The following is a 71,842-nucleotide window of genomic DNA, read 5'->3' as shown; positions in this document are numbered from 1 at the left end:
AATACTGAAACACATCGGAAGTTTTGTTATATAACATGGCTGAAGGAAATCTATAACCAAAGTTTCTTGTAGTGTACAAGAACTGCAGAGGCGAAGTGTCGGGTATCAGTATCGGGGATACCCGAAGAAGGGATCTGAGGACCACGGACGACAACTTGCCTAGATAATCAAGGACGTATTTCAGTCTCGACCGATCCCGAAGGGACGGTTTCCGCCTCGCCAGACCCCTCAGGCACGAGACCCGTGTCGCCCGACCCCGAGGGTACGAGAGCCGTCTCGCCCGACCCCTCGGGCGCGGGCTCTGTCTCGCCCGACCGGGTCCGCACCACCCCCAACCACTACGGGTCCAAGCATGTGGGCTTGGGTCAAGCCTCTGACACCAGAAGGGGCGTGGGCACGCCTTGACGCGACCTGTGGCCATGACAGGCCACGCCCGGGGGATTGCATCGCCAACAGTGACGGGTGCGTGGGCGCTGTGCTGCTTAATCCCCGTACGGCCACTGACAGGCACGTCGGTTCACCACGCCGTCCACCGGGACGGGATGGGACTCCACGACCAGCTGATGACGTCGAGGCATGGCACCAGTGGTGAACAGGAGCCTGACGTGGAGCCGTCACTGTCCGCATCTACAGGACCGGCAGGACCTGCATAAAGAAGATGAAGGACGCCGCGACCCTAGAGGCCTTCTTCTCCCTTGCTTTTCTCCTTTTCTCTCTCTTTCTCTGTAACCTGCGCCTTCCCCTACACCTATAAAAAGGGAAGCAGGACGCCCCATGAGAGAGACGAGCACATGGCGGAACGAGCTCAACAAGACTCAACTCCGTTCGATCTTTTCACCAGAGACTTGGGACCCTCTCCCTCTCTCGCCCGTTTGTAACCCCTACTACAAACTAGTGCCGGTAACACGAGCAGCAGCAGACTGGACATAGGGACATTCCGCCCGAACCAGTATAAATCCTTGTGTCCTCCGAGCACACCATCAGGGTCAAACGCGCAGATACAAATTTACTAGCTGGGGTTCGAAACACCGACACGCAGTGTAATATCTTAGTTGATCCAAACAAAAGATAGATTAGATCTGTACATGATTGAAAAAGTAATCCAACTGCACACCTACATATCAAAGGAAACCCATTTGGACATGTCTGCTATGATGCAGGAGTGAACTAGACCACATAAACCCTCTGTTCTATACTTCCGATTCAACCTTGCTACTCTGTTCCCTTTTAACGTACTTTTTATCTATATTCTGCAATACAACAGTCAGATTGAAATACTTATCATATGAATAGACCATACATGTTTCAGTGAAAAGTTACTGGTTGAGGTACTTGTGTGTCATATACTCATGCCCATTAGAATTAGCAACTAACCTATTTCAAATTTGATAGATGGCAAAATTTACAATGTTCATAGCATACATGACATGACAGGCACAAAGAGCCAATGAGTCATATCAATTTTATATTGGTTGAATTCCTGTGTCACTGGTAATTATTTAGACTGCTGCTAAATTTCTGAATGTAGCTTTTTAGTTCTTGAGTTGTAAATGGTGTCAATTTTCATGAATTAAGTACTATATGGTCCAACTTTATCTCCAGTGCTACCTCTGATTAGTTAGAGGATATTCATTCTTCGATGTAAAGCTAATAAAAAGGTAATAAATACATGTTGGATTACAGATAATAGTAACAAAATGGTGAAAGAAAACGCAATATATAATGAACAAAACCAAATAACAAAAAACTACAAAAAAAAGAAACTAAAAGTTCCCTTCTCTGACTTGCACAACTGAATCACCATTACATGCTGTATGTTCTAATAACAAAACAGGCATGCTGCAATCAAATTCATGAACACTGATGCCCTTTTCATGCTGTTATTTTTTACTATCCAATGTAATACACATACACTTAGCTACAATTAGATATTGATGCGGCGTGGCCTCCTGGGAGATCGGAGAGGAGAGTGCAAAAGCAGCTGTGACTGAGAATGAGAGCAAAGCGGGTAGCGAGGAAGGTCAGCGGTGGAGTCTTCTCTGGTGGCCGCGGCTGAACCGCCAGGCGCCACCGTCGAAGGGAAAACCCCACCCCGACACAGGGAGAGTTTGTTGCGAACAGTACTTTTCAGCCTGGCTTTTCAGCGAAACGAACCGGCCTAGCCACGGTTTGGACCCGCCGGCTTGCATGGTCGGCGCCTGTATTTGCGCCAACAAACGGGTCTATAACAGATATGCAGTCAAGCAAGGCTGTACCAAACTGCTACTATAACATTTAAAATGACTTGGGGTGACAAAGAAGCAATCTGTGAATATACTGAAACTGAAATGCACTGATTTCAACTGGTTAGTGGCAAACAAGGGAAGGTTCTGAGAAAAGAAGTTGGGTGGCAAGGCTAGCCATGTGAAAAACAAGCAAAAGGCAGGAGTAGGAAAGCAGATGCAGATTGCAGAGTTGTCTAAAGAGGTATGCAACTTGATATTCATGTATATATTAAGGTGGTCTAAGAGATGGAGAGAATTGGAAAAGCAAGAAATGGGGCGAAAGAATGCATGAGATATGAGAAGAAGAAAAATCATGAACAGTGACAACGTGCAGGGTAATAACAAAAGGGCTGGACTTTAAGGAGGGAATAGGCACAATACTGGGATGCAATTGAAGGTTGTAGACCAAATATATTTGACAACAGTGATGGATATGTGACAAAAAAGGACTATGAGAAGAGGGTAGACAACAATAGAATACTAGTGCAACACACATGTTATAATTGCACACATGGCTTACAAGGCATTACCATATTAATATATACTAAGCAGAGATAGGTAACTTCACTCCAACTGGATTTCTAGTCTAAAGAAAACTCATCTGCATACATAAAGCTAGACCTTGAAAACTACAGAAAAAAAAGGGCCACAATAGTAGCTTCAACCCACAAATTGCCACACATGCACAGCCTATCAAATTCTCATACAATATCTTCATTTTAGACATATCTTTTTTATTCTAATTTTGTGATTGCTTTTGACTGGCCATTCAGAATGCAAGTTCATTAACTAGTGTGGTTGTTCCTAAGCTATCAGTGCTAGAAGCTTCACCATGAGTTACCCAAAAAACAGGCCATAAATCTTTTCGCAGAACATTCCAGATCTTTATTTTCTACCCACTGGGACCAAACGACCAAGCAACATTATTCCTTGAACCATTACATCTCTTCAATGTCAGTATCATATCATCAGGTAAATGCATAATGTCAAGAAACAACTGTTCCAACTAAATAAAATAAACATAGAAATCGGTACAGGTACTCTCACCATCGTTTTCAGATTGCTATGGGTTATGGCTATACAGACAGTGAAATTACAATTCACATATGTTTTCTCTGCGACAACACATTACAAATGAACATCGCAAAAACTCATAAGAAAATCAGCAAAGCATCCGTATGCAAGCTTTCAGGAATCTGGCACCTATCTACAGAAATGAAAAAGTAACACATTCACCTACAATGAAAGCTATCTTTAAATAAGCGAATTCGGGAGGATCTGATGCAAATATACAACGCCTCCTAGTCCTAGCTAGTACCATAACCTAATTAATTTTTAGCATTAATAAGGCGTTAATTAAAAGGTCAACGGACATTTCCTCACGGGAAATAGCCAGACAAGATCAAAGGGATAGGGAGAAGAAATTTCACCTCTCAGCGAGGAACAAGAGATGGTCCTCATCAGCAAACTCGGGGAGCAGCACGGCCTCGATCCGCCCTTCGGCCGACTTGGCGGCGACCTCCAGGATGCCGAAGAGCGCGGCGTGGACGGGCACGCCAGAGCTGGAGTGTCCCGGTCTCGCTGCGCGCCGGCCGGAGGTGACGGCGACCCAATCGCGGAGGTCGACGCGGCGCCACGCGAGCGGGTCCCGCGCCGCGGCCCGCCACGAAGAGCAGGCGCGGGAGGCGCCGCCGGAGAGCAGGTCCGGCGCGCCCACGCGGGTCATGATCGCCACCAGGAGGTCGTGCTGCAGCTCCGCCCACGGACGGCTCGGCGGCATCGCCATGGACGGATGGGGAGCGAGAGCCGAGACGAGAAGCTCCGTACTTCTAAAATGAAGACGAAAATGTCATCAAAAAATGGGTGTGCTTGTTTAGTTGAGCTTATCTATAAACATAAATAATATATAAGCCCAAATAAACGAAGTGGGCCGCCAAACAGTCCAGCGTGGAATTTTGAACATGCCTACCTTCACGATCACGAGAACTGTGACCTCGGCGTAGCCCAGACGTCGCTGCATGATATTTTGGTCCACTGGGCATATGTCACTCGGCCCACTTCACATTGTCAATACAAAAAGCGAAATAAAATGGGTACTGTGAGCGTGCATGAAGAGACAAATACCAAAAGCAAATTCCTTTTCTTGTGCCTCTATCTATTCTTGGGCAATTTGGACCATGGCAACAACCTTAAATTTGAAACATGCCAAGAAATGGTATCCCCTTGGAACAATGCTGAAAACCGCAACCAATTAGTTCTCCTAAAGGTAGAAGGCATGGAATTATCTTTTGAGAAAATTACCTGTATGACCTCCAAAAAGCTATGGTTTCCTTGCATGGCCCTCTTTTTTTTAAAAAAAATATTTTTGGTCCTTATAGGTAAGTTCAGAAAAAAGAGACTAAGAAAGCCATAGTTTTTTGGAGGCCATACAAGTAATTTTCTCTTATCTTTTCTCACACACAGTATCAATGCAACAACACTTAATTGCGCAACAAAGAATAGCGGCACCAATGAAGATATCTCTTTTCTCTTTATTTCTTATGCCAATAAGCCAACCTCCTAGCATATGAGATAATGATACCATTTCTTGCATAAAACCTTTCATTCAAGCATCTGTTGAAGAAAAGACAACTTGACCCTTTAAAATTCAACTTTGATGATTATTACTTCATTGGGTTTCTTATATTATGTAGTTCAAGGATTGTTTTGTGTAGTATTAGTACCCCCTTCATAGAATCTAACCCGGCATGAATGTTGTCTGAGATGGTTGTACTACATTGCTAGTTATTCCACAATCTATTAGGGCCCGTTTGGATGTAGATATTGGAAACACTGAAATTGAATTGGTACCAATACCAAATCAAACCAATATTGGAAATGGACTAAATACCAAATCTGTTGTTTGGATGTCGATGAATTTTCTATCTGGAATCGAGTGACACATCAAATGCCAATTCCTATTTGGATGTACACATCTAGAATTTCACCGATCCCTACCGCGGCACCGAGCGCAGAGGCGGAGCTCGACCCTGATCCGGCCATGGAGGAGCTCGGCCCCGGATGGAGGAGCCCAGCCATGGGGAGCTTGACCCCACCGGCCATGGAGGAGCCCGCCTCCATGACCGCTCGCGTCGGATGGGGAGGATCTCGGCCATGGAGGAGCTCGGCCCCGGTCCGACCATGGGGGAGCTCGCCCCTGCCAGCCATGGGGGAGCTCAACCCCGTCGACCATGGAGCCCACCTCCATGACCGCTCGCACTGGTTGGGGAGGAGCTCGGCCACGGAGGAGCTCGGCCCCGGCCCGGCCATGGGGGAGCTCGGCCCCGCCGGCCATGGAGGAGCCCACCTCCGTGACCACTTGCGCCGGATGGGGAGGAGCTCGGCCCCGGCCCGTCCATGGGGGAGCTCGACCCCGGCCCGACCATGGGGGAGCTCGACCCCGCCAGCCATGGGGGAGCTCGACTCCACCGGCCATGGAGGAGCCCGCCTCCGTGACCGCTCGCTCGACCCCGGTCACGGATGCGCTCATCTCCGATTCCGCCCAATACTGAGGGTGCAGGCTCTGTATTGGGGGTGACTGGGTGCAGTTGTAGCCAATACCTCTTGGCATTGAAGGTGATTTCCAATTCCAATACCTAAGACATCCAAACAGCGGCATTTGGTGCTATCCAATATCAATGCCAATTCCAGAGCCTCAATGTCTACATCCAAACGCAACCTTAGTGAAACCCTTGGTAAAAAAACTGAAGCTAACATTAAGTAGACAACCTTGGATATGATTTCAGTTGCTTCTTCTTGAATTTTCTGAAGAAAGAGTTGTTTCTCCAAAATGAAGGTCGAATAGATTTAAGAGATCTTAAAAAAATCCTTGGAGAGCACCACAATGTCCATTTCTTTTATTTTCCAGAAAATTTCGGAGAAGTTGGAAAGCCATCAGGATTAGTTATTAGATGACTTATTATTCCATCTAACTGCTTCATCACTAATAATTTGTTTCTCAGTGAAAGAAGAGGTGAGAAATCTATTCTTCATCCTCGTCGTTTGCCTGTGAGATGTCATGTGTATCTGGTTCTCCATACTAAGACCATAATTATTATCCTCCTGTGGAACAAATAGTTCCTTATAATAGTCTATGATGTATATGCTTTTAACTGACCATGAGGGTCACCCACTAACTACTGCTAGTCTATTACTTTATCTTATGTAATTTGCAAATGCGTTATTTTTGTTCCCTATGCTTGCCATTTGCGACCGAGAATATTGGGTACGTATTATCATCGTGCTAGAAGTAGCATCCCTCGTATTCTTACGGGCTTACTGCTGTGGTGGACTTCCTGTTGGTTCCTTAGATTTCATTGTTTGATGCACTCTCCCAGTTGGTGGTTTTTAGATCTGGTTTCCACTTAAAAATCTAGACCGAACATTTGTATTTTTAATTTCTCCGTCTAATAAAAATTATGGCAAAGCTTTTGTCGTCCCTTCCGAAAAAAATGGTTTGATGCACACAGTACACATCTGCCACCGTCTACCACGCACCGTACAGCCATGATGTGATTATAGAAACATTTACTGAAAAAGGTCCTGTTATTTATATTAATATATACTAATAACATGTTTATATTAGCCGAAAGGTAGCTACGGTGCGCATGCTGGAGGTGTCCTCCGCGTCTCTTTTTCGCAGAACTGCACATTGTCACATTCATCATTCATGATGCGACATGCATGTCCCAAAAGTAGCACATGTACTCCACTCTCAACCCCACTAGCTGAGACACCGTTCCAGTGGCATGCGTGCATATGCATTATCGATCGATCGGAATTATATATTTAAAGGTGGTGCCCCATATATATAACAGCTATATAGTTGAAGATAACTAGTACTTAATTAAGGTCAATTCATCGAGACCAAATCAAGGTGGCCATGCATGATCGATCATACGTGTACCACGCACCCTCGATCGAGCATTATATCTCATTCTCCATCATCGATGCATGCTCTGATATGGTGCAGTCCATGTGTAGCTTATGTATATGCGTTTCCCACCCCCACCCCCACCCCCACCCACCCACACACACACACACATCAAGCAAGGGATAGCTCAAAACTCCAGTTATACCCCATATATGTTTTACGCGTAGTTGTAGCTTCCTGCTTAATCACAATCTTGTTACAATAATACTAGATCGCACTCATAAAAGGGGTCGCAGTCACATATATACTCACATCGAGATTGAGTTTGAGTTAAGTTTGAACATTTTTACGTGTGGTACTACGCCAATTAATCACCATCAATCTTCTCGATTTTTTTGTTTTTTAGCCCTTTTTTGAAAAAAAATCACAAATATGCCTCTGGAGTTATAATTTCAAAATCTGGACCCTTATCTCGGCGCCATTGTTGGTGGCGCCGAGCTTACACGTCTCGGTGCCATAGATTTTGGCGCCTAGGTCTTGGGCTCGACGTAGACGTGGCGGGTGACTTGGCAGACAGCTCGGCGCCGTAGATCTTGGCGCCAAGCCATGTCTTACGTATGGGCCCTCCCTTCCTTTCTCTCTTCCTCTCTCTCTAACGCTCCCCAAACCAGCGCTGCCGCACCGTCGCCGCCGCGTGTTGCCCCGGCCGCCCACGCCCGCCCTCGCCCGCACCCGCGGCGGCCACCGCGCCCGCTCGCGCCCGTCCGCGCCACCGTGCCGGCCACCGCGGCCGCGGCCGCGCCCGCGACACGGCCCCTGCTCCCAGCGCCCGCCTCGTCGCGCAGAGCGCCGGCCGTCCCGCGCCCGTCGATCCCGTCCTCCACGTCCGCGTCGCATCGTTGCATTGACTTGAACAGGTAAAATTTTTGAATATGCAATGTAGGTACTTAGTTAGCTTGAATTGTAGTGCTACTTAGATTATTTGGTAGTTTCTAGTAAATGATATAATGTAGGTAGTTGATTTAGTTAGTGAGTTAGATATAGTTAGATAAAAATAGTTAGATACCTAGTGACATAGGTACATAGATATAGTTATTAGATAGCTAGTTGATTTAGTTAGTGAGATAAATATAGTTAGATAGCTAGTGACATAGTTATTTAGGGTGTAGTTGGTTAGTATCTATTAGAGAGGTACTATATAACAGCTACTTGGGACTAAACGAACCGTATTTTAATTTTCGTTTGAACTACTAGATGGACAATCTAGTGAGCATATATTATGGAGGCACCGTGGAAAGAGATCGCTATGGATATGTTGAGTTTGTTGAGATGCAAAGCGTGCCTGCATTATTCAATGAGAAGCCATCGTTTAGTGAGTTGGTTGCAAGGGCTCAGGAGGAGCTACATTGCCATGGAGCTGATGATGATGATGATGATGGTATCGCAGTGGAGGGTGTACTTCACCTAGGTTCCCCTCCCAACATCCTTAGAAAGATGATCCCAATTGGGTGTGCAGACCAGTGGGAGAACTATGTTAGATCGGCTATGAAGTGCCAGTTCCAAAGTTTAGACGTGGTTGTGCGTCGGGTGTTAGTTGATCCCATCCCTCTTGGATTTTCTCCACCAATGGGTCAGCAGGCACACTTCAACTCTCCCGTCTCGAAGCCTAATATGGATGTGGAGGTTGCACCTACGGTTCTCAATGCTCAATCTGCCCCCAATATGCTAGTTGGAGATGCTTATCAGACTCATGATGTTGTGGCAGATCCTCCTCATGAGATCCCTTTGACACATAATCATCCGAGTAAGTGTCTTATCCGTATGGTTATTGGGAGCTTACCCCATTCCTTACATCCAATTTTTTATTCTTTCCTTATTTTTCTACTTATGTTGCAGTAGACATTCCTGACAATGTGGATGTGCCCACTGTTGCTGCGCAAGTGCTATGTGGAGATGGATTTCGTGGCTCCAATAGTGTTGAAATTATAAATGATTCGGAGCCATATGAGATGGCAAGGGCTCTTGATTCTGATGATGATCGTCCTGTTGGAGAGCTGACAGAGAGTGATGTTGAGATACTGAGGCATATCTTTCCTAGATGCCGTGATACAAGAGTTCACGAGTTCAGCGATCTTGCTCATTCCAATCAGTCGTGTGCAGAAGGACGTGATGATGAGCTCCTAGAAGCTCCTGAGGCTGGCCCTAACATGGTAATTGAGAATGGGAGGGTATTCAAGGACCTCCCTACATTGAAGAGGTGGTTACAGGCGTTTGCAGTGATACAAAAGAGACCTTACAAGGTCTTGCATTCATATGCGGAGCGCCGTTACACAGTTGTGTGTGACAAGGAACGCTGCCCATGGAGGGTTTGTGCAAGAAAGCAAAAGGTCACTGGAAAGTGGAAGATCACAAAAGTTATTGGGCTACACAATTGTGCTGACCATGTGCTGACACTGAAGCATTGGCAGTTGACATCTACCCTCATTGCCAAGCGGTTGATGGGAATATTGCAGGGAGAACCCAACATGAAGGTTAGGACAATTATCAGGACCGTTGAGACATTTGTATGGAGGTTATGTGATAACTTATGGTAAAGCTTGGAGGACTAAGCAGCGAGCGTGGAAGATGATATATGGAGACTAGGAGGATGGTTATGAGCAGCTGCCAGTACTTTTCAATGCAATCAAAGCGGTGAATCCAGGCATGCATTATGAGTACATTCCAAAACCAAATGCATGGAAGGATGGGAGGTAAATATTCTTCCGTTCTTTCTGGTGCTTCCCTTAGTGTGTCGAGGCCTTTAGGCACTGTCGTCCCATTTTCTCCATTGATGGTACATTCTTGATTGGCAAATACTAAGGCACACTTCTTATAGCCATATCCTGTGACGCGAACAACAAGTTGGTTCCATTGGCATTTGCTTTGGTTGAGAAGGGGAACAATGACAGTTGGGGATGGTTCTTGAGGCTAGTCCGGATACATGTGGTTGGGACTGGTAGGGAGGTTGGCGTCATATCTGATAGGCACCAGGGCATACTTAATGCCGTGCGAGAGTAGATAGAGGGGTACGCACCTTTGCCCCATCGTTGGTGTACTCGGCATCTTGCCGAGAATCTACTCCAGAAGGATGGTGTGAAGGATAACTTTGATCTATTCCAGGAGGCTGCTCGACAACTTAAGGACAAGTACTTTCAGAAAAAGTAACAGTAGGTCAGAACCGCATCAAATGCAGAAGGTAGACAATGGCTCACAGGTTTGATGAGGGATTTGGAGAAATGAACAAGAGCTCATGACGACGGTGGATGGAGGTACGAGTTTTAGTGCAGTAATATGGCAGAGTCATTCAATAAGTTGCTATTGGTGATACGTGGTATGCCCGTGAATGCAATCGTTCAATTCACCTTCTACAAGCTTGTTGCCTGGTTCAACGATAGACACGCCCATGCATTGAAGTTGTGGAGTGATAGAGATATATGGGCTCTGAAACCAAAGGCACACCTAGAGAAGGCAAATGAAAGGGCTGGCACACATGAGGTTACATGTTTTGACCACGCCATAGGGACTTATCAGGTCGAGCATAGCGATGGTACAATGTCCGACGGCGAGGTTCGAGAGTCGAGGATGCATGTGGTAATCCTCCAAGATTTCACATACACTTATGGTAAACCAAGGCAGTACCACTTTCTATGTTCTCATTTGGTGGCAGCAGCTAGGCATCGCAACTATAATATCGAGAGCATGATACCTCATGAGTTTAGTGTCGACACGCTTGTGCACACATGGAGCCCCCGCTTCGTGCCTTTCCAGGACCCTAGAGAGTGGCCTCCATATGATGGGCCAAAGTACATTGCGGATCCGCTTACCGTTGGAATAAACGTGGATCAAGAAGGAGGACGAGGCACAGGATGGTTATGGATCAGATACCTGAAAGAATGAGGTGTGGGAGAGGAACCCCATTTCTTACTGACCTCGAGCAGTACGAGTGCGGCAAGTGTGGTAGACTGGGCCACAATTCACGCACTTGCCATTGGTAGATTAGTGAGGTGCAACTATTGGTTGTTTTCATTATTTCATATATGTCGTATTCATTCAATTAATTATGCATGTCTCAATTTATGCTTGTAATTATGTCAATTACTTGTATGTTTCTAAGTTTATGTTTCATTGTATATTGAATTTCTATTTCATTGCCTTTTTTTGTAGGATGGTGCAATTCCACCTGCTCGACCCGACGTACGAGTTGACCCACCGAGGACGTCTTATAGCGGAGGGGCAGGTAATAATCTATATGTTTTGTTCAAATTTTTGTGAGCGTACATGTGTTTATGAAGTAACGGGAGACTATGTTTTATTCCATGCAGGACCTTCCGCTTTTTCGTCCTAGAAGCCACAATGGGTTCTTGGACATGCAATACGACAACAGGTACACTCCTTTCCTACAAAGAGCTGGCCTGGATGTCATCTCTTTTCAGGTTCGTCGTGGGTTGCCCAAGTTCAACTCAGCGGCCATAACTGCGTTGGTTGACATGTATTATCTTCAATTATTACCTACATTCATGGCCATTTGTTCATGCGCTTGCCTTTTTGACATGTAATCTTGCTTTGTCTAAAATGTAGGTGGCGGCCAGAGACTCACAGCTTCCACTTACCTTTCGGAGAGATGACAGTCATGCTCCAGGACTGTCAGAAGATGCTAGGCCTAAGGATTCACGGCAATGCAGTAACTGGGTAGTGCAGGTCAGAAGGTTGGAGAGCACGAGTAGAGGCCTTCCTTGGGCATGAGGTTGACGAGCAAGGGGCTCACACTTCTAGAGTTCTAATCTCCTGGCTCTGGCAAGAGTTCGCACAGTGCCCCTAGAAGGCAGATGAGAAGACAGTTGGGTACTACTGCAGGGCATGGATCCTACACCTGTTTGTCTGCGTTCTCTTCCCCGACACCATGGGTGACACTACGTTGTGGATATGGGTCCACTACCTCAGTGACTGGGACCAGGCGGGTTAGTATAGCTAGGGCTCTATAGTCTTGGGTTTTCTTTACCGTCAACTTTGCGAGGCATGTCGTCGAACTTCGTCCATAGCATCACTTGGTGGATGCATGTACCTGCTCCAGTTGTGGATGTGGGCTCGTCTACTAGTTGGTTGTCCCGAGGTTCTGGCTCGTTGTGAGTGGTTCTCAGGTCAACCTCCACGTTGGCAACCTACGTGGGCGTACCTTTGGGACCAGGTTAGGGTTCCGCACGTGAGTTTACAGCGGGCGTACATTGAGTTCATGAACGAGCTAGACACGCTCACGGCGTCTAGTGTAAGTAAATTTTATTTTCAATACTGGTTTGAAATGGTTTAGTATAGCATCTATCATCTTGTTTGGACATGTTGCAGGTGTCATGGGAGCCGTATGATGGAGAAGGGGCACTTCCTTTTCAGTTGAGCAATATGTGTGGGTGCGACAACGACTTCTATAGGATGAGGTGTCCTCTAATCTATTTCTATGCTGTCGAGTTCCACCTGCCAGATAGAGTTACACATTAATTTGGAGTGAGACAGCTTTGGCCAACGGCTTCGTTCTCGACTGACGTTGACTTACACAAGTAAGTGTTCTGCTATTTAAATTGTCTCTTGATGGTCCCTTTCTATTAATATGGTGACATGTACATGGATTCAAGTAATGATGACATACGTGCAGGTTGGATCGTCAGAAGAACAGAAAGTTTTTTGACTGGGAGAAGCACCACTAGTACTACATTGAGCAATGGGAGCTGTTGCACGACAACGTGGACGAGAACAATGAGCCGCACACGAACCGTGAGTTCAGGCACTACCAAGCTTGGTACCAGCGTGCGACACGTTGCAAGCTGAGGCTACAATGGATAGAAGATGACTACGCCGACATCGAGTCCTTCAACGATGAAGACACGGCGTACGACCAATCTACTCGTGCAGGAAGGCAGGTGGAGGCTGGACCAATCTTGGATAGAGTGGTAAGTCAATTGCCTTATTTTTTTACGTTCAGTTGCATACCAATACATTATGCGTTAGAGGTATCTATTTTAGTTAGTGGCACCTTTGAGCCGTAGCATCCTTATAATACATTAGATTCTTGTACAAAAGAAAACAAAACCTGTTGCTATCTGTTGAGAAGTATTATTACTGAGAACTTTGTTGCTGGACAATACCCTCAAATGCTCCGTTGAAGACATTGAGCGCTTTCGTCCGAGAGTCAGGGACGACGACACGCGTAGCTTCCTAGATGTAAGATTCAAAATATTCTTTCAAACATATTAATAATATGTTATATTCTTTCAGTTAACATAATTTTGTACAACAGAGGCTGTCACGTCGGCTACGTCGTATGGCTACTCATTGTGGTTGCAGGACAGCCACGACGCAAGATGTGTACGTTCCTTCCGCAGGCAGAGGAGGCTTAGGTTCCTCTAGCCAAGCACCTACAGGGGACGAGGACGAGGATGAGGACGACGACGACGACAACGTGGACCAGAGGCACGAGGAGCTTGGCCTGTCTCAGCTCCAGGACGCTCCCTCGACTTAGCCTACACAGCCTTCAAGCACTAGACGACGCCGTCCACCAGACCCTTACACTCCAGGTACCAACGCTCTTGTCACAAGGGTAAAGGTAAGACTAGGAGGCAGTGAGGGTTTGTGGTAGATGTTAGTATGCACTATTACGGATTTTCTAGTTACTTTTCTATAACTATTTGGGACTGTATAGATATTATGGACTATTTGGACTATACATGACATGTTATGTTGATTGTGATGTTCGATGTGGTTGTATTGTGCTCTTTGGATGATTAAATATTTGGATTATATAATGATGTCTCTGTTTGCAACTGTGGATGCTCCTAAAACAAGGAAAACTCTTGTGAATTTTTTTCGTGAATCATTAATTATACTACACTGCTAAAAATGCACAAATATAGTACACATATTAAATATAAATTTATTAGAACGTGTATAGTCCAATCGTATCGTACAGACACTTTGCAGATGAATCTAGGTTTTTAGTAACAATGAACGAATCTAGGCTTTTCAGACAATGAAAATAGATTTTTCAGTTATAAGGACGAGAAGTACGATAACAGCAGCGATTTATCACTTCACTTACATAGTACACCTATAACATCTAGACTTTTCAGTAATAGTAAACGAATCTAGGCTTTTCAGACAATGAAAATAGACTTTTCAGTTATGAGGACGAGGAGTACGATGACAGTAGCGATTTATCACTTTACTTACATAGTACACCTATAGCATTTAGGCTTTTCATTGATTTATCATGTCAACGATGAATAGACTTTTCAGAAAACGAATCTAGGCTTTTCAGTGTCCATTGAAATAGGCTCTTTAGTGAAACTAATTAGACTTCTTGTGACCAGTTATAACACATTGAAACGGCAACTAAACCTGCCTCTGCCTATATATACGCAATGCTGGATGCATTGCTACTTACTTCCCAACTAGTATTTTCTTTCGTTGCAGTACCAATGTCTAAATGGTCGTCCAGAGAAAGAGGAAAGGAAAAGAGAACTACTATTGTATGGGAGAGTTCTCTTGGTCCCAATTTTTTTGACGAATTAATTGTGTTGAAGATTTTTCATGTTCTGATCCACCTCTACGGCGCCAGGACCCCCACTTATATATGTCGGGATTAATTGTGTTCATGTTCCGATCCATCTGTGACAGCTGTCCGTGTAGGGCTCTCATCACTCTCAAATGGATCCATATATGGCCACACGACGCCATCATATCATGTATATCAAATGTACAGTAATGTGGAAAAGGCGAAATTAAGCACCCCGATGGCTTGACGCGGGTGCTCCTCGTCGTCGTCCTCGGTACAGAAGCGGGGGCCGACACACACAGGAAGGAAATAGGTGTTGGGTACAGTACAGACGATGCACACTTTTGTTGCTTTACGCGCCTAGTACCTCTTGAGGCTAAAAAATAAGTTATTCTGTAGCCACCTCTATTTACGATAATTTTATACACTAATTTACGATAATGTCAATACATATTTACGATAGTTGGGTTACTATAACACATGAAGATATTTACCATAAGGTTATAGTAAACCACTTAATAAATTAATATAGTAATTATCGTAACTTAAAGTGGCTACAGAATAAGTTATTTTGTAGCCAGCTACGTGATAGTAGTTATATATATATATATATATATATATATATATATATATATATATATATATATATATATATATATATATATATATATATGTGTGTGACTACTACCCTATAGCTGGCTACAAAATAACTTATTCTGTAGCCACTTTGAGTTATGATAATTACTATGTTAATTTACGAGATTATATTAACTTTCTGTTTACTATAACGTTATGGTAAATATCCCAATATGCTATAGTAACCTAACTATTGTAAATATGTATTGGCATTATCGTAAATTAGTATATAAAATTATCGTAAATGGAGGTGGCTACAGAATAACTTATTTTGTAGCTGGCTACTGAATATACTCTCCATATATATATATATATATATATATATATATATATGACAATGCTAAAATGCACCTGGGTGCAGCAAATGCACCCGACTGCGAGAGCGAGTGGCGAGACGCGCGGAGCACGGCGAGCGGCGAGCGAGAGACGTACCGGCCCGGACCAGACTCCACGCGTACTAACAAACTCTACGTTCGTGCATGCAAAAAATAGATGGAGGCAACCAACCATGTGATGCCACATCACAGGTTAACCCACCAACCAGAAAGCATACATGTAGGGAATCTTTTCTTGATTCGAAACAAAAAAAAATGCTCAGGCTCGTTGCATTCCTGTTGGGTAGGCTAGTTGCGACTGCTCTAGACGGCTAGTTGCAACATCGTTTGTATATCAGTTGCAACTCATCCCTTGAACCGATTGCAACTTCCGTCCTATACAAATTGCAACCTTGGTGATAGGCCAGTTGCATTCCGGTTGGGTAGGGCAGTTGCAACTGTCCTGGACAGCTGGTTGCAGCTCCGTTTGTATACCAGTTCCAACTCAGTTCGTCAGCCGATTGCAACTTCAGTCGTACACAAATTACAACTCTGGTGGTAGACCAGTTACGACTCATGTGATAGACGAGTTGCATTCCGTGCAATGAGTGCACAGACCCTCTCTAACCATGCGGTCCACGCGCCAGCGCATGCCCACAGGACCCTCCCCACATTTTTCTCCCAAACCTGTGCTCATGCATGCAAAATTAAATGGACACAACCAACCATGTGACGCCACCTCATAGGTCAACCCACCCACCAGCAAGTATGCATGGATGGAATCTTTTCTTGTTTTGATTCAAAAAAATATGATATCTCCTAAACCACAGATCCGTTTTTGAATCGGTTTGAAATAGGTTCTTGAAAAAAATATGTTTAACAAAATAAGATCCATGAAGGCTATATTTGTTGAAAAAAAATTTAAAGTATGTAATTGCAACTAAGTTGTAGAGTGAGTTGCAAGCACGTCTGCAACACAATTGCAACTTGGTTGTGGCCTATTTAGCCCTGGTTGTAAGTAGTTGTGGCCTATTTAGCACTGGCCAATTGCAACTTGAACATCTGACCAGTTGCAACCAACGTGCATTCTGTACAGCTACTCAGTTGTAGCTAGCAAGTACTCACTTGTAACCTAGTTGGTAGATGCACCTGTCTAGTTGCAACCCTAGTTAGTACTGGCTGCAACTCGTTACTACACAATTACTACTGGTTGCAACAAGTTACTACCCGATTACAAACCAATTACTACTGATTGCAACTAGTTACTACTCAATTGCAACACAGTTGCTACTCATATATGATTGCAATTGCAACTTAGAATTGCAACTTGGCGTGATTATAGTGACCAGATGCATATAATACGCAGAGTTATAACTAGTTGCAACTAGGTGGTAGACAGAGTTACAATCGGTAGTACATTAACATGCAACTCGCTTAAAGGATAAAAAAATATATCCATATTGGATCTAGTTTTGCTCAGAATATTTTTTTGAGTCGGATGCGACAAACGGTTTGTCAATCGGGGTTACGGTTTAGGAGAAAACTTGTTTCAAAGATTTGAACCAACAAAAAATTCCATGCATGCATGTATACAGTCTAGTGGGATTTGTATGCTAGGTGGCTTTACGTGGTAGGTGGAAGATACAACTTAACTTAGGGAAGCATGCATTGCATGTTCGTTTGGGCGCGCTGGTTGCTCCAAGTTGGTGCGCCCACCGGCCTGGGTGCATTCTATATACAGGATGTACCCATGTGTATTATAGCAAAACAGTATATATATAAGCTGGCTACAAAATAACTTATTCGGTAGTCACTTTGAGTTACGATAATTACTATGTTAATTTACGAGATTACAGTAACTCCTTACTAAGTTGTTTACTATAACGTTATGATAAATATCCCTCTGTGTTATAGTAACCCAACTATTGTAAATATGTATTGATATTATCGTAAATTAGTATATAAAATTATCGTAAATGGAGGTGGCTACGGAATAACTTATTTTGTAGCTGGCTATATATATATATATATACACACACACATTCTTGGACTGGACCATGGGAATTTGGAAAGACAATATGATGAAGCCATTTGTGCAATAATATATATACATATACAAGCCACCATTTGTCCATATATATATCCTTGCCTTTCTTCAACACTACTTACAAGTGACTACAGGCACATGGTTATAGCTGTTACATATATAGACCTGCTGCCATGCTCCCTGCAAAGCTTCGCTCCGGCAGCTGCTAGCTAGCTGCTTCGAACGAATGTCTGCACTGTACTCCTATACAATGGGCACAACAGCTACTCCCGTCGCCGGAACTTTCGTCCTCATCAGGGTCAAGCGAAGCATGCTGCCGCTCGTCCTCGTCACCCTCACCAGCGTCCTGCTGGTCGGCCCCGCATCCGACCACGGAGGAGTCTTCGCCAGCCCGCCGCCGGACCCCATACAGTGCTCGTCGGGCGGCGGCAGCACGGCCGGCGCCGACTGCACCGTGTCGAGCGCCTACGGCGTGTTCCCGGACCGCTCGACGTGCCACGCGGCCGCCGCGGCATTCCCAACCTCTGAAGACGAGCTGGTGCGCGCCGTGGCGCGCGGCGCCGCGTCCGGGACCAAGATGAAGGCGGCCACCCGCTACTCCCACAGCATCCCGCAGCTGGCGTGCCCCGGGAGCGGGAGCGGCGGCCGCGCCGGGGAGGCCGAGGGCGGGCTCGTCATCAGCACCAGGCGCCTCGACCGCGTCGTGTCCGTCGACGCCTCGACGGGCTACATGACGGTGGAGAGCGGCGTCACGCTGCGCGACCTCGTCGCGGAGGCGGCCAAGGCCGGGCTCGCGCTGCCCTACGCGCCCTACTGGTGGGGGCTCACCGTCGGCGGCATGCTCGGCACGGGCGCGCACGGCAGCTCGCTCTGGGGCAACGGCAGCGCCGTGCACGAGTATGTCGTCGGGATGCGCATCGTCACGCCGGCCCCCGCCGCCGAGGGATACGCCAAGGTGCGCGTGCTCACCGCCGGCGATCCGGAGCTGGACGCCGCCAAGGTCTCTCTCGGCGTCCTCGGCGTCATCTCTCAGGTAAGGTCGTATATGTGGCCCTCTATATCAGCTAAAACTGATGGATTTCTCATCTCATTTGCTTCGTTACTTGGCAAGCGTGTTTGATTGTTTGTACTGCAATTTCTTTTCTCTCAGATTTCAAAAAAAAAGTATTCCAAGTCTTATATATACAACAGTGTTTCTAACCTTTTGTTTTTCTTTATTAATAAGCCGGCATAAGCTACTTTTTTTATCCACTCAATCAACCCGTGAGCTCTACAGTGCTAGAAGTGACTAATTGTTTATTATTTTTTATTTTTTGCCCTTAGATGACATCTATATACGGCTACTTGCAATAATAGGTGTTATCTTTGGCATTAGTTAGGTGCTCTATCTACATGACATTTTTGCTGACATGGGTAGAAGCAATAATACTTATCTTCATGGAGATACAGTTTGATATAAAAAAAACCCAATTTTTAGAATAGAACTATACACTTGTTTTAGGCCCATTATCATAGAGATAAATTAATCGATCATACAACAATTAATAATTGGATGAAATATCACCGTGCTAGTATACATTTTTTTTTGAAGACATCACCGGAGGGGTGAGAGCCCCACCTGAATGGATTTTCCATTGATTCCGGCGAGCCGGTGGATGGAGGGTGCCAAGGCACCTACAGGGTCGAGGACCCGTAGTCATATTTAGATTACAAATGAGGAGGTAGGAGAGCTTAGTTCATTACAAACATTGCGCACCACTTGTCAACTATCCATCGATCTTCGACTTTTAGGCGGCAGCTCCAGAGACGACATGCTTCTTTGGCAGTAGCAAGCAGCCGCCGAAGGCAAGGCTGTTGCTGACGGAAGACGACGTTGTGCCTATGGTTCCAAACTTGCCAGCAACAGAGGAGAATCATTGTAGAAAAGAGCTTTGATGGCACCTCAGCCGGCCTGGGCAATTCCCAGAGCCTGTTGATAGGAGGGATAGGCAGGTCTCTCCATCCAAGGTGGTTCCAGAAAGATCTAGCGACCGTGCACTGGAAGATGAGATGGTCACATGTCTCAGCGGATTGGCCGCAGAGTTCGCAAATGTCGTCATCCAGGACATGCTTGTTGTGGAGGTTTGCTCGGCACTGAATTCTTTCATGGAGCAGCAACCAACCGAAGAACCGAACCCGGGGGGGGGGGGGGGGCACGGCTTTTCCAGACGAAGTTGTCGATCATACTGACTTGTCCGGAGTGTGTCGAGACACGGTATATGCTGCCGGTGTCCAGCCTGTTCGCCGTGCAAGTAAAATAGTATACATTTTAAGGGCTGTACCATTATTCTCTCCTCATTTAACATAGCATGTTGAAAGAGCATGACATGAAACAATGGGTTAGAAATATATAGCCTAACCAAAGTACCAAACTCTTACCTTTAAATGAATTGGCATAGTAGTCCCCGTGCTCTGGTTCATTAAAAACAAACTGTACATGACTTGGAATTAAGGAGACAAATAGGTAAAATTGTTTTCTAAGCAAATCTGTTTCGTAAAAGCAAGATCCATAATGTTTGAGAGCTTTGAGCATATGCCTACTTGCACACTCAAAAGCGGTGCGTACTACAACATTTATTGGTGGACTGCAACATTTCGATGATTCTTGGAGTAGAAAACATGCATGCATATATGACACATCAAGTACATTTTTTTTTAAAGATAACATCTAGTACAAATCAAGACACCCTGTGTTTTGGCTTTTTCGGAAAGGACATTCCTTAGGAGGATCACTTTACAGTTTAGAACATCAGAACATGCTATTCTTCGTTTCTTCACATGCCGGCATGGTGCGGCCCTACTTTTTTTTTTTGAGGGGGGCCTACTTTCTTTTTACTTATATAGAGGAGTATTTTCTTTAAGTATTATGGTTTTGGAATTTATAGTTGGCTCCATGGTACTTCCTATATATATTTATTTATTATTATGGGCCAAAGACATTTGACGGGCCTTTTTGATTCATGACACTTTAGATTACTATATATAGGCAGATGCGTTTAGGTTCGTCGTTTGAGGTAAACTAGCTATATCCAAACTCACTTATTTAGTATACATATAAATGTAGGGTAATTTTTATCAAAAAAAATGAAGGGTTATTACTAAAAAGAAGATTGATGATTCTTATTCTCCGTTCTCCAAAGGCGATTCGAATATTCGATTGAGCTAGGACGCGACATTCTTTTTCACCAGTGTAGTGACACAAAACAACGCTCGTCTTTTCAGCACCGGTAGATTTTTACATGTGCCAGAAAATGAATAATTAGTTCCTATGCATTTTCTTCTTCTCTGTTACCTCTCTTCATCAGCGCCTCTCTCCGTAGATTAGTGGGTTACTATAGGTTATTTTCATAATAGCAGAGATATTTAGTTTATTACCTATAGACATAGGGAGTTGTTTTAGACTATTTTTTGCAATGACAAAATTGGCTATTTTTTAAGAAAACCAGATAGATGTAACAAATTGTAATTAAAATTTTACTAGCAAACGTACCCGTGCATTTCAACCGAACATACAACCTATTGCATGTCACTTAAACAATTTGTTCTTGGAGATTTATTCAACAATTGTGACATCTGTTCCAATATGTGTACTAAAATCAGGCTCCGTAGTGTCGTTGGATGCGCCATGGAATCAGACTCCGCATCGATGCTAGATGCATGTTGTTCTAACTTGTATAAGGACGAGCGGTCACATACGGGATAGGGAGATGCATGAGGACATTTATTTTTTAAAAGAACCGATAGGTTACTGCTGGTCTATGTATTGATTGAGAAGAGCATGAGGACATTATGAAAAGTAAAAAAACGGCCAGAAGAATACCCTTTTAACTTCAATACTAGTTATGTAGATTAAAATGATAGTCAACTTCTTATGTTGTTTCTAAACAATCAAATGATTCATCTTCTTTTTCAAGTGTTACCTCTTGAGGCTCAACATGATGGCCCCAAAAGAAATCCCTCTATTTGTAGTAATAAGATAACCAGACGCTTGATTGAACAACAAAGCTTTGTTGAAGTATCAGTTAACTACCTATATTTTCTATCACTTTAAACTTGTAGGTTGAATTACTTGGTGCATATAGGTGAATAATATGGTAAGGTTTAAGGTCTCAAGTTCGAATTCGAATTGCGTAATTTAGTAAAACATATAATTGTTTCCTGCTCCTATTGCACGTGAGGAATGTTGAAGTACAAGTGAACTGTCCATATTTCTTATCATACAACTCAATGCACAACTATGTGGGTTTTGCTTGAATTATTTCCTCTTTTGGCAATAAAGCAAATTATCCATGCATTTCTCCCCTTTTGAATTCAGTGGCCAATCAATGCGTTTGACTTGTGATGCTTATACACCCATACAGTCCAATATAATTTCGAAAAAATATAATTTAGTTAGACGGATAAACGTTCTGTTCGTTTGGGCTGGTTTAGCTTATAAGTCATAGCTGAAAGTACTGTTGACTAATTTGGTGTGAGAGAAAAATACTATTCATTGGCTGATAAGCCATGGCTTATAAGCCGAATACAACCAAACGAACAGGCTGAAAAGTCAGGTTGATCGGGTGTACAAGTCGAAAATGATCTAATAAAGGATATAATATATTAATATCCCTTCATATTCTTGATGAGAGACGTTTTATTTGGCTGACTTTGAATTCATCAAAATTCCAAGATCCCGTTTTTAATTTAGCATCAAAGAAGAAACACTGGATCGTCCAATTTAGCAGTTTGATAAATATTGAAGCCTTCCCAGTCGGGATAAGTTTGATTGGGAGCTAAAATTATGCATATACTCCCAATGCAAGGTGACGCTGGCGCTGCAACCTCTGTTCAAGCGTTCGGTGACGTTCACGGAGCGGGACGACGACGACCTGGCGGAGCAGGTGGCCAAATTCGGGTACCAGCACGAGTTCGCCGACATCTCGTGGTTCCCGGGCCACGGCCGGGCAGTGTACCGCATCGACGACCGCCTGCCGCTGACCGCGCCCGGCGACGGCGCCATGGACTTCATCGGCTTCCGCGCCACCCCGACGCTGGTGATCCAGGCCAACCGGCTCGCCGAGGACCTCTTCGAGCGCGCCGGCAACGGCAGCGGCAAGTGCCTGACGTCGCGGGTGACCCACGCGGCGCTGTCGGTGGCCGGGTACGGGCTGCAGCGGCGGAGCGGCTGGCTGTTCACGGGGTACCCCGTGGTGGGGCCGCAGCACCGGATGCAGGCCTCCGGCGGGTGCGTGACGGGGCCCGAGGACGCGCTGCTGACGGCGTGCCCCTGGGACCCGCGCGTGCGGGGCGGCACCTTCTTCCACCAGACCACCTTCAGCCTGCCCCTGCGCCGCGCGGCGGCGTTCGTCGCCGAGGTGCAGCGGCTGCGGGACCTGGACCCCAGGGCGCTGTGCGGCGTGGAGCTGTACGACGGCATCCTCATGCGGTACGTGAAGGCGTCCACGGCGCACCTGGGCAAGCCGACCCCGCGCGGGGAGCCGTCGGGGGACATGGTGGACTTCGACTTCACCTACTACCGCAGCCGCGACCCCGCGCGGGCGCGCCTGTTCGAGGACGTCCTGGAGGAGATCGAGCAGATGGGCATCTTCAAGTACGGCGGCCTGCCGCACTGGGGCAAGAACCGCAACCTCGCCTTCGTCGGCGCGGCGCGCAAGTACCCGGGCCTGCCGCGCTTCCTGCGCGTCAAGGACGCCTACGACCCCGACGGACTCTTCTCCAGCGACTGGAGCGACATGATGCTCGGCATCGGCGGGAGGTCGCCGACGACGGACGCGCCCGGATGCGCGCTCGAAGGGATGTGTGTGTGCTCGCGGGACGAGCACTGCGCGCCGGAGCAGGGCTACGTCTGCCGCCCCGGCAAGGTGTACAAGGACGCCAGAGTCTGCACCAGGGTGTCGTCGTAGAATACTAGAATTGATTGGCCACGTTTGGATTTTATTTTTTTTACTAGAAATACCGATATGTTTAGTTTATTAGGCACATTCAAAAACTCATTGAGTTCTCGCAGGAATTTGGTTGCTTCAACGTTCTTCAAGATTCCCAGCAGAATTTATTTTGCTGCTGTGGAGTTAAGCAATGGTTCGGCTTTATAGCTCACATATTGCTTTTAAATCACTCAAATTACTACCTTTGTTCCTAAATAAATACGGGTCTGTTTGGTTCTCCATCTATTCCTAGCCTGGTCAGCTTTCTAAGCCAGGGCAGGGCATCTGAAGCCTGGCTAGTGCTACGCAAGGTCCGCTTGTTTGGTTGCTATGCTTAGGTAAGCCTAGCTTAGATAGAGCAGTGTTTGGTTGCAAGAATTGTTTGGGTGCACTCACCTCATCTTTACAAATGCGAGCTTACCTTCACCTGCTGTCCTTTAAGCATTTCGTCGAACAGGTGGAAGACGTGCACAGCAACGAGTTCTCCCCCATGGCAGGCGATGAGGATGGGGCTTCTTCAATCCTGAACTCATTCCCCAGATTGCAATCGATCCATCCTGAACTCGTTCCCCAGATTGCAATTGTGGCTGCCGGATGCAGTCACTCCATGTTTGGGACCCATGGTTGGGAGAGCCAACGCAGCAGCAACAACCTGCGGTGGGGAATGGAACGACGGTGGCAGGGAGCAGAACCCCTTTGCGGGACGCGCCGCCGCGAGGTCACCCATGGCGGGGATTGACCTCGTTGGAGCTCGCGTGGACCTTGTCGGAGCTCGCGTGCTCCCTGCGCTCAGCTCCCTGGTCGCCACGTATTCGACCGTGGTGGCCGCGCACCACCACCACCGCACGCATACGCATGCCACCACCGCACGCCAGCAGCATCGCCAACACCGCACGCACCGTCAACACCGCACGCACCGCGTTGCGGCCTCCTCCTCCTCCTCCGGCGCCGCCACCACCGCACGCACCGCCGTCCGGCCCCGCGCGAGGCCACAGGAGATCTTGCCGGCGGAGTTCGTCGGAGTTCGCATGTGGGCTGAGTGGTGGCCGACGGGAGCTCGTCCGGATGTGGCCGCCGGAGTTCTGGAAGGAGCTCGCGTGGTGGCCGACGGGGGCTCGGTCGGATGTGGCCGCCGGGGATCTGGCGGAGCTCGCGTCGTCGTCCTCCGCAGCGTCTCCATCGTCGTGAGCGTGGATGAGCGACAGCGTTAGCGTGGAGGAGCCGGGAGCGAGGAGGAGCGGCAGCGACCGGGAGGTGACGAGATGCGAGATGCGAGATGGGGGGCTTAGCCAAGCTTGGCCAAGAAAAAACAGATACTCGGCTCGTTTTCCTAGAGCCACGCTAAGGCCCCGTTTAGTTGCCAAAAAATTTTGCATAGTAACTGTCACATCGAATCTTGCGGCACATGCATGGAGTACTAAATGTAGACGGAAAAAAAAACTAATTACACAGTTGGTCGAGAAATCGCGAGACGAAACTTTTGAACCTAATTAGTCCATAATTAGACACTAATTACCAAATACAAACGAAATGCTACAGTGAGCCAAAATCCAAAATTTTTTGGATCTAAACGCACCCTAAGGCTTACAAAGTAGCTTAGTTAGACCTGACTTGGAACCGTTTACAGACAACCAAACAGTTAAAAGTGAGCTTTCTATAGCTTAGTTGTGGGTTAGCCACCTAGCCAAATAGACCCTATATTCCTAGAACTGTCTTAAGTTAAACTATTTAAACTTTGACTAAATTTCTAAAAAAAAGTTAAAATTTATGACATCAAATTAGTATCATTAGATATATCATAGAATATATTTTTATAATATGCTCATTTTATGTCATAGATGTTGTTACTTTTTTTTTCTATAAAGTTAGTCAGATTTAAGATAGTATGACTTGCACGGGTTTTAGGAATTGATTTATTTAGAGACGGAGGGAGTACAATGAAGCATGCAAATTTAATTTTTTTTCTAAATATCGTACGCACAAAGATGTTTACATATATGTATACATCACACCACTCAAAATCACGATGGTGATGTCTGAAGTGAGATCTAGAAAGTGCCAACAATGTAACCTCGTTGGAGTTTAAAGTGAGGTCTAGAAAGTGCCAACAATGGTAACTTCAATAGAAGATTCCAAATGAACTTTAGAAAACCAAGGGGGATGTGGTGACATTTGCTCTGCTTCAACCTCCTGTTATGCTTAAGTTATTGAATTTTCTTTTTCAAATAATTATTTTATAAAAAACATATTGCTAACAACCTAACATTTATACTATTAGTATAGATATGTCATAAAGTTTGAGTCTAAGTGTACAATTGTATATATAGTGATGAAGTGCTCCACACCATGAAGTGCTCCACACCAAGTCAGAGGATCCTCAACGTTCCAGTGAGACGCTTTAATGACCGAATGGCCCAATAGGAGAGGGGGTTGATTTGGTCTCTAAAAAATTTAAAGCATCAAACCTTAGACTATGCAAATTCTAAACCCAGAAGTTCCATTGCTCCTAAGTTCTTGTACAAAACATACTAGATAGTTATTAGGGCTAACAAGCTAATCATGTCCTTAACAAAGATTCATACTAAGATTAAGATCCTTAAAAACAAGAATGAAACATATCCTAAGAACACACTAGCTGGGAATATTCTACAATATTATCTGTCACCAGTCGTCAGACAGTCCCATTGGATCATACGGTGTACCACAAAGACTTGGCTAACTGGCCCACCGGATGATCCCGTCGAGGTCATTAAGTCCTCCGCTGGATCATACGGTGCACCATAGTAAGCTGGCCAACTTGTCCTAAGTCTAGATTGGATTCGTCGGATGATCCATCGTAGTCACAAAGTCCTCCACCGAATCATACGCCATGCACTGCATTATTGGGTTAAGTCATTGAGGACCATCAATTGACGATCTGTATGGGTCAACCCTATCATCCGGTGCAAGCTACGTCACTATTTTTAGCCTGTTTCAAGTCTGATATTGACCAATCCAACTTCTTTAAGATCGTTGACTTGAAACCAACTCAACGAGGCCAAACTACCATCAATCACATTCCAAAGTGCTTCCATTGGTGCCTCAATTGCCCTACCCCATGGCCATCTCCCTTTCCTCCATCAATGGGTCATTCGTGCTGGTTCGTCATACCATATCCACTTCCTGCAATCGCTGCTTTGACCTTGCATGCCCACCAATAATCTTGTCGGAACCATTGACCATCATACCATCGACTTTCGCGCTACCAGTGCCTCAACCCCTGAGTGTCATTAGTCTTGCCACCTTGATGCCCCAACTTGACATCGCCCATGCATAGCACTCCTCGCGGACATCACTGCTTTGTCGTTGTGTCACTACCCACTTGCTGGCTCACCGGATTCTACTCCCTCCATTCTAAATTATAAGTCTTTCTAGCCTTTGTAGATACATATCTTTTTCTATGCACCTAGATATACATTATGTCTAGATATATATTAAAAGCTATGTATCTCGAAAAAGTTAGAACGGCTTACAATTTGAAATGGAGGGAGTATGTCCTAGTGCGAGTGGTATGCCTCGGGACCTAAATTAACAAACTAGGGGTGCGGCTGGGAGAGGGTGTCACACCCTCGACGAGGCTACAACCTGTCATGGCATAGCATATGCTTGGAAGTAAGGTAGCAAAGCTGCAACACAAAAGACACATGGAAATTTGCAGGCTCAAGTCGATAATTTGGGCCTTCGAGCGAGCTTCCGTGAGTTGACTAGTGCAATCCCCATGTGAGTTTCACTACTATTAATTTGAGCAAAGAATTAGTAAAGATAGAAATGAAAGGGATATGATTTAACCTAACTGAAACCAAATGTATATTGCTCTTTCCAATATAGCTAGTCTCTTGGGTTTATTTTTTCTAGAGAAAGATTCCCCTACTTTACTACTCATAATTAAAGCGGTCAAAGTTATTACAAATCAATTTACAGATCGAATCATTTTTTGCCTATATACTTCCTCTGTCTTTGAATTAATCAACTTCTAGATTTATCCTAAGTCAAACTTTTTAAATTTGACTAAAATGTTATATGTAGAGAAAAGACAAAGATTTATCCTAAGTCAAACTCTCTGAGAATAATTTTTCATACTATATTTTTTATGTTGTAGATGTTAGTAAAATCGGTCAAACTTAAGAAAGTTTAACTTAGGATAAAAATTGATATATTCTTGGGACCTATAGTGAGCATTAAACAGCAAAAAGAAACAATGCACTGTGTGTGTGTCTCACTAAAAATAATGAGCTAACTGTGTAGAGCCCTGCTGCCACTGCCACCCACCAATAAAGTTGTGACCGCCAACTCGCTGAGCATCTTCCAATCCAGAAATTTTTTGGCAAGATTGAAAAAAAAACTCATCTCCAATAACTTTCAAACACATCTTTTAATCTTTTGGCACTTGGAAAAAACCACCCCCACGCGCCTAAAGTTACGCGCGTGTATGGTCACCCCAATCTAGAGGTGGAAGGATATGGGGAAGAGAAAAAAAGTAGGATATGGTTTCTGATGTAAATGTATAAATAAATTATAAAAGTGGTTACTGTGGTTTAAAAATAGTTTAGGATTCCTTATATAAAATTACCTTTTATGTTTTAGGCGTGAGGTTTTAGAAACTGTTGGAGTTGTAGCTTTTTTATGTCTTTCAATACTGTTGGAGATGCTCGACGCTGTCCCATATGCAGCCGGCCGCCCTGCGCCACCACCCACTTGAAGATCGATACTCCTAGCTAGCCTAGCAGGTGCAGGTAGCAAGAGGATGCACTCAGATCTGATGAGTATGCCAATTCGCTGATCCCACATCGCTCATCTTGTATATACTATCTTTTAGACCATCTGCTTGCGGCAATACAGCCGAGAGAAAGACGCATTCAGCCTTCAATCGCGTTTAAACTTTTGTCCGAGTCCGTGCTAGTCGGCTAATCGCTAATCAACCCTTAGTTGAGGTCAGATCGATAATCCATCTGCCGGCGACGGCCGGCCGGCAGTGCACGACTGCACGTACGTAAGGCTCTCGCGGAGAAGCCAAGCCGGCATGCGAGAAGAAAGATGGCCTGCAACTTCACGAGAGCAAGTTGCAACGCTATATACATGAACCGTAACTTGTCGTATTAATCACGCGAGTTGTGATGCTCAACTTATTTTTAGTAACCAACAAGTAGAAGGACACAGATGTACTGCATGCGTGCATGTATCTAGTTGTAGTGTGTAGCTACTAGCTAGAGATCTGGTCGTTTGGAAGGTCGTATATGGTGTACCGCGTCGTCACGGCGCACGTCAGCATGCTCACACACGTCCTTGTACTTTTCCGACGCTACTTGCCTATAAAAGCGTGTTTGCTCCGTGCTATCTTGTACTCGTATGCAGCAACTATATAGGATCATCATCCTCAGCCAGTCCTCAGCATATACACTTCGTTACACGGTCGCGGTCGATGGCAGTGACAATGCCTAACAAGGAAATCTTGGTCGTTTTCCTGGCAATAATTGTGGCGGGCCTTGCGACGACGATGGTAGTGTCGCCCGTCGCCGGGATCTCAGGGACTGCAACTTTCTACACGCCTCCTTACACACGTACGTACGTGTACGTACATGCTGTATGCTGGTCTATTATATTCATTTGTCACTGCATGCATATGCTAGTACTAGCAGCTTGCTTCGCAGCATTTATGAACGAACGTCGCTGCGTGGATGATGCAATGCAGCGTCGGCGTGCTTCGGGAACGCAGCGGAGGGGACGACGATCGCGGCGGCGAGCGAGGTCTTCTGGGACGGCGGGGCGGCCTGCGGCGACCGGTACGTGGTCACCTGCACCGGCGCCACCAACCAGGGCGTGCCGCACCCCTGCACCGGCCGGAGCGTCACCGTCAAGATCGTCGACCTCTGCCCGGCGGGGTGCCGCGGCACCATCGACCTCTCGCAGGAGGCCTTCGCCGTCATCGCCGACCCCGACGCCGGCAAGATAGACATCGAATATACCAAGTACGACGTCGCCGCGTGTTGCTCATAACTTACATATCCATTATTGCTCATCCGCGGGTCCTAATTTATGATTAATTATTAATCGTCTTGAACACTGCAGGGTCTAAATTCAGCAAGCTCTAGCTCGGTGACGACTGACGAACACGATAGTACCAGCAAGTGCTAAATTAATATTGCAATCTTCAGAAGTTACTGCTAGGGCTCGAAACAAATCCATATTGTACGGTCCAAAGGAAATTTTGAATTTATAGTATAATAAAAGTAGATACATACTGTGTATGCCACAGAGTGATCTGTATCGGCTTGCTGGCATATATTTGTGCTCTGTCTGTTAAGGTCTGTTGGTTTTCGCCATATATAATGCGGCACATGCATGGAATCCAAACAATTGATGTTAATTATGTTATCGAACAAACTTCGTCCAAATTTTTTTTGAAAGAAAATATCCAACAACGATTCACGATTACCTTTAGGACCTCAGCTACCTTAAAGGGTTGCAGACACAAGAACACAGAACACACAGGGGCAAGAGCAATGCCCTATGTGGCTGTCGTCTATGAAATTCTTGTATATATCTAGAATGAGAACAAAGACGATGTCTGTTCTATTTACAAGGAAGATATGATATGTACTAGATCTAGAATATATACACGTAAGTGCTTGACGTTTATGGCTTTCTTCACTGCACTCATGCCACTCTATATTCACAACGGTTGTTGGACATGTTGTAAGACCATATTTGTTTCTGCTTCTAACCAATTACTATAGCAAAGAAAAAGTTGAAAGATTATGACTGTTGTGCTACATGCAAGCTTATCACGTCTATGCATCAGGGAATCGATGGACCAATTGCACGTAACATTAATTTGAACCAATATCATTTTCATGATTTTATCATAATTATTGTTTTAGAGCTAGACGAGGTGTATTTAGAGTCATAAATGCACGTAAGATCTAAACAATCACATATGGTGTCTGTCAATCTTTAAATGATGCTGACCATATTGGATAAATTATGAATTTAATGCAAGATTTATTTTGCCATTGCACCGACACAGGAAAAAAAATTCTATGCGGCATTGTGGCATAGAACCTCCAGATCCCACCTATAGGCAAGGCGATCAGCGGTGCCGCGTGATCGAGCCGAGCAGTTATAATTTTTGAATGGTGTCCTATCACACGATAGGGTGGTGTCGCACGGAGGTTCTATGCGACGGTGTGGTATTGAAATTTTTTCCCACCGAGACAGACCTTGTTATTAAAGAAATAAAACTCAGACTCGAAAAAATTGCAAAAATGACACTCGAAAGATTGACTCCTTGATTATGATGATATTCGGGTGGATGACAAGTGGGTCAATCTGTGTCTATGAATATAGATCCAGTGTCAAATCTGTAAACGACCGATATTTCGAGTCCCGTGTTTGCACATCACCCCTCCAGAGGCATTGCATTAAGAAGGTTTCTTGCGCAGAGTCAAGAAAAAAACCATGGAAGTGCCACTGCCACTGACAGTAAGTGCCACAGCACATGTTTCCCACCATGAAACAAAAACTATATTTCAGAGGACGACTATAATAAAAATTAACTACGAATTAAAACTCGGTCCCTGAAGAAAGACTCCAAGAGGCATTGCATTAAGAAGGTATCTCGCGCAGAGTCAAGGAAAAAAGGGGCATTGCATTCAGAGGATGACTAATAAAAATTAACTAGATGCATGCCTGTAACGCACTCAGTCTGCATGAAAATCTGTCGTGCCGCACCTCACCTCAGTCGTTGAACAATTTGATCTTCTTTGCCACCGGCGTGCTACTCTCCGCGTCGGCGCCATCGTCATCCTCTACGGCTTCGGCACCGGAGCCTCGACTCGTATCTTCCAGATAGATTGGGGGGCAGAACCGATTCCTATCTCGCAGCCAGGTTTGGAAGAACTTCATGATTTCCTGGAACTCTTTAGCGTCCTGCGACGCCAGGTCGAACACCAGACGCCCCAGGTCCTTCATCTCCTCGAGAGTCGAGCCTCTCGCACTTGGCGTCGAGTCGCCGCTGCATCCTTCCCAGCGCGCAGCAGGCCGGTATCTGCGACATGGAAGCGTGGCGCATCACGCAAAAGATGTGCCGGCAGGGGAGGCCGTCGCGCTCCATCTTCTGGCAGCTGCACTTGAGGACATCATCGCCAGAGCGCTCGACGTCGAAGACCACGCCCCGGCGCTCCTTGAATCCCACGGCGTAGCGCACCTCGCCGGATGCGGCATGGCGGCCTCGCGTCTCAACGAGGACGTCCAAGCTGCCCAGCATCTTGATCTCCTCGCGCAGGAGGTAGAAGTTGGCCGGCGTGAACAGGCGCGCGGCGCGCTCCTCCAGGCGCCGGTGCTCGGTGGTGAGCGCCAGCCGGGACATGGCGGCCTGGTGGTCGAGCGCGGCAACGTCCCCGCGCAGGGCGTGGGTGCAGGCGTCGGCGTGTCGCCACAGCTCGGTTAGCCACATGCCCTCGTGGAGGCCCGTGTGAAGCGCCGTGGCGAGGCACTCGGTCCTCTGGTCGTTCACCATGCCGAGGAAGAACTTGTCGTGGACGAAGGCGGCAGCCCACATCTCCCTCTTGTCGTACATGGCGTCCAGCCAGCGCAGGTTCGCGGCCGTCCGGTGCTTCGCCATGAAGCCGTACCACCGGTCCTGGAAAGCCGTCGGGGAGCACGCGTCGTCGCACATCAGGGCCCTGAACTCGTTCTGCGCCGCCGACGAGCCGCGGAGGTGCTCCTCGATGCCCTGCTCCACGTGCCACGAGCAGAAGCGGTGGTAGGACCCCGGGAACACCGTCTTGATGGCTCCGGCCACCGCGTCGCTGTCGTCAGTGATCACGGACGCGGGCCCGTCTCGGCGGCAGTGGTTCGACTGCTTGAAGGCGCGCAGCAGCCAGACGAGGGAATCGAGGGACTGATCCGTGGTGACGCCGCAGCCGAGGACGATGGGCGTGCGGTGGGGGCTCAGACCGACGAAGGGGACGAACGGCACGCCGTGCTTGTTCGTCCGGCACGTGGTGTCGAACACGACGACGTCGCCGTAGCCCATGATGTCGTCGATGCCGGAGTCGGTGTCGGCCCAGAAGAGATTCTTCAGGCGGTCGCTCGCCGTCCAACTCGTAGTGGTAGAAGTACTCGCAGTCGTACTCGGTTTCGGTTTTCCTGCGGCAAAGCTCGAGAACAGCGTCCGATTCGCCGCGGTCGATCGGCGGCCGTGCCATGTCGTCGTGCCTACGCAGATCGTCGATCATGCAAAAAAAAAAAATGTACGTATGAAAGAATCGCAAACAAGTAGAGTATAGGTATTAGAGAGATGTAGCGCCGAGACGGCCGGAGGGTGGAGGCGGCGGCGGCGCGTACCTGTGGACAGCGGCGCGGGGCTCACCGAGGGCGTGGAAGATGGCGGGGTCGAAACCGGCGACGGTTTACTTCAGGAGGAAGATCGTGGGGAGAGGAGAAAGTCCAAGTATCAGTTCATTCCAGAAAATGAGCTAACCTCCCGTCAATCGTGGGCAGGGTAACAAGAAAGAAATCATGCCGAGATCAACGCATCAGTAACAAATTTCACGGGTTTCCCTCAAAAGGAAAAAAAAACAAATTTCACGGGTGCCGTCATTGGAATCCAGGTTTCGCAAAATATAACTGAACAGTTTTTCTTTTCAAAACACGCTCATATACACTGACCTTTATTTTAGACTAACACTTTAGTGCAGCAGCTACCTTAACGGTTGCAGAGACAAGCACACGGAACACACAGAGCAAGAGCAATACCCTGTGTGGCTATGTCATATATGAAATTCCTGTATATATCTACATTGAGAACAAAGATTATGTCCTATTTACAAAGGAAGATATGATATGTACTAGAGCTAAAATTAATACACGTGAGTGCTTGACGCTTATGGCTTCACTGTACTCATGCCACTCTATAACACGGTTGTTATTGGCCATGTTATATGACCACATTTGTTTATGCTTCTAACTAATTACTTTTTTTTGAGAATTTCTAACCAATTACTAGTAGCAAAGAAAAAGTTTGAAAGATTATGTCTGTGCTGCATGCGAGCTTATCACGCCTACATCAGGGAACCGATGGACCAATTACACGTAAGATTTAAACCAATAGGATCTGCATAACTTGGTCATAATTATTCTTTTAGTGCTAGGGGATGTGATTTTTTATTTACAAAGGGTACACGTAAGACCCAAACAATCGTTTACCGTAACTTTGTCGATCTTTTAAGTGATGCTAACTAGTCTTTAGTAGTCATCATGAGCGTACATAGGGTAACAGTGCGTGTTTGTGTTTATGATAAACAAGAAGCATACCCTGCGCGTTGTTGTGGAAATCGCTAATAAATTTTAGGGCCTATTTGAAACACACATGAATTTCACATGAACCAAATAAGAATTTCACAGAAAAAACATAGGAATGGGAAAGTTTTCCCATATTCCAAACAGTCCCTTCGTGGATTGTGGTAAGCTGACCTAGAAAAATAAATGCATATTAGTGGATGACGTGGTTTACTTATGTTGATAGCGTACATGAACAGATATGTGCCATAATTGCATGTGTTAGTGGGCTGCTGATGTGGATGACTTGTATGTGCGAGATAGACTGTTAGTGGGGTTTACGATTATAGGAGATAGAGATTTGTTAAAGGACATCTTTCAATGTTAAGGAGTGTTTGGGACTCCTCCGCTCCTGTTTTTTTAGCTCCGCTATATCTCTGTGTTGCTAAACACCTTCAACTCCAAAAACTCCGCTCCAAGAAAAATGTGAAGCTGGTGGCCAACTCCATGTTTTTTTCTGGAGCACCTCAAAAAATATTTTAATTTTTAGAGTTTTACACTACTACAGCAATGATTTGTAGAGGCGGCTCGACCAGCCGTCCCTACCATACCGTCTCTACAAAGCAATTTGTAGGGACGGCTGGTAACACCAGCCGCCCCTACAGTGCATTTTTCCACAAAAAAAAATTTACAATTCAAATTCGACTAAAAGATATATATATATATATATATATATATATATATATATATATATATATATATATATATATATATATAATTCAAATCTAACCAGAACATATATAATTCAAATCTAACCACAAGCACAAGAGCATTATATAAACTACCATTACAAGTCCAATTCACAAGAATATATACAAACTGTTTTCACGTAGTGTAACAAACAATTAGTATTCATTTACTGAAATTACTTGCGTTACATGCATATACTGAGGCATGGTACAAGAGTGGAATGTAGAGCACTAGCGTATAATAAACTGCACAGACAAGCACAATGTCAACTTACATGACTAGGTGGAATGTGCTTTCCACTTAGGAGATCAAACATGAATAGTGAACGCCATAGGAAATGGAAAACAGCCAAACACGATTCTATTGAAAGTTTACCTCTGTTTTATTTTTTGACTTCCGATAAGGAGCAGCTTGCCTTCAATAAGTGCACTAGTTATAAGCACCTGAAAAATCATGGATGCTGGGAGGGAGCACAATCAACGAGATAAGGCGGAGTAGATATTTTTTATGTTGGGATTAGAAGTAGAAGCAGGACAAAGCTAATCGGCTCAAAGCCAGCTCAGCCGCTGGATCGGAGACCAGAGGGCTGTATGAATTGTGGGCGACATGGACGCCCTCTCCTCGCGTGGAGCCCAACTGAAATGTAGGAAGTAATTAACTAAAAGATGTTCCATACATATCGAATTTGTTGTACACTTGAATTAGGTGGCATGTAAAAAACAATAATCTGTAAGTGCTTGCAAGGTACTAAACCATGAAGGATGGGTTTGTAGGTACAGAAATTGTAAGGCTATGGGCACATAAGTATGACTCCGTTCGCTTCGCTGAAAAAACAAACCGAAATATTATTCCGACTGATTTATTGTGAAAGAAAAATACTATTACGGCTGAAAAAATAAGTTAAAAAGTACGGATTATAAGAAGCGAGCAGGGCCATTATTACGAAGACACAAGATTTCTAGAGATAAGCACATGCAGCTTTGTCAATCTTTCAAAATGTGTTCCAGGCAATTGAAAAGCTGGGCACATAAATATATATTTAGGTTAGAAGTAAGACAGCAGGTGACCATATATAAGCTTGTAGCATTTTCATACCGTCTTTGCATATCTCCATGTCCTTTAGCTGCAGTATGTGGTACTTTGGCCGCCTTCGTTCCATATCATATTAGTGGAGCAGGTTTCTGCGTTTAAACCAAAAGCTTCTCCCAAGGTACTAACATATATATATTGTAAAGGCTTCTCTCTGGTTTAGCCTCAAGTGGTCAATAGATATTACCTTGGTGCATCTTTTTAGATTGTATTTTACTGCCATTTCCTTGGCCTGTTGCTTTTTAAAGCACACTTCTATTGTTCTGAAGCTATATAACAAACCCATCAGTATGATGGAGGAAGCCACGACACTGTCTTGTCTATGGCAGTGGCACTATATTGCAGTTGTTTCATTCCTAGTTCATATGTATAGGCATCTATGATTCATGGTAAAGGTGATAGATTTTTTTAAAGCAAAGCATGCAGATTTAACCGTAAATATTTTCATTCCACCACTGGATAATCGTCCACTATTATCCTATATTCGAAAAGCTAGAACTTGGATTTGTTTTAGCCCCAAATAACATATGGAACTCACAGAGCAACCAACCAATTTCAGAACAGTAACAAAATTGTACCATATAGCTAGAATATGTCCCTTCCATGTATGGAAAAAATAATCTCATCATGCACATATGATATATTAGACTTAAAATGTGAGCGATGCCAATCCATCAAGTTTACCTTTCAAAAACAATACATGGAAGAAGATAAAAGAGCTGTCCCATGGCTTCCAGCATATCCATAGGTAGAAGATGATCTGCAAACAAATAAATTCTTGAGTAATTTAGAGTTCATATTTGAAGAACTGTACACCTTTGCTGGAGTAGCTTGCAACTACCTCTGCAGATGAAATGCAGGTTATAAAAATGATAGTGTGTATTGAACACATCTCATATGGACATTCCATCGAGCACATGGGATGCAGAGTCATTCACATCTTACTGGAGAAAAAAAATGGGAGCCACGAATCATAGAACCGAGATCCATATATATGCAAAATTGGGGAAATTAGAACCCTACATGCCTCCTAGTGCAGCACGCGCACGCAGGGAGAAGAGGTGGGAGGGAGAGGAGGCGATGACGCACCATGTTGTAGACGTGCCGCTGCAGATGGGCGGTGGCTGAGCGCAGCTGGGTGGCCAGCCATGGAGGCACCGGATCCGGTCATGGGCCGGTGATGGAGAGGCAAAACCCTAGGTTGCCGCTGCCGCCACCGCGCCAGGTGTCAGCCACCCAGGTCGACGTGCCACTCCAGGGGAGCCCACACCGGGCGCCAGAGCCGGGCCTACCTGATGCGAGCTCCGCCAGGACGCATGGAGAGGTCGCCAGAGGGAAGGATGGTAGAGGCCAGGAGCAGACGAGGAATCGAGGAAGTTGGAGGAGGCGAGGATTGGACGGGGAGTTCGACATGGAGGCTGAGCTGCGTGGGGGGCGGAGGGGAAGGGGCCGACAGCACGCTGCCGCAGAGGGCGCCGCCACCTCGGAAGCGACCGAGGGAGAGAGAGAGAGAGAGGATGGCGTTTTTTCCAGGCCTTTTAACCGTGTGCCATTATAAATGGACACAACAGGGGTTCAGCCGCCGGATCCGGGACCCTCCTCACCGGATTGAGCTCTTCCTTGCAGAATCGAGCTCCTCCATGAGAAAGAGAGCACCGGCCACCGAGTGGGAGAGCTGCGGAGAGGGAGCAGGAGAGAGCGAACAGAAGAAGGGGTGCGGAGGGAGCGGCGGCTCGATAGATTGTCCGTGTGTGTTATACGAGTCATTTGTAGGGGCGGGTGCATTTGTAGGCGTAGTTTCTGATTTAGCCGACTCTACAAATATTTTCACATATTTTTAAATATTACTTCTGCATATTTTTTATAAATGTGTAAATGTATATATAAATGTAATAAAAAATAATTTGCTACATTTTTCCATACACATAAAAAATTACTTGCTTATATATAGATATAATGATACATTTTATTTTGTAAAATAAAAAATATATTTAAAAATTTTAAAATTTGAATTTGTGAACTTCGAATTGAATTTTAAGACAAAAAATGATCTAAAATGAAAATGTTGTAAACATCAAAGTTGTAGAACTCATCAAGATGTACAACTTATATTTTGATCATCTTTTCATTTGATAAAATTTGAAAAGTTCAAATTTTGAATTTCAATAAATGGCAACTTCAAACAAGATTTTAAAAACTTAAATGATTTCAAATAAGAAAGTCATGAACATAAAAGTTATTGAACACATCACTCTCTACAACTTTTATTCTGATTATCTTTTCATTTGATAAAATTTGAACAGTTCAAAATTTGAAATTCAATAAATGGCAACTTCAAACAAGATTTTGAAACCTTAAATGATTTCAAATAAGAAAGTCATAAACATAAAGCTTGTTGAACACATCAGTATCTATAACTTTTTTTGGTCATCTTTTTATTTGAAAAAATTTGAACAGTTCAAATTTTGAATTTTAATAAATGGCAACTTCAAACAAGATTTTGAAACCTTAAATGATTTCAACTATAAAAGTCGTGAACATAAAAGGTGTTGAACTCATCACTATCTACAACTTTTATTTTGGTCACTTCTTCATTTGATAAAGTTTTAGTAAGTATTGTTCATAAATTCACATAGCACTCATAGTTTCAATAACTATATGAGAGACATGTTGAGTTGTGAACAATGTTACTATCACTTTGTCAGATGAAGAAATAACCAAAATAAAAGTTGTAGATCTTGATGAGTTATACATTTTTGGTATTCATCATTTTTTCAGCTAAAATCATTTGGTGTTTTAAAATCTTGTTAGAACTTGTTATTTTTTAAATTTGAAAATTTGAATTGCTCAAACTTTGTCAAACGAAAAGAATGACTAAATAAACTGTGGCAGAACCGCCTAATCTAATGTCTCGTAGGAGTGCTCGTCTTCTATTAGACACTAAGCACTTGAGGCAGAATACTAAATTACTCGGTTCCGTCGGGCACACCCCAGGGGAGAACCCAAAAATCCACATTTTTGCCATCAGGATCACAAACGAGGGAATAAAGCCTACAACATTTAACCATTTCTTACATCACTTGTAGTACAACATCAGAGTATAATGTTTAGCATTATAACAGCGGAATGTAATCATATTATCAGAGTTATGACCGGTTTAATTTAACAGCGGAATATAAACATGTGATCAGAATTACAACGGAAATAAATAGATATTCATACCATGATGAAGCATTAGTATATAAGTTATGACAACAGATTATAAATCTTTCATTTATGAAAACATTTGGTGAGGTTTGTAAATAAACTACGATCGCAGCGTAAAGGAATCCTCGCTGAGCCTACCATGAGATATCCACACACAAGGGTCAGCTCTAGCATCCACCTGTCACCTGCAACAGGGGGAATAAAACCCTGAGTACTCAATTGTACTCAGCAAGACTTACCCAATGGAAGGAAAGAAAAGACTCCAAGGATATGCAAGGCTATCTGGCTTGTGGGTTCATTGCATCTGCAAGAAGCATTACTAAATGTGCGTTCTTATATTCAGTTTTTATTAATAGCCGCATTGGTTCATTAACTAACCATTCTAGGTAAGCACCTGTGCTACTTTCAAGCAGGTGGTAAGCAATCAGATTTCCTTTTTCCATCCTTCATCTTCGATTCTTACTACGATGCTAGGCATGAAACAAGCCGTACCGGATTGCCCGGCGATTTGCGAATCAAAGCCCCCAGCTGGGTACCCCGAAAACACACGCCCCGCTTCTACCCAAGGCACAAGCAGGACCAACCCATCACTCTCCTGTCCCGGGTGTCCAGGTCCCTATCCAAACTTGGACTCTAAGCCCCCACCCCTGAGTCCTGGACTCAGTGTGGTGCAAGGACCTCCACCATCCCCGCCGCCAATCAGTCGGTCCAGAAAGAGCCGGATCCACGATAAGAGAGCAACAAGTCTTCCAAGCGCCCATACCCAAGTATGTGCTCGGGATAATAAGTCTGTGACTTGCCTCGATGGCTTATGCAACGATCGGTCCTTAACCGACCAGACAGGGAAAGCAGTGTAACCAAGCCATGCCCCGCGTCCACAGCGACACGACCTCTTACACCCACCAATACCCAAACCATATCCCTGCCCGGTCACCATTTTCTGTTGTAACACCCCGGTGTTACGATCTCGTTTAGCATCGTGATTTAGGCCTAAGAAAATTTCTAAAACGATTTTTCTCGGATTTTAAAATTTGACTTATGTATGTCTAATCGCAAATAAAAGGGCGAATGGCTTGTTTATTTGATTAAGCGTGAAAAACCATTTTTATAAACAATTCGTTGTTCACATCCGCGTCGCGTTGTCGGACCACGTCGCCGTGTACGCGGGCTTGCTTGATATCGCTAATGGAACTGTACCATAGTCTGCTTCCATTGTCTCGTCGCGTTATTGTCTTTGTCATAGCGCTGTTGTCTACCTTCACGTCCCGCCAAGTTGAGTCATCTCGGACTGCGCTGTGTTCCTGCTGCCTCTCCCTCTCTAGCTTCGTTCGTTGATCTAGATACCTCTGCTTAGCTCCGGACGTACGTGCATTCATGCTTAGCTCTCTAATCGATCGTCTCAGGTCTGCATGCACCTGCTTTGATCAGTTCATTGGTTTGTTCATATATATATATATATGCCAGAAAACATATCGATATAGCACGTGCTACAAAAATAGTCAAAAAACATTTACGTGGATGGTTCAATGAATTCAACAGCGCCCATTCAAGGATAGCTTATCTATACATCACTAAGATATTTAATGTCGTCAGGACTTTGAAAGAATTAACAAGGAGGTCATAGTTCACCATTCTTTGTGGCTGCTGTGCCGAGTTCAGTCCCTGCAGGTGTCATCTTTTCAATGTCCTTTTGTTTCTGCAGTGTGCAGTGCTGCAATTTCTAGTATGTGTAGCGCTCGAGTTTTACTTTCTAGTAGTCAGTACTCTGGCGTGTGTACGATGTGTCCCTCCTTCGTGCTACTTTCGCTGCCTCCGCCTGCCTCGGTCTTGCCTGTCTCTACGTTGCGTGTCCTTTCTTGCCTCTGCGTGTCTGTTTCCCTGCTTGGTACTGCTGCTGCTGTACTGGGCGTGCAGATGACCACGTGATCTTGCTTCCTCGTTGGCCCGCTCTCGTCCTTTAGCCATGGTCGCACTTGCTGCTGTCCTACGCATGGCACTGTGCTGCTCGTGTGCGTGCTCCCCTGGATAGTTGGGCAGGGCATCGTCCTTGTTGTCTGCTGCCCTCGTGTGCTTTAAGGCACAGGTTGAGCTGTTGCTGCCACGCACTGCTCGCTTGCTCTCTCGCTCGGTTTTCTCCTCTGCTTGTGCGCGTTAGTGCCGGTGCTGTGCCGCCGTGCTGCGCGCTCCGTTGCTGCCCCGTTGCCCAGCTCCCCGCTTGGGCACGCATGCCCCATGACTGAGCCGGCCCTTCATCTTCCTTCCCCGCGAGCGCATCCCAGCCTACGCTGGTCCGCTGTCCCGCTGCTCGCGCCTGCGGCCGCTCCCACCACCATCTCGGCCGTGCCGCCCCACCTCCCAGGCACCTCCTCCGCATGCTGCCGCTACTGCTTGGGCCGAGCCCGCTGCCACCCAGAGGCGCTCGGGGCCACGCCATCCCGGTGCCTTGCCGCAGTGCTGCTCCTCCTCACCTCTGTGACTTTTGCCCACCGCTCACCGTCACTTGGTCATCACGCGTGCGCGCGAGTGCAGCGGGTCCCCTTCGGCCGTGCTTGATAGTTGTCCATGGCGCTGCCCCTCCCGAGCTCAGTGCCGCACCCCGCACGCCATCATTGGGCATGTCACGCTGCCGCCGTGCCCACGGTCGTTGAGCCCGAAGCCAACCGCATCTACCGAGCCCGCGTGGCCCCACCGGTTGCAGCCGTGTTCAGCACCTCCAGACCCTCCTCCACCTTCTCCAAGCCACGCCTCTTCCTCTCCTTGCCTGTGTCGAGCCGCTCCTAAGCTCCAGTGGTCGTCAATAGCGGTTCCCCGTGGCTCCTCTGTGCCCGCGCGCCCGTGCCTCGCTGCTGCGCCTCGCTACCGCATCCCTTGCTGTGCCATTGCCGCGCCTGCCTTCCGGTTCCCTGCTGCCTTGCGCGAGCCCTTGGTCCCATGCAGGAGCCGCCGTCCCACCTTCGTAGCCGCAGCGCCTCGCCCCGTCCACACCGAGCGCGTTGCTCCTCCCAGGCACCTTCGTTGTCGTTGTCGTGCTGCACCACCACACGGCCAGCCTCGCCGACGAGCTGCCCCTTCCGCGCCTGGAGGCCTTCCCTGCTAGCTGCTCTGCTTTGGAGAATGAAGAAGGAAGGAAGGGTATAAATACAAGCAGAATTTTTATACAAGGTCTTTACTGCGAAATACGGGACTCAGTTAAATAGGACTCTGGACTGTAGGTTAAATTCATGAAAACGCAGGGTCCTTATTGCATAAATCGCTAGGCCGGTTTGGGGGCAGGCCGTGCGTGGGTCGGCTTGTCGGGCCACGCTCGCGCCCACGCCGCTTGGGCCGGCCTGCTCGCCGCGCGCACCGCTTGCGCCCGAGTGGGCCGTCTACGCCGCCTGCCTCGCCGGGCCAGCCATGTGCCGCCCCCACATCTGGGCCGTTGCGCCGTGTTGGGCCTGGCTCGCCCCCTGGGCCGCGCTTCTACTAGGCAAGTTGTGGACGTCGGCCCCTTTTCCTTTTGCGAAATACTTTTCTAAATAGGTTTCTAGTTTAACTTGTAAAATCAATATAAAATGGTATAGGAGTCTAAAAATAGTGAAACCAGTTTTTGTTGAGTTCCTAAAATCAAGATCTATCTAATAGTGTATTTTGTTCATATAGTTCGATAATATTTTTGGGAGCTATATAATTAATTTGAGGTACTTAACATTATAAAAATATAAACTTATAGGAATTATTATGGTAAATTGGTAATAGTGTTGGATCTGAAATCTTTACGGTAGGCTCCTAGCAATATTAGGTACTCACTGTAATTTTTGTAGCTCCAGAATAATTAGTTTGCTAAATAGATAATGATGTCTTATTTCGAATAATGATTAAATAGATGGAATAAAATAAAGAAACACCTTGGTTTATATAACTAAAATTATTGTTGGGAAATAACGCCTTATCCGACAATGTGTATATGTAGCCTAAGTACGGTCGTCGTTAGAACTAGCCCATTAACTCGAGTGGCGTACGTCGTATTTTACGAGTCACGATTGTAGTCGATTAATTATGACTTTGCATTACATCGCATTGCATATCATATAGGTACGATGATGGATCAACGGATCGATCGAAGGATGATTGGGAATCTGAAGATGGTGTAATGGTATTCTCTCCAGGAGATGATGCAATGGGCTTTCTATTTAGATGATGTGGATGATCTGAAGATGCAGATACTAACTTTTTAATATATATCTCACCCAGGCAAGCCCCGGTTCATAACCCCTACTTTCTACAGTTTAAATTATATTTGTGCATTAAGTTTTAAGGAGTTGGTTGAAACCCACTTGTATATATATATCTTTATCCTATGAGTCTTACTAGTATGACAGGGTCGTGTAGATTGCTATGCTACAGGACTCCGGTAGAAGTCGAGTGATAGTCTGTCACTCGCGAGAGATAGGAAATATATTAGTGGATTATTATCACTTGGAATACATAAATGGTGGAAGGGAAAATGGTGACCGGGTAGGAATATGATTTTGGTATTGGTGGGTGTAAGAGGTCATGTCGCCGTGGACACGGGGCATGGCTTGGTAACACTGTTTTCCCTGTCTGGTCGGTTAAGGACCGATCGTTGCATAAGCCATCGAGGCAAGTCACAAACTTATTATCCCGAGCACATACTTGGGTATGTGCGCTTGGAAGACTTGTTGCTCTCTTGTCGTGGATCTGGCTCTTTCCGGACTGACTGATTGGCGGCAGGGATGGTGGAGGTCCTTGCACCACACTGAGTCTGGGACTCAGGGGTGGGGGCTTGGAGTCCAAGTTTGGACGGGGACCTGGACACCCAGGACAGGAGAGTGATGGGTTGGTCCTGCTTGTGCCTTGGGTACAAGTGGGGCATGTGTTTTCGAGGTACCTAGCTGGGGGCATTGATTCGCGAATCGCCAGGCAATCCGGTACGACTTGTTTCATGCCTAGCATCGTAGTAAGAATCGAAGATGAAGGATGGGAAAAGGAAATCTGATTGCTTACCACCTGCTTGAAAGTAGCACAGGTGCTTACCTAGAATGGTTAGTTAATGAACCAATGCGGCTATTAATCAAAACCGAATATAAGGACGCACATTTAGTGATGCTTTCTGCAGATGCAATGAACTCACAAGCCAGATAGCCTTGCATATCCTTGGAGTCTTTTCTTTCCTCCCGTCGGGTAAGTCTTGCTGAGTATAATTGAGTACTCAGAGTTTTATTCCTCCTGTTGCAGGTGATAGGTGGATGATAGAGATGACCCTTGTATGTGGATACCTCCTGGTGGGCTCAGTGAGGATTCCTTTACGCTGCGCTCGTAGTTTATTTACAACCCTCACCAAATGTTTTCATAAATGAAAGATTTATAATCTGTTGTCATAACTTATATACTAATGCTTCATCATGCTATGAATATATATTTATTTCTGCTGTAATTCTGATCATATGTTTATATTCCGCTGTTAAATTAAACAGGTCATAACTATGATAATATGATTACATTCCGCTGTTATAATGCTAAATATTATACTCTGATGTTGTACTACAAGTGATGTAAGAAATTGTTAAATGTTGTAGGCTTTATTCCCTCGTTTGTGATCCTGATGGCAAAAATGTGGATTTTCGGGTTCTCCCCTGGGGTGTGCCCGACGGAACCGAGTAATTTAGTGTTCTCCCTCGAGTGCTTAGTGTCTAATGGAAGACGAGCACTCCTGTGAGACATTAGATTATGCGGTTCTGCCACATAAACACAGTAACTTCATAGGGCATGATTTTAGAAAATTTTAGGAAAAAATCATCACATTTGGAGCTAGTATGAGGGAGAAAGACTAGTTATAAATTTTACCTAGAGATTAAAAAAAATCACAACTGTTTATAATGATCAATGATGAACAAGTGTGATTTCTCTTTTTAATCTGTGTTTGAAACTTATAACTAGTTTTTCTATCTCGTACTAACTCCAAATGATATGGTTTTTTTTCCTAAAATTTTCTAAAATCATGCTCTATCATTTTAGTATGGTCATCTATCTGTGTCCCTAATTTTGAACAATTTAAATTTTGAATTTTAGAAAAATGACAACTTCAAACCTGATTTTCAACCACTAAATGCTTTCAGCTGTAAATGTGATGAATATAAAAGTTGTTGAACACATCACTATCTACAACTTTTATTTTGGTCACATTTTTATTTGACAAAATTTGAACTGGTCAAATTTTGAATTTCAATAAATAACAACTTCAAACTAGATTTTAAAACCTTAAATGATTTCAACCACAAAAGTCGTGAACATAAAAGTTGTTGAACTTATCACTATCTATAACTTTTATTTTGATTACTTCTTCATTTGACAAAGTGTTAGTAAACATTGTTCACAAATTCACATATCACCCATAGTTTCATAAACTATATGAGAGACATGTTGATTTATGAACAATATTTACTATCACTTTGTCAGATGAAGAAATAACCAAAATAAAAGTTGTAGATGTTGATGAGTTATACATCTTTGGTATTCATCACTTTTTCAGCTGAAATCATTTGGTGTTTTAAAATCTTGTTAGAACTAACATTTTTTTTAAATTTGAAAATTTGAATTGCTCAAACTTTGTCAAACGAAAAGAATAATCAAATCAACACAGTAACTTGATAGGGCATGATTTTAGAAAATTTTAGGAAAAAATCATTACATTTGGAGTTAGTATGAGGAAAAAAAACTAGTTACAAATTTTATCCAGAGATTAAAAAGAAAAATCACAACTACTAATGATGATCAATGATGAACAAGTGTGATTTATAGGGACGGCTGGTGATTGAGCCGCCCCTACAAATCGCAACACCATGGGCGGCTAGTGAGTGAGCCGCCCCTACAAATTGACCCATTTGTAGGGGCGGCTCGTATCATCAGCCGCCCCTACTGTGCTATTTGTAGGGGCGACTGGAATCATGGGACCCGAGCTCACCCACTATAGGGGCAGTTGGTAGTGGAGCCGCCCTTAAAAAACAGTTCTAAAAATCGTTTTTGTAGTAGTGTTAATTGAATTGTAGGATAATTACTCACAACAACTCTTCTTTCTCCGCCGCTCTTTCTGCACCGTTGCATGATTGGGACAGAGTCGATGGCCTCAAGATTGACATGACCTGCGGGTGTAATGGAGCTATGGGCGACATTGAGAGAAAACTCGACTACTTTTCACCTTAAACTAGAGATGAGAAGATCGTGGCCGTCCCAGAAGAAGAGCTCGTGGAGAACGAAAAAAGTAGGAATTAGTTTGAGTTACTCTAAGGGTATACTATTTATTCGGAGAGACCTGCCTTTCGAATATCTCAATAAAGACCTCCCTAAGATCTAGGAACCCGGAGGGGCTCTTGAGATCATTTCATAAATGAATGGCTTTTTCCTCTTTCAATTCCTGCTGGGGGAAAATGGTTCCAAAGTGCTCCAAGGCGGACCTTGGCTTATTGGTGGTCGGGTTTTCATCCTGAAAAAATGGGAAAGAGGATTGGATGTCCATAAAGACCTCTTGCAGAGCGTCCCTATGAGGGTACGGTTCCCTCAGCTCGGGCTCCACCTCTGGTCATCCAATATTATAGAAAGGATTGCTAGTACTATATGTAAGCCACTTTATATGGAGAAGCAGACTTATACCAAATCTCCTCTCGTGTTTGCCGGGGTCTGTATTGAAGTTAGCGGGCTGACCATGCCTCGGGCCGTCCCGTTGGAGGCCACATGCAAGCCTAGTGCAGCTATGCGCGACGTTCTTCACTGCTTCAGGAGCTCTGATGTGCTAGTGTGTAGTAGATGCAACGGTGTGCTTTGATTGATGGTGTGTGCTTTTGTATCCGAATGATGGAAATTATTTAACCAAAATATTTATTTTCTGGATACCGCTTGAATGGACAAACTTAAATCACCAGAGACATAATAGACCATTTGCATAGAAACAACCCATTCCTAGAGGGAGGCTGTGTGCCAAACAGTATCACCTGCTCCACAAACTCCACAGTAAAGCTGCTCTATGATGAAGTTGGTGGAGCAAAGCTGTAAAAACTGGAGCAAAACAGTCCCAAACAAGCCCATAGTATTTGTTAATGGATATTCTCAACCTGTTTTTGCTAGAAGATATTCTTCAACTGTAGTAATGGGCTCCCAGACACTATGTCTATTAAAATAATATTTTGTTAGAGAGAACGGAAGAGAGAAGTTAAGGGTGACAATTATGCCCTTGATTATTATACCACAAACCTTAATAGTTATCTAAAAAATTCATAATTTTGCATATGATGTGGAATGAAGACAAACTTTATATCAAAATTATAGAGCACATTGAGATCTACAACTTTAGTTGACGATTTTTATTTGAAATTTTTTAGTGAATAAAATTTTCTAAATTTTTATGTTTTAAAATTTTTGCACGATCTTGGATGGAGACATGGTCTATACAAAAGTTGTTGTTATCAATACGATCTATAACTTTGTAGTTGATATTTTTTATCTTTTAGAGTCATAAGTATCTATTTTATTTTCTTAGCTTTTGAAATTCTAAATTTTGAATTCTAAAATCCAAGAAAATGAAACAAATATTTATTAGTACTATAATTGATTTTAGATAAAAAAAAGTCTACTACAAAGGTATAGATCATATTGATAATTGCAACTTTTGCATAGACCATGTCAGCGCCGGATGTCGTTCCAAAATTCTAAATTTTGAATTTCAAAATCTATGAGTTTAATATAAAAATTTGAAACTATAAATTATTTTAAATAAAAAATTTGTCAACTATAAACTTGTAGATCTCATTGAGCTCTATAATTTTGATATAAAGTTCCTCTTCATCCAACTTCATATGGAAAATTATGATTTTTTTTGTAATCACTAAGAGTTGTGGTATAGTGGTTACTGGTTAGCGACATAATTGTCACTTTTAATTTCTCTCCTATCCACTAAAAAATATTGTTTTAATAGCCATAATTTTAAGAAAAACAAAATGAAATAGTGTATTAGTGTCCATCAGCAATTATAAACATCGAAGTGTTAGGCCCTGTTTGGCAGGGCTTCTTCACCGGCTTCAGAAGCTGTTTGGAGCCGTTTTCTACCAAATGGAGTAAAGTAAAATAGCTTCACTTGTGAAGCCCCTAAAAACATGCTCTCACAGTGATTTGGGGTGGGATGGAGCCAAAAAAAAGTGGCTTCTCCCGGCTTCTCCTCCAGGCCCCTAAAAACATGCTCTCACAGGGAAGCCATTTTACCAAATGATTTACCAAAACCGCTTCAGCTCCATCGGTGGAACTGTTCGTGGAGCTGAAGCCAAAAAAAAAATGGCTTCACTAGTGAAGTAAAGCCCTGCCAAATGAGGCCTTAGTGTAAAATAAAGATCAGTGTATATGAGCGTGTTTTGATAAAAGAACTGTTCAGTTATCCTGCCCACGATTGACGGCTGATTTATACCTTCCTGTTATCCTGCAATTATAAAGAGCACATTGAGGTTAGTTTTTTTTTTGGAACTGATACTTAGACTTTGTCCTCTCCCCACTCTCTTCCTCCAGAAGTAAACCGTCCCCGGTCTCGTCGCCGCCATCTTCCACATCCTCGGTGAGATCTGCGCCGCTTTCGAGAGGTAGGCGTGCGCCGCCGCCTCCGCCCGTCTCGGCGCTACATTCCTCTAATACCTACCCGTACAACTTGTTTGCAATTCTTTCATACATATATCTTACAAGATCTGCACGCAGGCACGACGACATGGCACGGCCGCCGATCGACCGGGGCGAATGGGACGCAGTTCTCGAGCTTTGCCGCAGGAAAACCGAAACCGAGTACGACTGCGAGTACTTCTACCGGTACGAGCTGGACAGCGAGGGACGCCTGAAGAATCTCTTTTGGGCCGACACCGACTCCATGATGGGCTACAGCGATGTCGTCGTGTTCGACACCACGTGCCGGACGAACAAGCACGGCGTGCTATTCGTCCCCTTCGTCGGGCTGAGCAACTACCGCTCGCCCATCGTCCTTGGCTGCGGCGTCACCTCGGACCAGTCCCTCGATTCCCTCGTCTGGCTGCTACGCGCCTTCAAGCAGTCGAACGACCGCCGAAACGGGCCCGCGTCCGTGATCACTGACGACAGCGACACGGTGGCCGGAGCCGTCAAGGCGGTGTTCCCGGGGCCAACCACCGCTTCTGCTCGTGGCACGTGGAGCAGGGCATCAAGGAGCACCTCCGTGGCTCATCGCCGGTGGCACAGAACGAGTTCAGGTCCCTGATGTGCGACGACGCGTGCTCCCCTACGGCGTTCCGAGACTGGTGGTACGGCTTTGTGGCGAAGCACCGCACGGCCGCGAACCAGCACTGGCTGGATGCCATGTAGGGCAAGAGGAAGATGTGGGCTGCCGCCTCCGTCCACGACAAGTTCTTCCTCGGCATGGCGAACGACCAGAGGACCGAGTGCCTTGCCACGCCGCTTCACACGGGCCTCCACGAGGGCACGTCGCTGCCCGACATGTGGCTGATAGAATTCTAGGACCATCTATGTGTAAATTAGTAGGTAAAAATATAACTTAGATGGGAGACTTGGTGATGTACCTCGTCATGCGCAGTCACGGCCACGGCGCCACCGCAACATGGCCACTGGAGTCGTAGTAGGGGAAGCCATGCAGGTGCCTGCTAGGTCATCGAATGCAGTAGCAGTGCAGGTGCGGTGCTGTGGCGACGGCGAAGGCGATGGCGCTTCCCGTCGCTCACAGCACCCCTCTCGATTGGTCTAGGGTTAGGAACTTCGGGGTGGGGCTGGCGTCTACCGGTGACCTCATGTCTTGTGCCCCAGCCCCCACCGTCCTTTTATGGCACTACGCGACGGGGGGCCATCAGCTAGGAGAACTGGCTGAGTGCCCCCGATCAGGGCGCGGAATAAGGGCCCAATTGGTCATTGGGCCAACTGGTGGAGATCATCCTAACATTCTCCCCCTTGATCTCACCTTATGACTTAAACTCAACTTACTTTATCTTTTTCTCATTCCATCATAGATCAGTGCATAGAGCATGCCTCATCATCATGGTCAGTTGCCACTAGATTAAACAGCTACAATGCACCTATCTGTTTTGAAACAGATTCTCAGCTAGGCCCTTAGTATCCAGAAATCATAGGCTTTTCCGTAAACCCATGTCGACTGTGTGTTCTCTGAATGCACTGGGTGGTTAGCCTTTGGTAAGCGGATCCACAAGTACTTGCTTGGTACTCATATGCTCAATGCTTTCAAAATGATTCTGGATTTTCTCTTTTACAACATATAACTCAATGTCAATGTATTTAGCAGCACACTTGACCTGCTGTCTTACGAGTTAACTACTTTAAATGGTTATTGCTGTTGACTACCATTATTAAATCCGGGTACTAATTCCCTTAACCTCCTTATACTTGTACACTCATCAAGCTTTCAACAGTTGAAGCATATGGAACCATATTCATTTGATCGATCTCATATCGGTTCCTGAAACACTTAAAGTTCCCAAATCTATTACCCTTGACTGTAGGAGCAGGCGTAGGTTTACTCGCATGCATACTTTATTTCTTTAGAATCTTTTCTAAGTATGCCTTTGCAATAGTTCTAATACCCCATTTTCTTCTATCTCGGTGAATTTCGATTCCTAGAACCAATGACGCTTCACCAAGATCATTCACATTGAAACTTGAGGACAAAACTTATTCTTCTTCAATGACAGATTAACATCACTACTAGTGAATAAAATATCATCTATTCACAGGATGTGAAAAAAAATTCCATTCTTCAACTTCGCATAAACGCCATTGTCCTTCTCATTTTATTTAAAACTCAAACTTTCTCATTGTTTCATCAACTTTAAATACTACTATCTTGAGACTTGTTTTAATCCATAAATGAATTTCTACAGGCGGCATCACATACGTTCTTTTTCTTCCACGACAAAACCTTTGGGTTGTGCCATGTAAACGTTTTCATACAAATCCCCGTTGAGAAATATCGTCTTTACATCCATCTGATGTAACTATAAATCGTAATGTGCCAATAACACCATGTCCGGGTTCTTTTTGTCTTGTGGCCTTGAAGTAGTCTGTCTTGAAGAAGTCTTCTGAGTGATGTGCGCTTTTTTGAAGGAAAAGTGCACTCACTGAGTGTAGCCCCCGAGCCTCTTGCTATTTGGAACAAAAAGTTGGAGGGTCTTGAATCTTATGTTGTTTGAAAAACTGCTATCTTGAGGAAGTCTTCTGTGTGATTTGCGCTTTTTTGAAGGAAAAAATGCACTCACTGAGTTTAGCCCCCGAGCCTCTTGCTGGGTTCTTTTATCCAAAAAGAACTTGGATACAGGGTCTTGGCATGTTTTCTGGTAGTCTGCTATTGTCAGATGTAGTTGTATGGTGGTGGGTGATAGTAAATGATGTTTGTTCATAAGTTGTACAGTGTTGGTATATTCTTCCAAATATGCTCGTTTTTTAGTATTGCTCCTTCACGCATGAGTCCTCTTTTGTTGAATTCTGTCTTTTCACTATGTCCTTTGTTAGGTTTGTTCCGTTGGTGCTCCTGGTCCAGGTGCACCGCTTCTTTGGCCTATAAATATCCTCCTTGTGTGCTGTTTTAATTCATCGAGTATTTTGTTGAGTGGTCTGAAGTCTCCGTAGTCATGAATATGGTAGTTTGTGAAGTAGAGCAGCCTCCGAGCGTATTTTGCATTTCTTGTGTAAGTTGCCATAGCTGGAGGGAGTCTTGTGATAGGGATTAGAGGTAGGCTAATCCCGCAGCAGCATTGTACTTGGAAGTACGTGGCGGTAGTCGGAGGGAGTCTTTTGATGTGGGATGCGTTCCTTCATCTGGCAGTTCTGGGTTGATCCTCGTCGCCTGCCCTAAGACTATCCGGTGCAGATCAACACCATATCCAGCATCACATCGGACTTGGGTAGACAGATGCCTGCCGGTCTTCTCTGCTCCATGTTGTCCCGCCGTGCTGTTGATTTCCGCCTTGGATGCACTGCGTCAGTCCTTTGAAGAAAATAGTGTAGCCGAGGACGGTTTATTCTACCAAGTAGCAATTTGGAACACGTAGTCATTCCAGAGCCTAGCCATGTCCGGGTTCCTCTTTGCTACTTTGCTTGTCATAGTACCGAGTTCATTGGGTCTTGTAAGATGTGTAATCTTCTATTTTTTGAAATCATTTATAATGGAAAGAATCTTGTCTTCCGAGTTGTCATTCTTTATTCTCCTGATGACCCGGTTGTTGACGAGATTCCGAAGTTCTTTCTGTATGGACCGGGTTGTTGCATTCCTAGTGAGGTAACCCTTCTTTGCTTCATTGTTGATGAGTTCTTTTTGTAGTAATATGATAACTCCGCCATGGTGCTGGATGGATAAGTCTGAAATCTGCCCGTTGAACTGTATCATTGTGTGGATTTGTGCCGTCCATCATTTTAGCTGTGTCAGTAAATGGACCGTTGCGTCCTCATGCTGTGTTAAAACGGGCCTGGTGGGCCGCGTTTTTACTGGTGTAAAATCTATTTAAGGGCCTTTCCTCTTCTTTTTCTTTACTGCTCTGATTTTCCCTTGAAACCCTAGTCTTCAAACTTCTGCCGCCGCCATTGTTGCCGTCATCTGAGTGCCACCGTCCAAATCATCATTGCCTCCTAGTTTGTTATTGCTCCCACTAGTATATGGGTAGGAAGAAATCAGCGAGCAAGTCCCAAGCGGCCTTTGTAGACGAGGAGGCATCACTTTCTGTGATTGAGAATCAAGAGTTTATGGCCATGAGGGCTACTCAGAAGATTTGGCCGGCTCCAACAACGAATGAAGATCAGCTTCGCGACCTTGTTAGCGATGGTCTGATTCAGAGCAAGGATATTGCTGATTGGAGAGCTCCAGGCGAGCATCGGGTCCCTACTCCAGGTCCTGGTGAGATTATTCTTTTCGTCTCCTTTATCCGTGTCGGACTTTGCCTTCCTACTTCTGCTTTTCTTCACCGATTTCTCAGCTATTTTGGGATTAGCCTTAATCATCTTGCTCCCAATGATGTCCTTCATCTTTCTGTTTTCGTTCATCTTTGTGAAACTTTCCTTGGACTTTCTCCTTCTCTTTCTCTCTTTCTCTCTTTCTCTCTTTCGTTACTTCTTTCGTCTGAAGCCACAACCCCACCACGATGACACCAATGTTCTTGGTGGCTGCGGGATTCAGTTTTGCCAGGATCTTAAGAGCAAATTCTTTGACTATGACCTGGTTGATTCTGTGAGGGATTGGCGTGCCGACTGGTTTTATGCCGCCAATTTGATTCCTCCTCTTTCCGTTCATTCTAGATCTGGTCCCTTGGTTAATGATCGATGGGAAAAGAATCCTATGACGACGGCTGAAGTCCAGGCGATCAAGCCATTTCTTGAGAGGATTTGTACTCTGAAACAGCAAGGCTTGACCAGCTTCGGGATTATTTCTAGTTTTCTTCGCCGCCGAGTTCAACCTCTGAAGGAGCGAGAAAATTATGGCTTTGAGTACTCTGGGGCGGATGACCCTTCTCATATGGTCCTTGCCCTTGAGTTGATTGATGAGGAGGTGCTCGAGCATCTTCAAAAGATGCTGAAAGGAGTAAGCGTCATCCTGCTTGCTGTCCTTGAGTATAGAGCTAATAACCCGCCCCCTGCTGTGAGTTTTTCTCTTCTTATGCAGGTACTTTTGTGTGTCTTTTGTTGTATCCACTTTTTGCTTAATCTTCCTTGTCTTGTTGTTTTACTTTTTTATAGGAATTGGGGCGTAATTTCGCTGATCCAATTCCCCTTGATGATTTCCCTGCAAATGTGGAGGCTGGGGGTAGTCTTGCAGGGGCATCCTTGACCAATAAGTTTTAGACCACCACAATATTTCCTGGCGTTTCTTCCGCAAACCTTGATGTATATGTAGAGTATGTTCCTCGTCCAGTTCCTCGAGCTCCTCGTACTTTCAGAAAGAGGGGGCGAGCGGATAGTTCTTCTTCTACTCCATCTGCTGCCAAGAAGTCTAGTCGAGTACTCGTCCAGGTACTCCAGTTGTAGCTAGCATGCTCTTAGGTGAGCATATTAATACGCTCTGCTCTTTTGTTGTTTGTTTTTATCTTTTGCTGAGTACTTTTGTCCTTTTTCAGCTGGTGCCATGGTGGCCTTGGTCGAGAGTGAGGAAGAAGAGGATGATGATGCCGCCCTTGTTACTCGTCGGTGAGTTGTTTTCTTGTTTTCCTATTGCTGAACCCCTCTTTTTGTTTTGACTTTGGTCTTGTCCTCTTGTAGTAAGCAATCATCGGGTTTGAGTTCTTCTGGGGCTCCAGTACCGACCGCGCCGCTCCTGTCACAGGGTGGCGGTAATGTTTTTGCCGCTATAGTTCCCCCTCTTAGGTCCTCTGTTGGTTTTCTGAAGAAGAGGGTAGCTGAGTGAGTGATTCCTTGTCATGCTTCTTTGCTTCTATTTTATTTTTCCCTGACTCATATTCTTATCGTTGAGTTTTCTTATCATCTTGTAGACCCTCGCCTTCTCTTGCTCCTCAGCCGCCCTCTTGTCAGTCCTCTGGTGCGCCCCCGCGTACTGAGTTAAAGGACTCGAAAAGTACGATCATTGAGGTGGCTGTGAGGGAGACGGGGCCCCCTAGTGATCATGCTGCTTCGGATCTACTAACTCTGGGGGTGACTATGGCCATTCGGGTTGATCCGTCTGAAGAGGTAGCCGGGGCCTCCTAGGATATGGCCCTGGTTCTTCCTTCTTTGTCTACGCCGGCTTCTCCTTCTGCCTCTCTTGGTACCGATGCTCCGTGTTTGGACGATGATGTGTTGCATCAATTTGATGCTACTCATTAGTTGTTAGAGCTGACCGCCGCCTGGGGAAGCTTGTCGACCCTTGCGACTTCTTTTGGGGAAAAGCTCCAGGTAAGTTTTTCTGAAGTTCTTTCTTTGGATGTTCATTTTTCTTCTGTCCTTATGTCTTGTTTTTCTCTCTCTTTTTGCTTAGTCCTTTTCTCATGATCATACCAGCTTCTTTTTCTTGTCTGAAACCGAGAAAAAGTTGTCTTCTAAGGTGAGTACCCTAAAGGCAGAGCTTGACCTCTATCAGGCCGAGTTGGAGACCGAGCGTCAGACACATCAGAAGGAGGAGAAGGCTCTCCATGCTCGGGTGATTGAGGCAGAAAAGCAGAGGGAAGCTGCTACCCAGGAGGCCTTAAAAAATGTGGAGGCCACGAAGAAAGAGTGCACTGGTATTGCGAGTTCTTTTTTGTTTCCTTTTGTATTCAAACTTGCCTTTCTGCTTACTTGTTTTTGTTGCCTGGCCTAGCTCTCCGAGTTGAAAAGCAGAAGCTCTCGGAGGGTATTGAGGAGATGAAGACACTTGTTCGTACTAACCACAATAAGGCTGAGGAGGTAATTACTCGAGCTGAAGAAGAACTCACGCTTGCTAAGTTGATTAGGCGTGGAGCTGACAGGGATCTTGTGCAGGCCCAAAAAACTATCGAAACCTTGACTGGCAAGTTGGCGATGGCTACTGAGAACTAGAATGCCTTGTGGAAATCCTTTTGGTCAGTAGCCGGTCTTCTCCGGACTTCAGCGGATGATGGTCAATCTTGGGCTCAGTTTATTCCCCAAGTGCCGACCCGTTTCTAGGAGTTCATGAAGAGGTGCGCCCAACTATGTACTAGGAATGTTCTTGCCCAGGTCCGGGTTCTTTCTCCAGAGTTTCCTTTGTCTAAGGTTGCTGATGAAGCCGAGAGTCAAGAATACCTAGATGCTGTTGAGAAGGTGGAGCCCGAGGTCGAAGATTTAGCTAGGAGGATTGTTGATGATCTTAACATTGATATTTCTTCTCCTGATGACAATGCTTGATGTAATTGACCTTTGTGCTCCATCTTCTATAATAGAACACTAAACTTCTTTTTGAATGAAGATTGAATGAAGATTCTTTATTTTTTGTTGATGTCTTCTTGATCTATCGAGTGCTTTTCTGGCTTTCGTTTGTGCCGTGTAAACAACTCGGTATATGTAGATCGTTGTTTTGACAGACTTTCTTGATTTGACGAGTGCTTGTCTGGATTTCATCTGTGACTTGTAAGCATCTTTGCCTATATTTCTTCATCTTGTAAACAATCCGGTTTAGGTAGATCGTTGTCTTGACAAACTTTCTTGATCTGTCGAGTGCTTTTTTGGCTTTCGTTAGTGCCGTGTAAACAACTCGGTATAGATCGTTGTCTTGACAAACTTTGTGTTCTTGTTAGTGCTAAAAAGACTTAGGACCGGTGATCTCAAGTATCTTTAGCTCCTTCTTTTTGGCTTAACTCGGGATGTGGTCATTATTTGGTCCTTTCCCTGGTTGCAAAAACATCCTAGGATCAACAATTAGCCCCCGAGCACTTCATGGTTGAGTTCTGGAAGCCTTGTCTTGTTCCTTCAGGTTCTGCTGAGTAGGTACAAGCGTCGTCTGAGTGCTTTCCTAAGCGAAACTGTGTAGCGCTTCTTGGGATCTTATGAGTGTGGCCCCCGAGCCTCTTGCTATTTGGAACAAGGAGCTGGAGGGTCTTGCTCATGCTTAATTTCAGTCGTTTTGCTTTTTGGTTCGGGTGTTAGCTTATTAGCTATCCTCATCGGTGGGCGCAAGCATCTTTTCAGCTCTTTTGCTCTCGGCCGGTATGCTCAGACGTATTTTTAGCCATTTTGCTTTTTTGCTCGGGTGTTAGCTTATTAGCTACCCTCATCGGCGGGCTCAAGCATCTTTTCAGCTCTTTTGCTCTCGGCCGGTATGCTCAGGTGTATTTTTAGCCATTTTGCTTTTTGGTTCGGGTGTTAGCTTATTAGCTACCCTCATCGGCGGGCTCAAGCATCTTTTCAGCTCTTTTGCTCTCGGCCGGTATGCTTAGGCGTATTTTTAGCCATTTTGCTTTTTTGTTTGGGTGTTAGCTTATTAGCTACCCTCATCGGCGGGCTCAAGCATCTTTTCAGCTCTTTTGCTCTCGGCCGGTATGCTCAGGCATATTTTCAGCCATTTTGCTTTTTTGTTCGGGTGTTAGCTTATTAGCTACCCTCATCGGCGGGCTCAAGCATCTTTTTAGCTCTTTTGCTCTCGGCTAGTATGCTCATTGGAAATAACTCGGGGAAAGGCATAATAAGACATATGTTGTCGAGAAAGAACCATCTTTATTGATCATGAACATTGATAAGTCATAATAGTACATATGTTGTTGGGGAGCAGCATCTTTATTGATCATGAACATTGATCTCTTGTGGCTTGTATATATATTCTTCCTTGAGTTGTTTTCATGCGTAGAATCTTCTTAGCTGGCTGATGTGCCATGTACTGTTGACTTCTTTTCTGTCTTCAGTTATCAACTTGTATGTGCCAGGTCCGGTGACTTTTGTGACGATAAAAGGACCTTCCCATGGACTGAGTAGTTTATGGCGTCCGTTAGTTTTTTGTATTCTTCTTAGTACTAGGTGTTCGACTTGTAATGATCGAGGCTGGGTATTCTTGTTGTAGTGGCGTCTTAATCCTTGGAGGTATCTTGCTGATTGAAGGGTAGCGTTTACTCTGACTTCTTCTATACTGTCGAGCTCTAATCTTTGGGTGTGTTCTGCTTCTCCTTCATCATATTATTCTATCCTTGGCGACGTCCAGATCAAGTCGGCAGGTAGTATGACTTCTGATCCGTAAACTAGGAAGAAAGGTGAGTATCCGGTGGCTGTACTTATTTGAGTCCGTAGCCCCCATACGACCTTGGGTAATTCTTCAATCCATTTTGATCCATAGTCCACTAGTTCTTCATACAATCTTGGTTTTAATCCGGCTTGTACGAGTCCATTAGCCCTTTCTACTTGTCCATTGGCCTCTGGATGTGCGACTGATGCGTAATCTATACTGAAGCCGCAGTCCTGTGCCCAACTTTGGAATTCTGTGGCTGTGAAGGGAGAACCCAAATATGTCATGATTCGATTAGGCATGCCGAAGCGGTGCATAATATCTTGTATGAACTCGACTGCTTTGGCTGCGCTGTATTTTGCGAGTGGTTTGTATTCAATCCACTTGGTGAACTTGTCAATTGCTATGAAGATGTACTCGAAACCGCCTTTTGCTTTCTTGAGAGGTCCTACTTGATCTAGCCCCTAGCAGGAGAAGGGCCAAGCGGGTGGGATGCAGATGAGATTGTGTGCTGGCACATGAGCTTGTCTTGTGAACATTTGACAACCTTTGTATTTTCTAACAAGTTCTTCTACGTCTTTCAAAGCGGTTGGCCAGTAGAACTCGGTGCGGAATGCCTTGCCGACCAGTGTTCTTGAGGCGGCATGATTTCCACAGCAACCTGAGTGTATTTCATCTAGGATCTCTTTGCCCTCTTTAAATGAGACACATTTTAGGAGTACTCCTGATGATGCGGCTCTTCTGTAGAGCTTGTCTCCCACTAGGACGTAGTTCTTGCTTCTACGAACAATTCGGGCAGCTTCCTCTTTTTCCGCTGGTAACTTATTCTCTTTGATGTAATCAATAAAAACCTAGGTCCATGAAGTGGTGATTACCAAAATCTGGGTACCTCTAGCTGAGATTTCAAGGGTTATCTCACCGGGTTGTTTGATAGAGGGAGCTGATAACTCCTCTATGAATACACCGAGTGGGACCTTCGCCCTGTCTGATCCAAGCTTGGCGAGGACATCTGCCACAATATTAGAATCGCGCAGGACGTGTAGAATTTCTAATCCTTGAAAATGTTTTTCGAGCTTTCGTATTTCAGCACAGTAAGCGCCCATGTTTTCTTTGGTGCAGTCCCAATCTTTGTTGACTTGATTGATGAGTACTGCTGAATTGCCGTAAATGAGTAAACGATTGATTCCGAGGGTAATTAGCTAGGAGGATTGTTGACTTGATTGATGAGTTCTGCTTCATTGTTTGTAGTTTGCCATAATATCTGAAGGACGTACTTGAGTTGTTTTCTGTCTAGAGAAATGAGGAGAATGCCTGCACCGGCTCCGCCTAGCTTGAGTGATCCATCAAAGTACATCTTCCAATGATCAAGGATGGTATTTGACATAGGTTGTTGAATTTCTGTCCACTCGGTAACAAAATCGGCTAGGGCTTGAGATTTAATTGCCTTCCGTGGGGTGAAATCGATATTGAGAGCATCAAGTTCAACTGCCCACTTAGATATGTGCCATGTTGCGTCTCTGTTGTGTAGGATGTCCCCGAGTGGGAAATCTGTCATCACGGTAATCTTGTGGCTTTCAAAATAGTGGCGAAGCTTGCGTGAAGTGATCAGGAGGGCGTAGATTAGTTTTTGCACATGCGGGTACCGGATTTTTTATTCTGACAGTACTTCGCTGATGTTGTATACGGGAGCATTGTACTTTATATACACGCCCTTCTTCTTCTCTTTCTATGACAATCGCTATGCTGATCACAATAGAAGTTGCCGCAATGTACAGCATCATGTCTTCGTATTTCTTTGGAGGTGTGAGAACGGGCGAGGAGGTGAGGTATGCCTTGAGCTTCTTGAAAGCTTCGTTGGCTTCTTCTGTCCACTCGAACTTGCCTATCTTCTTTAGCAGTTTAAAGAAAGGTAACCCTTTTTCGCCGAGTCTTGATATGAAATGATTGAGGGCCGCCATGGAGCCCGTTAGTTTCTGCACATCTTTGACACTTCTAGGAGGGCTCATCTCTGTTATGGCTCGAATTTGCTTGGCGCTTGCTTTGATTCTATGATGATTGACCAAGAATCCGAGTAGTTGTCCCGAAGGAACTCGAATACACACTTGTTTGGGTTCAATTTCCACCTCCATCTTTTCAGGTTTTCGAAGGTTTGCTTTAAGTCTTCAATTAGTGTATCCAGGTTTTTTGTCTTTATTACTACGTCATCCACGTATGCTTCTATGTTTTTGCCAATCTGATCACTAAGGCATGTTTGGATAGCTCTTTGGTAAGTGGCACCAGCATTTTTAAGTCCAAATGACATGGTTTTGTAGCAATAGGCACCGAATGGAGTGATGAAAGATGTCTTGCTCTGGTCTTGTTCCTTTAATGCGATATGGTGATGTCCTGAATAGCAATCAAGGAAGGATAATAGGGCAGATCCTGCTGTTGAATCAACTATCTGATCAATGCATGGTAGCCCGAATGGATCTTTCGAGCAGTGTTTGTTGAGATCTGTGTAGTCGACACACATGCGCCACTCATCCATATTCTTTTTTTGTACTAGAACTGGGTTTGCTAGCCAATCTGGATGGAGGATTTCTCTGATGAATCCGACTGCCATTAGCTTTGTGATTTCTTTTTTAATTGTTGCCTTCTTGTCGGGTGAGAATCATCATAGTCATTGCTTCACAGGCTTGGAGCCTTCATTGATATCAATTCTGTGCTCAGCCAACTCTCTTGGGACCCCTGACATGTCGGCCGGCTTCCAAGCGAAGATATCTTTGTTGTCCCAAAGAAAGTTGGTGAGCGCGAGTTCCTATTTTGCCGAGAGGTGGGCGCTGATGGTTGCTGTTTTGGAGGGATCACCGGTGCCCAGGTCGATTTGCTTGACGTCGGCTTCTTTTGGTGGTGCTAGGATGCTGGGTTTTTTAGTCGGTATCTCCAGCTCTTCTGGGCTTATTTTTGCTGCGATAGTGGCTATTTCTTTTCTACCATCGGTGGTTTGTGCTTTTGCTGCAATTTGGATTGCCTGAACGTCGCAGTCAAAAGCGCGCTTCAAATCACTCCGCAGAGAAAGGACACCGTTAGGCCCTGGCATCTTAAGCAATAGGTACAGATAATGCGGTATCACCATGAATTTTGCTAGTGCTGGACGCCCGAGGATTGCGTGATATGATGAATCGAAGTCTGCAACTTCAAACTTGATGAACTTTGTTCGGTAGTTCGAGGGAGTCCCAAAAGTAACCGGTAGAGTGATTTATCCAAGTGGCATTGCTGCCTTGTCGGGTACTATGCCATAAAAAGGCGTGCTTGTTGGTGTAATCATCCCGGCGAGTTGTAGTCCCATCTTCCTTAGAGTTTCTGAAAAAATGATGTTGAGTTCGGCTCCCCCGTCTATTAGTACTTTTGTGACAGTCATACCGACAATAGTTGGATCTAGAACCAGTGGGTAATGGCTTGCATTTCCTATGCTAGTCCATTGGTCTTCTCTTGAAAATTGGATTGGATACTGTGACCAATTGAGATATCTTGGTGTTGCCGGTTCTGCTGCCATGATGGTTCGTAACGCTAGCTTTTCTTAATGTTTGCTTCTGGAATCTAGAACCCCGGCAAAGATTACTGCTACTGTCCCCCTAGATTTTTGGAATCCCTTGTCTTCGTGGTTGTCTTCTTCTTTTTTTTGATTGCCTTCTTTGGTATTCTCCTTACTATCTTTTCTTGTGTATCGATCTTTGATGGTGTAGCAATCTCCGATTGTGTGATTTCCTTTGGGGTGCAAGATGCAACGCATGTTTTCAATGTCGTCATACCTTCTGGGCTTGGAAAGCTTCCTTGATTTGTCAGTCACTGCTATGGTGTTGTCTGGTCCATGTTTTCTTTCCTGATGTCTGTTGTTTCGATGATTTTGCTTGTCTGGGTTGTCTCGGTTGTTTCTATCTGGGAACCTTTCTCATGTCTTTTCCTCTGCAGTAATCATCTTTTCCACTGTTTGTCTGAATTCCTCATTGTTTCTTGGGTTTTCTTTGCAGAAGTCTTGAAATTGCCACCTAGCCATGATTCTGTGAGAGAAAGCTTCGATTACTTCTTGTTGGGTGATGTCATGTACTTGAGCTCGTAGTTTGCCAAATCATCGATAGTAATTTCTAAGACTTTCACCTCCTTTCTGCTTGAGTCCTTTTAACTCTGCGTGGGTGATTGGGTGTGTAATGATTCCCGTGAAATTTTCACAGAAAGCTCTTTGCAAGTCCTCCCAATTTCTGATTGATCCTAGATTCAATTTGTCAAACCATTGAAGGGGCATGGTTTCTAGGGCCATGGGAAAGAACAAGGTCTTGATGTCATCGTCCCCTCCGGCCAATTCAATCAATTGCGAGTAAATCCTGAGCCACTGCCTTGGTTCGGTCTTGCCATCATACTTGGAGTGGTTGGACGGCTTGAACTTGTGAGGTAGTCGTATTGAAGCAAGTCTGTTCGCAAAATAGGGGAATCTATCGTGCGTTATGGCTTCTGTGTATTCTGATTCAGCACCCCCTTCTTGCCAACTGTTGTCTTGGTGAGAGTAGTTTCGCATGGCTGTCCGAGTAGGTGCTTTGCTTCTGACCTTTCTTGGTTGTTCAACTCGGTCGTTTTGACTATAGTTTCTTCTGCTTTCTCTGTTGTGACTTCCACTTGGCCCAAGTCTCTCGAAAGCGGACTTCCTTTGATTTTGATCTTCCTGCTCTTGAGATGTTGACCTAGCAGGTAGTCTTGAGTGGGTCCTTCCGTTGTGCGTCCTAAGGACTATTGATCGGAGAAAGTCCCAGAGCTGTTCTTGTTTTTCATTGGGATGTGAGGTTGCCCTGAGTTCTTCTAGTGCTTCTCGGATCTTATCGTAGGGTGTATTCACCGCTCGTCCTTCTTCGACCTCTCGCTCTAATTTTCTTCTATTATACTCGGCTAGATCTGACTCGTATCTGATCCAAGCTTCCTTGCGCTGCCTAGCGCGGCATTGATGTCCTTGTTTCAATTTGTTCTTTCTCTCTCTGGCTTGCCTCTGACTCTCGGTTTCACCATCGTGCCCCTAGGTGAAGGGTGATATGTTGGACTCAGATTCATCTAACGACCTGACGTCGGACACTTCTGGGGGGACCAATGGTGATCAAGGATGGCGAACCATGAATACTTCTCATGCGTGAATTGCTCTGCTGTCGACATTAGTTTCCACACTATCGGAGCAGTTGATAACTTTAGTAGAGGCTTTGAGGTCACAGATCGAGTCTCCTTCTTGGTAGGGTAGAATTGCTGTTGTCGCATTGTCGACTAGTTGGGTGCCGCTATCCTTAAGAACGGAACCTGGCTAGTGGACGATGTAGTCTTGAGATGTTATAGTTAACACGAGACCTTTCTGGGCTCCTTTCAGTGGCATTCCAAGCACTGGATTGATGGATCCTTCAGGCCGTGTCTGATAAGATGTTGCCATGTTATGGAGTCCGAACGGAAGAGGACCCGACTTCTTGAAAAGACTTTGAGTGCACCCCGAGTTATAGTCTTGATAGACCAAGGCCGTGTTCTTAAGCCCCATCAGAAAAGAACTCGGTTTCTCAGAAGAACTCGGATAAGACTCCATTTCGGACGCAGAACCTGAGTTTGAGTCGGATGCACAAAGTCACGAGATCTGGATCGAATTGGACATCGCGAGTTGCGCGAATCTTCCAGTGAGTTGACCTGTCGTAGTCGCCGAAATAGAATGGTCTTCATGGTGATTCGAATCTTCGAGGAGATGGCTTTGGAGCTTGTCATTGTCGTTCACCTCGCAGATCCATGAGCCAAAGATGAAGGTTGATCCCATCGAGAAGATCATGTTGTCGAGGTCCATCGAGCTCTCGGATGCAAAGTCATCGAAAGCCCCTACCTGGCGTGCCAGCTATCGATGTTTGACCACCGATAGCCTGCCATGGGGGTCCCCGGGGCAGTATGTTTGGGCTTCAGCGTATGCGAAACTCGATGATTAACGCAAGAGACAGTCAATTTATCCTGGTTCGGACCCTCGATCATTGATCGAGTAATAGCCCTACGTCAAGTCGACGTTAGCCTTTGCGTTGGATTGATTGTAAAATGTTATGTCGTCCAAGTCTCTCCTCCTAGAACTCCGCCCTCTTTTATATAGTCAGGAGGCCAGAGTCCTAGTCGGTTTACAATGAGAGTTCCTAGTAGGATTACAGAATAATACTACTACTAAGATTACAGGGAAAGAATCCTAATTAGACTAGATCTTCTCCCTTCCTTGCGGGGTATCCTATGGGTCCCGCACCGACAGACTGGGGAGAAAACTCTTATCGTAATCTATTTATCCTTTTACGTAAAGCCTTTTGCTGCAAGTCATGCTTTATATCTTTCTATATTTCCCCCCTTTGGAGTCACATTTTGTCTTTTAGACCCATTTATAGCCTACTGTTTTGGCTCCATTAGGAATTTCTTCTAAGTCCCAAACAACATTGGTATTCATCGAATTCATTTTAACTTCCATAGCTTCTTGTCATTTAAACGAGTAAACACTTCTCATGGCTTTTTTAAAATAAGGTCGGATCACCCTCCATTTGAATTTCTTCACTAATATAGACTTCATAGTCATCAGAAAAAATTGATTTACTAATTCTTTAAGATCTTATGGGGCCTCAGCTACAGGCACTTTCATATGGGACTATTGTTGCTCTTCATTGCCAAGTGACAATTGATTCTATAGGCTCCTGTATTACAAAATCCTTGTTTGCATTATTCATCTTTTTCAAAGAGCCAACAACAGGTGTTGTATAACTTATACAACATCAACAGGTATTGAGAAATTCGTTGTTATTGAATCACTGAAGTGGGCACGCAGTCCCGCTTCTTTTCAAGTCATAGATCTCTATATACCATACTCCCCCAGATCATCACATCTTCTAAAAAAGATAGTGTACTTTCAAATTTCTTGTTTGGGTTTAATCTGTTAAAACCTCATATGGCGCTTTAAGCACCGCCTTTATATCTTTGAGGCTGACTACGCTATCTTCTTATCAGAACTTTTAAAAAGTCTAGGAATTTAGCTATTTCTCTGCTTAGGGGTATGACCGTTGTACTCCTCCGACGGTCATATTCATCTTAATTAATTTTTATCTCACTCTTAATGAAGAATATCTTTCTTAATTGATCTTTATCTCACTCTTAATGAAGAGTATCTTTCTTAATTGATCATACTATTCTCCCCCTCGAAATATGGCATAAACTTTACTGCCATAATTTCGAGAACTATTTAGGAAAACTGTGACCGAGGAGACACTTATTACTTACTTCATTCACATGATTACGTCATGCAAACAAAGTTATTTCTTGATCCGTATAGGAGTATATTTTCTTCATTCCACTTCAAGAACTCAACGAGGTCTTTCATTAGCAGTACTTTTGCAAGTCATGCTTGCATCTTTTCTTATCTTTTGGTTAGTATTGACCATGATGATGCATCTCTATTGTGCCACAGTCAATACTAGGACAGTATAAGAGCTACCCAAACTTCTCTCGCTATGCGGGATACAAAACATGTGAATCATCACAAAACTTCTCCCGCCATGCAGGATTGACTAGCATAAGTACTATGCCAAACTTCTCCCCATGCGGGATAAATCTATATACAAACATGCATGCTTAATCCAACGTTGGTCAAATTAGACATGCATGTTACTTATTGAAACCCTTAACATAAAACATTCACGTATACTTTATTTTCCAATTAAATCTTTCCGTTGGTTCCAATTAAATCAGACAATTAGTAAACCAACAAAAAACAGTCCTGAACTGGCTTGACTCAAGCCTTTTCATTCATATAGCCCAGCATCGCAGCCGAGTTATCTCGATTAAAATTAAAACACACAAGATGCTTCTGCATCAATTCTACATTACCGTTGGATAGAAAATAGAATTAATGTATAAAACTCATAAATTAACTTGGAAGACATATAACTACTCTTCAAAATTAAATTTTCCCGTTGGTTCAAATTTAATTAGAAGATAATCAACATCATTGCAGCGAAACTCGATAATAAAATACATTCTATTAGTTTAGAAGCATTTCTTGGTCTTTATCTACTTTCTGAAAAATTGACCATGTTGGTGTAAAATTTATCAGAGATTTAAACTTCAACCTTAAACTCATTATAATATTGTTATCATCAACGTTGGTCAGAAAATAATAATACCATAATTTAACATAAACAAATCGGACTACTCCTCTAATTTAAATTTTCCCGTGGGTTCCAATTTAATTAGAGGATAAACATAATCATAATTTACTAAAAGTAACTGCTCTTCAAATTAAATTCTTCCATTGGTTCAAATTTAATTAGAAGATTATAAACATTAAACTTTACAGCGGAAACATGAAAAAATAATTTATCTACTTTTTAGAAGCATTTTACTATACTCATCTACTCTCTGAAAAAATTATTCCGTTGGTGCAAATTTTGATAGAGATTTAACATCAAAACTTGACAAAATTCATCAAAATTGCTTCTGAAAATATAAAACAAATGGTTTGCTACAGTTCTGCGCTTTCAGCGAAAATTGGCCCTGCGGCCCATCCGCCAGCGTGACCGTGCGCTGCCGTCGGCCCAGCATGCGAAATCGGCCTGTGGCGGCCGCTCGCGCCGCGCTCCCCGTGTCCTAGGCCACAACCTAGGCCAGGGCCGGGATTTGCCTCGCCCGCCTGGGCTGTATTTGGTCCGCTCGCCCGGAGCCGTTGATCTTGATCAGACGGTCGAGCGACGACCTCGGCGGAATAAAAATCACTGTCGCATCGGTTCGCCCAAACCCTAGCTTCATTTGTCTTCTTCCCCTTCTCTCTCTACACCGTGTCGGGACAGAGAGCCAGCGGCCGCCGCCCATGGCAACCAGAGGAAAAGAGTGGTGGCGCCGCCGCGGGGCCCCTCGCCGATGAGCGCGCTCGCCCGAGGCAGATTGCGCCGCCGTCGAGCGTCCTTACGACATTGCCGTTGACCCCATGTGGCTCCGCTCCCAGAACCCTAACCCTCATTTTCTTCCGCTGCTTCTCTCTCCTCGCCACAGCCGTCGGCTTGCTCTCCCCCTTCTCACCCGAAACACGAAGGCCAGAGAAAAGAGTGATGGCGCCACCGTGGCGCCCTTCGCCGGTGCATGCGTATGGCCGAAACCACGCGCGGCGCCATCGAGCGGCACCACGGTGGTGCTCTTTGCGCCCCACATGCGCTCTTCCCTAAACCCTAGATCCCTTTCTCCTTTGTCAGCCCTCAAAACAGCAGACGCGGGAGAAGAAAGGCGGCGCCGCCACGGGTCCCCCTCACCAGAGCGCGCGCTCCCCAGTGGGTGAGCGCGCCGCCGTTGAGCGGTCCTATGACGGTGTGGGGGTATTAACCCCTATACCCTTACGGCTAAGCTTGGGCTGGCCCGGATCGATGGGTTCAGTCCACCCGAAAGATGACGTGCGGCCCAGTTAACCTGGTCGGAGTCCCGCACAAGGAATCAAGACGGATTTTGGCGACCAAGCAGGATCCTGGTCGGTTAGAATAGGAATCCTTATCCGGCCACATATGGCAATTGTAACTGGCTAGGATTAGTTTCCAGATCTGTAACCCTGCCCCCCGGACTATATAAGGCGGGCAGGGGACCCCTCTAAAAAATATCTCTCATTGACACACAGCAATACAAATCAGACGCAGGACGTAGGTATTACGCCTTCTTGGCGGCCGAACCTGGATAAAACCTCATGTCTGTCTTGCGTCACCATCTTGTTTAGGGCTTGCGCATCTGTCTGCCGATAATCTACTACCTTGGGCATACCCCTAGGTAGACTGCCGACCATATTTCGTCGACAGTGGCGCGCCAGGTAGGGGGTGTGCGTACTGCTCTCCAAGCAAACAAGATGGTCATCATCTCCGGCTCCATGGCTACGCCCAACGGCCTCATGTTCACCGTCGGCCAGATCACTTGGACCACCGGCCCTGACGTCTCCATCGCCATGACTGCGGAGGAGGCGTGTATTCAACCCGCGCCAACGACTACTTCACCTGCATCGGCTACGGCTCCGACCACGGTGAACGTGGCTCCGACCACGGTGAATGCGGCTCCGACCACGGTGAACACGGCTCCGACCATGACGAACACGGCTCCAACCACGATGGATCTAGCTCCGACCACGGTACATCTGGCTCCAACCACGCCTACAGTCACGCCGACAACCCATCATCCGCTTCCCCGCTACAGAGGAAAGCAGATCGACGACACCGACCTGCTCGACTCCATCGATCGGGTCGGCGTCAAACTCGCTGAAACCCTAGCTCTGGTAAGTACGATTCAAAGCCAACCTAATGAGCAGGTAACAGCTCCCCACAACAGATCTATCCGACCAGCTCGGGCCAGCCGTCCTGCACGGCTTGGAACAGATCTTGTGGTCGTATCTACTCCTGAGGGGGCGCTCCGCTCGTCGCCAGCCAGCCTTCGCGACGGGCCTCCGACTCTACGAGTACGAAGTTCCAACGGAGAACCACCAGGTCCAGCCCTATGGCCTGCGAAACGCTGCCTCCAGCTACACGTACAACCTACGACGCTGCTCGGATCTATGTCCTATACACCGATCTCGTCCGAAGCCATGCAACATCGTCAACATGGTCCGGATTGAAGATTATCAAGAAGGATCCATCCACACAGTCCGAGAGGGTGACTCCAGCTCCTCATCCGGCATCGCATCCAACGCATCTGTCCACACCGAGCTTCAGCGTCACAAAGATGAAGGCGTCAAATACGATCTGGATCTACCAGACCACGCCCCGGGTTTCCCCCAATTTCCGCCTTTCCCGCCAAGACGAGGGGATTTGATCCATGTTGTCAGCAACGACGAGCCGCCAGCAGTTGGCGAAACAGAACAAGAAAAGACTGCACGCGAAGCACGCAATATTGACCGGTTTAATCGCCGGCAAACCGAAGCTGAAGCAGACCAGGAGGCACGACGCATAAGGGTCCAACCACGTGACCTCAACAATGCTTTCGACAGGGTGGGGGACAAACAAGTCTTCAAGACCCCAAGCGCCAACGTAGCTGTCGCCATGGCGACAATGCAGCGGCTGCCCAACACTCCCGAGACTCAAGTAATCCGTGATGACATACAAGCTTATCTGACGGCTGCTATGGCTCAGACCGCAGAGATGAATCAAGCCCGGGCTCCATCCGTTTCTGTCGAATCAAGCCACAGCCGCCAATACTCAAGTCGCTCACAGCCACTCATCCAACGTGGCTCGCGCAATAACGACCCATCAGACAACCGTCAAGGCGGAAACGGTGGTCATGATGGTGGTCGGGACAACAACCGCCGCCGGGAGGATAACCGCCACGACGTTCGAGGCGACAACCGCCGAGATAACCGCGACAATCGCCGTGATAACCACGGTCGCAGGGCTAATCCAGATGGCAATCGAGATCGCCGCGATGGCAATAACGATCTCCGCCATTACCTCGGTGGACGTGATCTGCGTGCTCGCATCAACCAGAGAGCCGACGATCGTGCATCCCATGAAAGCTATCGCCATATGGAGTATGACACCGCCCACGGTCCGCCGGGTCTGAAGCAGTTCACTCCACACCTGCGCCAAGTCATATGGCCCAAGAATTTCAAGCTCGAGAAGCTTTAGAAGTACGACGGCAAGGAAAACCCCGAATTATGGGTCATGCTCTACGAAACTACGTGCCGCTCAGCCATGGCTGACGAGCACGTCATGTCTAACTACTTCCCAGTCGCTGTTGGTCATGCAGGTCACCAATGGCTGGTTAGCTTGCCAGTGAACTATTTTGACTCTTGGTAGGAGCTCAGGTAGGCCTTCATCGACAATTTCATCGCTACTTGTGAACAACCCGGCAACAAGTACGATCTGCAATGGATCCGAGATCGAAAGGATGAACCACTGCGCGAGTACGTTCGGCGTTTCTCGGAGATGCGCATCAAGGTCCCATCAATCTCCGACAACGAAGCAATCGAGGCTTTCGTCATCGGCCTCCGCTTCCACGACGCCCTAAGAGACAAGCTCCTCCGGAAGAGACCCGAATCAGTCACAGCGCTTTTGGCCACCGCTAAGAAATACGTGGACGCTGACGACGCTAGAAAGATAATCATTGAAGAAGCAGCAAGGGTTCCACGCTCCGACCACCCCCCACACCGCGACGATTACCGCGGCAATCGTAGTCGGAACGACAATTTTGACCACCGCAACCAGCGCAACGACTCCCGCGACCACCGTGATCAACGTAATCAGCGGTGCAACCGCCGTGACGATTACAGGAGCAAGCGCGCTCGGGAAGACGACGGTGAGGTTAATACTGTGAAAAAGGGCGGCGGACGTCGTAACTACGAGGACGACTACGCCAAAGCATTGAAGGGGCCCTGCCAGCTCCATCCTAAGTCGAACCACACCGTGGAGAATTGTCGTGTCCTCAAGACTATCTACACGCGTCAACAGGCTCCGAATACGTCCGACAAGCCTAACGACGTGGGGGAACAGCGCAACGAGGACAACGACGACGACGATGCAGATCCTCGTCATAAATACATCAAGCCGACTGATCGCGTGCACACCATCATCAGCGGCAAGGTGTCCATTGAGACCAAACGAGAACGCAAGCTGCTCGCCCGCGCTTGTTTGAACATGGCAAACACCGACAACCTTCTCACCGATCCGCGGCTTCCTCCGTGGTCTCACCGTGACATCTGTTTCAGCAGGAAGGACCAATGGGCCACCATACCCGAGCCAGGGCGTTTTTCCCCTGGTCCTCGATCCTTGTATCAACAAGGTTCAATTCGACAGGGTACTGATCGACGGCGGCAGCTCCATTGATCGTCAGAGTACTGATCGATGGCCCTTCGCATGCTGGGGACTGGACATGATCGGGCCTTTCAAACCAGCTCCTGGGAAATTTACATGCGTCTTCGTGCTAATTGATAAGTTTTCTAAGTGGATAGAATACATGCCTCTGGTACAGGCATCCTCAGAGAAAGCTGTCACATTCCTCGACCAGGTCATCCACCGTTTCGGCGTGCCCAACAGCATCATTACTGATCTGGGTACTCAGTTCACCGGGAACGCTTTTTGGGACTTCTGCGATGAAAGGAGCATAGTTGTAAAATACGTCTCGGTGGCGCATCCTAGAGCTAATGGACAAGTCGAGCGGGCAAATGGCATGATCTTGGACGCATTGAAGAAGAGGATGTACAGAGAAAACGATAAAGCTCCTGGAAGATGGCTCAAGGAGTTACCAGCCGTTGTCTGGGGCCTCCGAACTCAGCCCAGTCGTAACACCGGCGTCTCACCATACTTTATGGTTTACGGCGCTGAGGCAGTCCTCCCACCAGATATAGCTTTCAGATCAGCACGGGTAGAGAACTTCGACGAAGGCAAGGTCAACGAAGTACGGGAGCTAGAAGTCAACAACGCAGAAGAGAAAAGGCTTGATTCTTGCGTACGCATGGCCAAATACCTTGCTGTTTTGCGCAGGTACTACAAGAACATTAAAGAGCGTTTCTTCGTGGTCGGGGACTTAGTTCTGAAGTGGAAGACGAACCAGGTTGGTGTCCACAAACTCGCAACCCCATGGGAGGGACCCTTCATGATCAAGGAAGTCACACGTCCAATGTCTTATAGGTTAGCTCATCCAGACGGCACGGACGTACCGAACTCATGGCACATCGACAAGCTTAGACGCTTCTATGCTTAACTACTGAGATATGTACTCTACTTGTATTTTCGATTTACTTTACTAAAGCAACTATGATTTCTCCGACCACTCAAATGTGTCACTCCGAATTTTATGGTTATTCTAACTTAAGCCAGTACAAGCCGACCACCACTCCTTCTACGGTTTTCGGAGCAGGCCCTGTCTCCGGTTCCTCCCAACACGTGCACGGGATCCGCTCTCTACGTTGCGGGTGATCGGCAGGTCCCCCCTAGTTTGACTTGTCTGCGTCCACGTGTGCACAGGTCATAGTACCTCATACTCCGACCACATGCCAAACTAGGGCCGCACAAACCTTTTAGGATGACGTGTCGAGCAAAACGGTACAACTAAACAGAACGTTAACACGTTCCCACTTAGTTACACCAACAT

The 71,842-nt window shown here is 45.5% G+C and overlaps 5 protein-coding genes across 5 annotated transcripts in view; 3 read left to right on the top strand and 2 right to left on the bottom strand.

The window, feature by feature from the left end:
- The window catches only part of LOC136484224 (F-box/LRR-repeat protein At3g48880-like), a 5,398-nt gene extending 1,289 nt beyond the window's left edge, over positions 1–4,109 (bottom strand). Inside the window, exon 1 of the mRNA XM_066481450.1 lies at positions 3,695–4,109. Within this exon, the coding sequence (XP_066337547.1) occupies positions 3,695–4,050 (356 nt within the window). The 5' untranslated portion in view covers positions 4,051–4,109. The remainder of the gene's footprint in view (positions 1–3,694) is intronic.
- A 13,818-nt stretch (positions 4,110–17,927) lies between these two features.
- LOC136520978 (L-gulonolactone oxidase 2-like) lies at positions 17,928–24,988 on the top strand. The gene is made up of 2 exons (XM_066514720.1): positions 17,928–18,785; positions 22,597–24,988. Exons 1-2 carry the CDS (start codon positions 17,979–17,981, stop codon positions 23,695–23,697), a joined length of 1,908 nt encoding a protein of 635 aa, XP_066370817.1. The 5' UTR covers positions 17,928–17,978; the 3' UTR covers positions 23,698–24,988.
- Positions 24,989–29,176: 4,188 nt separating this feature from the next.
- Positions 29,177–29,751, top strand: LOC136457023 (EG45-like domain containing protein). The gene is made up of 2 exons (XM_066457067.1): positions 29,177–29,315; positions 29,447–29,751. The coding sequence occupies exons 1-2, from the start codon at positions 29,177–29,179 to the stop codon at positions 29,749–29,751; spliced, it is 444 nt and encodes a 147-aa protein (XP_066313164.1).
- A 1,630-nt stretch (positions 29,752–31,381) lies between these two features.
- Positions 31,382–33,170, bottom strand: LOC136484215 (protein FAR1-RELATED SEQUENCE 5-like). Its single transcript, XM_066481441.1, has 2 exons — positions 33,103–33,170; positions 31,382–32,973 (listed from the first exon to the last, which is right to left on the bottom strand). Exon 2 carries the CDS (start codon positions 32,789–32,791, stop codon positions 31,676–31,678), a length of 1,116 nt encoding a protein of 371 aa, XP_066337538.1. The 5' UTR covers positions 32,792–32,973; positions 33,103–33,170; the 3' UTR covers positions 31,382–31,675.
- Positions 33,171–48,649: 15,479 nt separating this feature from the next.
- On the top strand, positions 48,650–49,342 carry LOC136457014 (protein FAR1-RELATED SEQUENCE 7-like). Its single transcript, XM_066457057.1, has 2 exons — positions 48,650–48,701; positions 48,814–49,342. The coding sequence occupies exon 2, from the start codon at positions 48,824–48,826 to the stop codon at positions 49,340–49,342; it is 519 nt and encodes a 172-aa protein (XP_066313154.1). The 5' UTR covers positions 48,650–48,701; positions 48,814–48,823.
- The last annotated feature ends 22,500 nt before the right edge of the window (positions 49,343–71,842 follow it).

This window comes from Miscanthus floridulus, chromosome 1, assembly GCF_019320115.1.
Source record: "Miscanthus floridulus cultivar M001 chromosome 1, ASM1932011v1, whole genome shotgun sequence".
Lineage (NCBI taxonomy): Eukaryota > Viridiplantae > Streptophyta > Magnoliopsida > Poales > Poaceae > Miscanthus > Miscanthus floridulus.
Note: the sequence above shows the minus strand (reverse complement) of the source record. Positions and strands in the feature narration are given on the sequence as shown.

What these genes read in the sequence shown, in the direction of transcription:
- LOC136520978 (XM_066514720.1), top strand. Translation starts at nt 17,979, where the DNA reads ATGTCTGCACTGTACTCCTATACAATGGGCACAACAGCTACTCCCGTC. An exon ending in TCCTCGGCGTCATCTCTCAG is followed by an intron (nt 18,786 to 22,596) that starts GTAAGGTCGTAT and finishes TCCCAATGCAAG; the next exon opens with GTGACGCTGGCGCTGCAACC.
- LOC136457023 (XM_066457067.1), top strand. Translation starts at nt 29,177, where the DNA reads ATGGCAGTGACAATGCCTAACAAGGAAATCTTGGTCGTTTTCCTGGCA. An exon ending in CTACACGCCTCCTTACACAC is followed by an intron (nt 29,316 to 29,446) that starts GTACGTACGTGT and finishes GATGCAATGCAG; the next exon opens with CGTCGGCGTGCTTCGGGAAC.
- LOC136484215 (XM_066481441.1), bottom strand. Translation starts at nt 32,791, where the DNA reads ATGGGCTACGGCGACGTCGTCGTGTTCGACACCACGTGCCGGACGAAC.
- LOC136457014 (XM_066457057.1), top strand. Translation starts at nt 48,824, where the DNA reads ATGGCACGGCCGCCGATCGACCGGGGCGAATGGGACGCAGTTCTCGAG.